At 38.2% G+C, this 72,089-nt stretch overlaps 1 pseudogene; it reads right to left on the reverse strand.

Moving 5' to 3' along the window:
- Positions 1-39,719: 39,719 nt before the first annotated feature.
- On the reverse strand, positions 39,720-39,849 carry LOC123326856 (annotated as a pseudogene).
- Positions 39,850-72,089: the final 32,240 nt, after the last annotated feature.

The raw sequence follows: 72,089 nt of genomic DNA on the forward strand, positions 1-72,089 counted from the left end.
CTCATTCCTGAAGCAGTAGAAACAGCTGCTGTTCAAAGGACAAACTGTCTTTATACAATGTGTTTGTTTCCCATATGACTGATAAGATGATGCCTCCAACTCTAAGTTCTCTAACTTTCTGGGGTTACTCTTCCTGTAGTTTATATTTTAAATAGCTCAAAACTCCATCCTTCATAATCTTGTGAGGATTTTACACATGTCACAAGAATTGTGGTAATTACTAGAGTCAGATGTTCTCATTGTCACCTCTTTTGCTTCGTAAGAAAACCAACAACCGGGGCGCCTGGGTGGCTCAGTCATTAAGCGTCTGCCTTCGGCTCAGGTCATGATCCCAGGGTCCCTGGGATCGAGCCCTGCATCGGGCTCCCTGCTCAGCTGGGAGTCTGCTTCTCCCTCTCCCTCTCCCCCTGCTTGTGTTCCCTCTTTCGCTGTGTCTCTCTCTGTCAAATTAATTAATTAATTAATTAATTAAAAAAAAACCAACAACCTAAAATTGAATATTACACATCTGTGTTTTTAAAGTCCTTCAACCAATCTCTACTCTTCCTTCCCCACCACCATGGAAATTTCTCACTGGAAAAATCTTTCCTCTCTGAGCCCCCATTCCCAACACATTGCTGCATCACCCACCATAAGCATCTTTAAACTTCCCCTTTTTTTAGTGTCCCTAATCTCTATCTTCCAGGCTACCTAAACCTCTAGATTCTCTTTTATGTAAAGTTATTCAGTGCTTAGCTTTGCCTCCTACTTCATAATCGTAACTGCACATTGGAAACCTGAGAAGCATACAGCATACCAATGTCCAGTCCCCACCCTACACCAAATGGACTGTAATCACTGTGAGTGAGGCCAGAATATCATATTTTAACAGCTCCCAGGTGATTCTAATGCACATCTTGAGTTGAAAACTTTTCTAGCCCAGTGCTTCTTGAGCTTTAATGTGCATAGAAACCACTGGGGGGGGGGGGGACACCTGGGTGGCTCAGTCGGTTAAGAGGCTGCCTTTGGCTCAGGTCATGATCCCGGGGTCCTGGGATCGAGTCCCACATCGGGCTCCTTGCTCGACGGGGAGCCTGCTTCTCCCTCTGCCTGCCTCTCCCCCTGCTTGTGTTCTGTTTCTCTCTCTGACAAATAAATAAATAAATAAATCTAAAAAAAAAAAAAAAAGAAACCACTGGGGGAGCTTGTTAAAATACGAGATGTTGATTCAGTAGACTTGAGGTGGGGCCCAAGATTCTGCATTTCTAATAAGCACCCAGGACTGCACTTTGAGAAGCAAGATTCTAGAAGCATGTTTTCCAAATTTGCTGTACACTGGAATCACCTGGGAGCTTTAAAAACTGATGCCTGGGTCCTAGTCCCCGACATCAGAATTTTTAAAGTTTCTCAGGTGCTCCCAAATCTCTGGTTTAGACCATGAATACAGGAAGGGTGAATCTGTCATATCTGTCAGTCATCTCTTCCATTTCCAAACAAAAGGTCATCTCTCCAATAGGAATCTGGTTGCTCCCCTTATATACAAAAGCTTCTGCAGTTGGCTCTTATTTTAAATAGCATTTTCCATCCTAGTTAAAGGATACTGTACGTGTGTCTAGGACAGCTATTTAGTAAATCAGTATTAATTATTGTCAACTAACATTTCTATTTCCAAAGACCCAATGCAGTAATACCTTTAAGTATTATTTTTAGCAGATATATCTAAACCCAGGTGGACTTTTTCACCCATCAGGTCTCAATAATAAGATCAATAGAAGATCATTCTAGAATTGGTACCCTGATATGGTTTCTTTCTAAAACTGGTACTTAAACAAGGATGCCAAGGTCTTACCTTGGGGGTAGTCAATGAGTTATTCACTGCATAGGGATCCCATTTGGAAGTCAAGGTAATTACTGGTAGGTTTATATGGAGAGTCAGTGGTTGACTACAGCATTGACTTTATATGCAAATACTCCTGTGTTTAAATTCTCTCTTCAGGGGCGCCTGGGCTCAGTCGGTTGGGCATCAGATTCTTGGTTTCAGCTCAGGTATAATCTTGGGGTCATGAGATCCAGCCCTGCATCAGGTTCCATGCTCTGCAGGGAGTCTGCTTGAGGTTCTTTCTCTCCTTCTGGCCCTGCCCCTCCCCCACTCATGCTCACTTGCTTGCTCGCTCTCCCAAAATAAATAAACAAAATCTTTTAAAAAATAAATAAATAAATAAATTCTCTCTTCAAAGCATTACTTGTGTGACCTTGTGCAAATTTATTAATTTCTGGGCTCATTTTTTCCTATATATAAAAATTAGAATAATTACACACACATTATATTACACACAAACACACACATGATAGATATAGATAGATAGCTGAATTTAAGAGAAATATATACATTAAATTGTTGCCTGCCCCTAATCCTGTGCTCAAGAAAAACTGGCATCCTTCCTTTGCATATTATACCCCAGCCAGTTTGCAGTTATAATGGGCTAGTAAGATTTTTCAAAATGTCTGTACTTTCAGAGCTTGACTTTATATCTAATTCGAACGCACACTACAAAGAAGAGCAGTATACCAGATATTGTAGAGAAGTGTGAGGGGAGTAGATATGTTCTCTGTATTTGAAAAGCATATCACTTAGTGTCAGGCAGGATAAATATAAATATGTAAGTATATAAAAATACATACGAAAACACACAGCTAGTTTCAGCTGTGTGAAGAATCAGACATGAGGGCTATACTGTTGCTCAGAGACCAGGTCCTGGGGCCATCTATCTGTGAAAGCTGTATAAAAATGATGAGTTTGTATAGAATTTTTAAGGCACAGAGGGAGAGCCTTGGTGTGACAGAAAAGGGTGAGAGAGCAGGTAGAACAAAGAAGACTACTATTTAAGCAGTGTCATTGGCAGCGTTCCGTGGCAATACAATCCCATCAAGAAAACTTTACAGATCAGGATTTAGGGACCTGCATTTTAAAATGATTGAATATAAAATGAGTATGATTTTTAACACTTAAGTTCCAAAGGTACTATGGGATTCTCCTTTCTCTTCTCCTGACAATTCTGTAGTATTATATACAAAAGAGACACAGTTTAAGAGATTTACAGAGTATCCTATTACCTTGAAGATTAGCCTGATTTGCAATTGCCTTGCTGTTATGTGTTCTTTCTGTAGAAACTGGAGACCTTTGAATAGTTTGCACTTCAGAGTACTTTTAAGTCTTTTCCTAAAGTGAAATGTGTTTGTCGTGTGTATTTGGCAGGAAGGACAGGAAAGGAGATAAAGCTTTTATTGTACTTGACACTCTGACGATTTGAATTTCATTCACCTATAATGAGATGGCTAAATTTACAATAAATAGCAGCTGTACCATCATCTGATCAACAGGGCTCCATGCTTGTATAACCAGATGACATAAATGCACATGCCAAAAAGTTAGCAGTCTTACTACATGTTAACAATGTTGAATTGATCAAATACCCTTTAAGATTATAGGTAAATGGATGCTGTGATATGAGATCGCTGGGCTGGCCAGAAGGTTTTCCAGCACTGCTCAGCACTATTCTGAGCTCAACTGTCTTTTTAGCAGTTTTCTTCTTCGTTTTTAAAAAATCATCTATCAAGGGCACTTGAAAACAAGAATTATTGCAAATCCAACTCTTTTACTACATTGTTGCTACTCTAAAAAGGCTCAGAATCATTCTTCCAACTTCTTACATGTAGATGTGTCTCCTCTACTGGAAAAGGTATAAGACTTTTCAGTTTGGGAGCACCTCAAAAGCCAAGTGCTATGAATAGAACAACTGGATAGATTGGCTATCCTGCATGAGTCCTTATGGCTTCACTATCTGCTTCAATTCTATACTCAAGGTGTGGTGGCTCAATATTTAAGCTCCATGTAATCTCACACTGAGTACATAACAATAAAATGATGGAAAATCTCTAATACTTGAACCCATCATTAGTTGAGGTTGCAGGGGAGGAACAAACTAACATGAAACCTAAGGAAATGCCCTCCAAAGACAGAAAGCAAGAACTTGCTGACCTGGGGTAGATGCTGCTGGACACATGTAATAAGAATTATACTAAAATATTTAAAGAATAGCTACAGGCTGAATATGGGCTAGCCAGAAAACATAGAACCCCGGGGGCTGCAAACAGAGGGGAACTTGCACCCACTTGCAAGCCCAGTCTCTACAGACCTTCCCAAATGCTTGCAAAAACACCAGTGAGAGTACTAAGAAAGCCTTCCTTGAGATGCAGTCCTGGGAAGGGAACAGTCCCCTGGGAAAGCACAAAACCTGATTTGGATCCCTCTCTCCTCTCTCTCCTAGAATCAAAGGGCTTAAAACTATTGAAAAAGGGAGGGAGGGAAACCTGTTTCCCTTATTTTAGGGCATTGTTGAAAACCCATTCTAGCTAAAGGATTGGAATAGGAAAAAGCTCTTTACCCTTAGGGGAGGGGCAGAAACAAGTACTGATCCCAGACCAGTAAAGGTCTTCTCCAGCTGGGTGAGAGACATCATGAGATGACCCATCAGGAGATGACCCATGAGACTCCCAGGACCCAGGACACAATGCCTGTTTAAATCTTAATCAGAACAACAGAAAATACTCACCACCACCACGCACGTGCATGCGCGCGCACAAACACACACACACACACACACACCCTTACCATGATGCAACTAAAGTTGAGTAACAAGAAACAGCAGGGTACTTTTGGGAAAGGAACAAGATCATGGAGGGAGGCCCTCTCTGAAGGTAAGGTTTAAAACAGAGGGTGGGGTGCCTGGGTGGCTCAGATGGTTAAGCATCTGCCTTCGGCTCAGGTCATGATCTCAGGGTCCTGGGATCGAGTCCCGCATCGGGCTCCCTGCTCCTTGGGAGCCTGCTTCTCGCTCTGCCTCTCTCTCTCTCTCATGAAAAAATAAATAAAATCTTTAAAAAAAATAATAATAAAAAAATAAATAAAACAGAGGGTGAAAAAAAAATTAAAAATTAAAAATTAAAAAAATAAATAAATAAAACAGAGGGTGGAGCAGCCATCAGGAAATCTTTCTGGCAAACCAGTCCCCACCCTGAGCATAAGATAATGCTAAAGGATTTGAAGTTGGTGTTATACAGAAGGTAACCATAGCAACAACAAAATGCAAACAGAGCTCAACTCCTAACTAACTGACCTAACTTCCTTCTATACTAAAGGCCTGTCAGAAAAAAAAAAAAAAAAAAAAAGTTGTTACATCATCTTCAGGCACAAAAATTATTTATCTCATTTTTTGCTATCCATTTTTTTAAAGATTTTATTTATTTATTTGAGAGAGAGAGAGCAGGAGCAGGGAGAGAGGGAGAGGGAGAAGCAGACTCCCTGCTGAGCAGAGAGACAGAAGCAGGGCTTGATCCCAGGACCCTGAGATCATGACCTGAGCCAAAGGTAGACACTTAACCTAACCAACAGAGCTACCCAGGCACCCCACAGTTTTTGCTATCCTTCACAAGATGTCCATATGCCACGAAAAACTTAAAAGACATCCAAAAAAGCAAATAAAAAACAATACATTGTCAAAAGCAAAGCAACAAATGTACCCAATCTCAGATATGATATAGATGTTGGAAATAACACACTAGGAATTAAAAAATAACTATGATTAATATATAAAAAGCTCTAGTAGAAAAGGTAGACAACATGCAAATTCAGATAGTAATTTCAGTGGAGAAACTGAACCCATAACAAAAAAAATCAAATGAAAATGCCAGAAGTTAACATAGATGAAGATGGCTTCAGTGGGCTCAACAACAGACCTGACCCATCAGAAAACAGAATAAGTGAAATTTAAGGTAAGTCAAAAGAAATTAACAAAATAAAACAAAAAGAAAAATGGGTGAAAAAAAAAGAACAGTGCATCCAAGAGAAATGGCACAATATCAAACAATCCGTATGTGTAATCAAAATTCCAGAAGACAGAGAGAACATGGCAGGGAAAAAAATGTAAAGAAATAATGGTTGGGAATCTTCCCAAATTGATGACAGACATCAAACCAGAGATCCAAGAAGTTAAGAGATCACAAAGGAGAATAAATATAAAAACACAAAAGAAAATAGCTGGACATATATTAAAACTGTTGAAAACTAAAGACAAAAAGAGAAAATGTTAAACACAGCCAGAGGTGATAAAAATATATATATATGTAAAATTTTCTTGCACTATCACTTACAATATTAAAAATAAGAAATAATTTAATTATGTATTGATATACTAACTCATACAACAAACAACTATCCATTCAGTGAGCACTGTGTACCCAAACTGCTCTAGACACTGAACAATGGGAAATAAGACAATCAAGTTTCCTATTTCCATAGAAGTAGTAGGGGAGACAAACAATAAAAAAAGTAAACAACAAATATACAATATAATTTCCAATAACAATATGAAAATTTATTAATTTGCCAAGTAAGTTTTGGTACCTTTATACAATGGCAGGCTATAAAGCCATTAAAATCAAATTGTAGGAAAAAAAATTGATGTGGGAAAATGTTTCCAATGTATTGCAATCTGTAATACGCACTACAAGACATATACATAAAATGAATAGTACGACGTTTATCACAGAAAAAAAACTGCAGTATCAGAAAAATAATGCAAGACTATACTCTAAAATGTTCATAACTTTTTTCTATTGTAATTTTTTCCCTTTGAACTCTTTGTTTTCCAAGTTTTCTGAACTATACATATACTATACTTTTGTGATCAGAAAATAACACGTTCTTAAAAATGAGTGTAGTCCATGAAAGAAAGTAAAAAAATGGAACAATGGAAGGGAACATTTTTGAGCTAGTGGTTCTTTGTACTTCTTTGTTTATATTTTAGGAAATTTCATAAAATGTATAGGTCTAGGAGAAAGTAAATGCAAAAGGAGATGGTAAAAATAACAATGCAAGAGGAAGTGGTTGTTAAACATTGTCCAAAAATACATGGCAGTATTGGGATCTTAGACACAAGAAGTAGACCAGCCTTGAAGAGGAAGAGGGACACACTTTCTTTTGAAACAGGAAAAATTAGAAGATAAATAAAACAGCAAAGACAGTTTAGATGATGCACAAAAGCACAAAGATAGCTTAAAAGAAAACAAAGTTGGGAAATTTCATAATATATATATATATACCATTTCCTTAATTAAGAGATAATCAATTATGTCTGCTCACAATTAAACCATCAGGGATGAGTATACAAGCTTGGCAGAACAAAAGAAGATTTCAAGGTCAAATGAGATAAATGTGCAAGGGAGTCAACTTGGATGAATAAGGGACAATTGAATAACTATGAGACACAACTACATTCAGAGACAACCAGTAATAGTGAGACCAACCAACATGGTCATATGATTCTCTCCAGACTCACTTTGCAGTATGGAAACAGGAGCAAAATTGAAATTAAAAATAAATGGTTCTTTCCATTAGTGCTTGCAAAAGATGTTAAATTCCATAGGTGAATTATACCATAGGAAAGAGTAATGTCTAGAATTGAGTATTTCACATTTTGGGAAAGCACAGAAATGGACTGTTTGCTGGGCAGGATTCTTTTATTCATTGTTTAATTCATCTTGTATTTTTAAAAAGGAAAAAAAAAACAACTTTTTCTCATGTTTGTGGATGAGGCTTATTAAAGTGTTAAAATTACGGCGGTCACGTATCTGAGACATTTCTGAATTCACATGGGTTGACTAACTCTAGGTGATATCAGTAGAGCCAATGTTTTGCATTTCACCATCACATCTTCATCTTTTAAAGTCTAAACTTTTCCTTACCTATGGTTAGAAAAAACAAGGTAGAAAAATATGTTCCCTTCACATTACCTCAAAGGACTTCTGATTAGCATAAAAGCAACTATATCAAATGGCAATGTGCTACTTTGATTCTTCTGGCTTCTACAATGCTACATTCAATCATGATCATGATTGACATCACACCCTTTATCAGACCCTGTTATATTTTTCTCTTTGGAATCTTCCACTTCTTCCTTATGTCTTCCAAGTTCAAAATTGTTAGCCTGGTATCATCTTTCTGATCCAAAGTTACTTTATCCTTTGGCCACTAAAAAAAAAAAAAAAAAAAAAAAAAGCCAAGACTGTTTTGTTCACCATGGCACAAAACTTGACACGTGGAAAAAGTTTAATTTTTTTGTAAACAAAAATTTTCAATGTTCAAGAAAAGTGTATGCAAGTTGGTCTTCTCTCGTCTGTGTCTATGGCTTACATATGTTTAGCTAGCTGTTAAGTCTTTGCTTGGACTTCTTTCTGGCTCTGTGCAAAAGTGGTTAAAAAGAACAGCCAATATACACAAACGATGAATCATGGAACACTACATCAAAAACTAATGATGTAATGTATGGTGATTAACATAAGATAATTAAAAAAAAAAAAGAACAGCCAAGGGAAGCACTTCTAGAATGGGAGAGTAAGTGCCTCTGAAAATCTACTCCTCCATAAAAGTGCCTCTGAAAAAATGGGAACATGGGAAAAAATTGTAAATATCAACTTTTTTGTAACTATGTAAAGTAACCAAAGGCTTTCAACAATCTGAGGAGTGTTCCTTCAAGAAAAATGGCTAAATATCAAGAACAATAAACTTTGTGACATTTGAATTTGTGTTATTCCTATTTCTCTCTCCCAGCTGCATGATAGGTCTTTACACCAGTGAGTAGTCTTAAAACCTATGAAAACTAGCAGCCTAGCAGCCACTGGAGGGAACAAAATGGGTTTGGAGCTAGGTACAAAAGTTCAATTATAAAATAAGTCATGGGAATGAAATGTACAGCATGGTGATTATAAGGAATAATACTGTGTCACATATTTTAAAGTTGCTAAGAGGGTTAATCTTAAAATTTCTCATCAAAAGAAAAAAACATGCAACCTTGTATGGAGACAGATGGTTATTAGGTTTATTGTGATCATGTCACACTGTATACAAATATCTAATTATTGTGTTGTATACCTGGAACTAATATGACATCTTATGTCAATTATACTTCAATTTTAACAAAAAGCTTTAAAAAAGCCCACACCTAGATAAATAACTTCAGTGATAAATTCTACCCAACAATTAAAGAAAAATTATTGCCAATTCTTACAAATCTTTCAAAAAATATGAGAGAACATTTCCCAACAAAAGAACTTGTTTTATAATGTCAAAACTAGATTAAGATGTCACAATTAAAGAAAGCTACAGACCAGTATTGTTAATGAATACAGATGCAAAAATCTTCAACAAAATACTAGCAAATGAATCCAGTAATATTTAAAAAAAAAAAAAAATCACACAACATGGCCAAGTAGGATTTATTCCAGGAATGCAAAGTTGGTTTAACATCCAAAAATCAGTACAATGCATGAGATTAATTAATAAAATGAAGGACAAAACCACATGATTATCTCAATAAACAGAGAAAAAATAATTAATAAAACCCAACCACTTTCCTAAGAAAAAACTCTTAACAAACTAAGAATACAAGAAACTTCTTGAACCTTTTGGAGGATGTCTACAGAAAACCCATAACTAACATCATACTTAATAGTGAAAAGCTGAATGCTGTCCCCCTAAAATAAGAAACAATACAAAGATATCTGCTCTCACAACTTATATTCAACACTGAAAGTTTTATCCAGGGCAAACAGACAAGTTAAACAAATAAAGGACTCTCAGATTTGGATAGAAGCAGCAAAACCATCTTTGTTTTGCAAATCATATGGTCTTGTATATAGAATATCATAAAGAATCCACAAAAAAATTATAACTAATGAACAAGTTGAGCAAAATTGGAGAATACAAGATCAATATTAAAAAATCACTTGGAATTCTACACACTAGCAATGAACACCTTAAAAACAAAATTGAGAAAATTCCATTGACAATAGCATCACACACAAAAATAACAATTAATACATATAACAAGAGAAATTAAATACATGTACTCTGAAAACTATAAAGCACTACTGAAAGAAATTAAAGAAAATCTACATAAATGGAAAAACATCTCATTTTCATGGATTGAAAGACAATTATTAGTAAGATAGAAATACTTCCTTAATCGATCTACAGATTCAATGTAATCACTAATGAAATCCCAACTGGCTTTTTTGTAAAAATTAACAAGTTGATCTTATATTTTATCTAGAAATTCAAGGGACCTGGAACAGCCAAAACAATCTTGGGAGAAAAACAAAGTTGGAGGTCTCATATTCCAGAACTTACTACTAAGCTATACTGATCAAGACTTTGTCACATTGGCTTAAAGACAGACGTATAAACAAGACAAAACCATATATTTATGATCAATTGATTTTAAAAAAGGGTGCTAAGACACTGTAATGGGGGGAAAGAACAGTCTTTTTTTTTTTTTTTTTTTTTTGCTCTCAGAACTTTATTAGGTGGAGACTGGGCAAAAGAGAAAACCCCTGAAACAGTCGCCCACCTGGTTCAGGACAACTGGAATAGAGGAGCCTTTGCTTGGAGACGTGCTCTCACTGAGGTGAAGGCGTTATCTTTGATTTTTTTTTTTTTTTTAAAGGGAGCACACTGACTGAACATCTCTGGGCACAACTTCAGACGGTTTTAAAAAACGGTCAGGCAGAGGAAGGCAAGTCTCTTGGGGACAAGACCAGCAGCAGAAGCCTCTGGTTTGTATGAAGACAAATAGGTGCCACTTTCATGTTAGGCAGGAAGGATAGCTCTGCTGAAGAACAGTCTTTTCAACAAATGGTACAAGGACAGCTGGTTATCCACACAAAGGAAATTAATTTGGATCCTTACCTCACACCATATACAAAAATTAACTCAAAATTGAGCATAGACGTAAATATAAGATCTAAAACTGTAAAACTCTTAGAAAATGGGAATAAAACTTTGTGATCTTGGGTAAGGAAAAGTTTCTTAAATACTGACAACAAAAACACAAACAACAAAGGAAAAATAAATAAATTGGTCTTCATCAAAATTAAAAACTCTTACATTTCAATTAACAGCATCAAAAAAGTGATAACATCACCCACAGAATTAGAGAAAATATTTGTAGATCATATACCTAATAGGAAATTTGTATTTAAAATATAAAAAGAAATCTTAACAACTCAATAATGAAAATACAAACAACTCAATTGAAAAATAGGCAAAGGATCTGAATAGATATGTCTTGAAAATATATATATATATATAGCCAATAAACACATGAGAAAATGCCCAATATCATCATTAGCCATCACGGAAAGTAAAATCAAACCTGCAACAATACCACTTCATATCTGCTCACATGACTAAAATTAAAAAAAAAAAAAACAGACAATGACAAATGTTATCTAGAATATGGAGAAATTGAAACCCTCATACATTGCTGGTACAATTATAAAATGGTAGAGCCACTTTAGAGAACTGTTCCTCAAAAGTTCCTCAGAACTGTTAAGGATATAGTTGCCATAGGACCCACCAATTCCACTCCAAGGTATACATCCAAGAAAAATCATAACATATGTTCATGCAATGACTTGTACACAAATATCCACAAACAGCATTATTCAAAATCATCAAAAAGTAGAAACAATTCAAGTGTTTATCAGGTGATAAATGGACAAACAAAATGTGGTACATCCATACAATGGAATATTATTCAGCCGTTAAAAGGACTGATAAGTACTGCAACATGAATAAATCTTGAAAAGATTATGCCATGTTAAGGAAGCCACACAGAAAAGACCACATACTGTATTATTCCATTTATATGAAATGTCCAGATTAGCCAATCCATAGAGACAGAAAGTAGACTAGTAAATGTCAGGAACTGGAAAGGGAAGCAGTGTATAGTGACTGACAACACAGGGTTTCTTTTAGCTCAATAAAGGTATTCTGCAAATAGCTATATGGTTGCACAACTCTGTGAATATACTAAAACTCACCAAACTGCACACTTTTAAAAGGATAAATTTTATAATATGGAAATTATGCATCAATTAAATTGTTTAAAGAAAAAGAAAAAAAAATCCAGGTATCTCAGATAGGTAAGAGTCAGAGGAAGAGGTTGGCAGCTTGGGTGATGGGAGCATGAGAAATTTGGCTGAATGTTTATCTTTTCAGAACCTCACTATTTAAAACATGGAAATGGCACAGAATGACAGGAGAGAAAATATAAGCATAGGCTGAGGGTATTTAAAGGATTTGAACATTGTTATGTATGTGTTATAGAGCCCAGGAAAGAATTCCAGTGAGCAGGTGACCTGATTTCACAAATATCATCATGAGGATAATCAAATATAAAACAGAGCGCCAAGCACACTTGCAGCATGTTGGGAAGCAATATAAAGGAATTAAAATACATGTCCTCTGGTTTTGCAATTCTTCAATAACAACAAAGAAAAAAGTGCAACCATCGTGAACATCTAAAAAAAAAGTTTTCTTTTCAATGCAATAAATCATAGAGAGGAGAGATCATTAGGAATTGGAATGAACAAACTATTTTAAAAGCCACACAGAACACATGAACTCAAACTAGGCCTTAAAGGGGGAATGGAATTTAGATAAACTGAGGAGAGGAATTACCAGAGGAAATACCAAAGTATTAGAAGGTCAAATGCCTATGCCAAACCACAACAAATTTGGATACAGTCATGCACAAAGTCAATTTCTTACCCCCAACCCTACCCCATTCAAAACTACAAGGTCATCAGAGTAATATTACTAAAACCTCCTTACCTTGGCTTTGATGTCTCCACTATAAAGTTCACTTACCTGATTAGGAATCATGGCATACCCAGGTCTTTAAAGACTTCCAATTCTCATCTTTCAGCTCCCCACCCCCAGCAAACCTTGCTCCTAGTCCAGCCCCTACCCCAACCAACCCTGTTTCCAGGAATACTCTGTAACCTCAACACTCCATATTCAACTTTCCTATTTATTTTTTTCCCCTATCACACTCATTGCCTTCTAACATACTACATATTTGACCTATTTATGGTTCATTATCTGCCTTGTCCATGAGAAAGTAATTTCATTTGGCAATTATACCTCAATAAAGCAGAAAAAGGAAAAAAGGAAAAAAGAAATAAGGAAGGAAAGACTCCAAAAGGGTAGGGGTTTTTGCTTGTTTTGTTGATTACTCTATCCCTAGCATTAAAACATTGCCTGGCACATAGAAAATACTCAATAATTTTATGTTACAAAGCACATTTGTTATATAAGTCAATTCCTAATGTGAGTTGAACTCATTCTCCTAGGATACAATAGGAAAGTAGACATCATTTTTGTCAACCTTTCACTTTACTGAATCCTCATATTCCTCACTTTCATATTTTCTCAGGAGAGAAACAAAATGTTATTCTATATTTCAATTGATAACTTTTATATTTTCAATGTGGGTAACTTGCAAATCAAGGAAATTTAACTTAATCTCTTCATTTTCTCATTATGTAATTGACTTATTACACCAAGAATGCAAAGAAGAATTTGATACAAGGTTATTAAATTTAGAATTAGCATATATGGTATTTATACACTGCCACGAAGCTGACCACACAAAATCCTACAGAACTGAGAACACCGAAGGAATGATAGCCACATACCTGAGAGAGTTAATGGTCAATTAGATTCAACCCGATAAATAACTAAGGACAAGATGGCTGGCCAATGGAGGAACCAAAGCATCACTTTTACTACTACCGAAAGCTTGTGTGAAGGTATGGGGCAACAATGGGCTCCCTAATTGTGAACTGCAGGATTGGGCAGACTGACCCCGCACAGTGACTGGCAGCACTGGATAACCAGCCAGACTTCCCCATTCAAGAGCCTTCCCAGTGAAAGAAACTCTACCTGGAACAGCACAGAGGAGCAAGCCTCGATCCGCACAGCCTCTGAAGAAAGGACTCTCAAGATGAGAGGAAAAGCAGAACCAGGCATGCCCAGTTCCTCCCCTCCCTCAGATCCACCAATAAAATGAAGTCCTTCCTCCTTGCTGGGGGAGGAGCCAATGAGGAGGGCGGGTAGAGAATAACGGAAGTGTTAGGAGAAAAGACTTCCCCTGGGGAATTAGAGGACCGAGATAGAAGGATTCCTCCCAACAGGGATCCTCAGCCTTGCCTCTGGTAACGTCATTGCTGCCCTTACAGAGAATATTTGGAAGAAAGTCTCCGCTACCCTAAAGGATGGGTGGAAAATGAGAGCACCCTCTCTCTCTTCTCTCTGAAGTGTTGCCTAGAGTGGAAACTGGAGGCTTACATAGTACTTGCTACTGTGAGCTCAAAGATCAGTCTAGAGGGCCCCATCTTCTTCCAAATATTCTTTAACAACAAACAAAAAAACAAATTTCATTTCCCCTATTCCTTTTTTTTTTTTAGCGATTTTAAGTTTTCTTTATTATCCATTGCTAATTTTTCTCACAGCTTCCAACAGCTCTTGTTTTACTTTTCCACGTACTTGGATCTCTTTTTCAAGGTATTTCTCAGTTCTTTGCTTTTCCTGAAGTGACCCTGACGACTCTTAACTTGCTCTCCAGGCTCGCAGCACACCTCTGTCATCCTGGCACTTGGGTTGGCCATCATCTGGGGAACTGCTTTCAATTCTCTCTAGTGTTAGATCTCCTGTTTCCAGAGTCCATGTTTTCCTCTTTTTCTTGAATTAACTCCTCATTTTAGAGTCACTACCTAAAAATTAGGAAATGGAAAGGAAATGTTCTTAGACCTTACTTTTTCGAAAGTGACATTGTATTTTTCTCTCAAGTTCTTTATAATTTGTTTGTGGATAGAGTATGAGGGTTGAGAATCATTTTCATCAGTTTTTAAGGTATTTCTCCTTCAGATGGCTGTTGAAAGATCTGATGTTATTCTTAGTCCTAATAATTTGTATGTTACCTGTTTGTTTTCTTTTGTGGAGAACTGAAGAATTTTCTCATTATTCTCGTGGTCTGAATTTCATGAGACAGTACCTTGGTTTGGGTCTAACTTACTTGTTACTTTCTTCCTTTTTCCTTTAATTAATTATACTAGTCTCTTGAATGGCACTTTCTTCCCTCCCCCCTCAGGTTTTTGGGGTTTTTTGTTTTTGTTTTTGTTTGTTTTTTAGAGAGAGAGAGAGAGAGCACGACTGGGGGGGGAGGGGCGGAGGAAGAGAGAGAATCCCAGGCAGGCTCCATGCTCAGCACCAAGCCCGATGTGTCGCTCAATCTCACAACACTGAGATCATGACCTGAGCTGAAATCAAGAGGCAGATGCTCAACCGACTGAGCCACCCAGGCACCTTTCGAATGTCACTTTCAATCTGGAGATTCATAGTCTTCATTAATGGAAATTGTCTTGCATTATTTTGTTATGAATTTTTCTTCCCATTTTCTCTATACTATCCTTCTAGATCATCTTTTATTTAAACATTAAAACTAGTGGATTGATCCTTCATTTTTCTTGTCTTTTCCTTTCTTTTAGCCTTTTATTGTATTTTCTGAGATTTTGCCTTGATTTTATCTTCCAATCAGTAGAGTGATTTTTTTTTCTTATTTCAGATACCATGTTTTTATTTTCTAAGATTTCATTCTTAATGTCCAATCATTTAATTATTTTAGCATCTAGTTCTTATTTTATTATAATAGCATCATTTTCTCTCTCTGAGGGTGTTTTGAGAGTCTTTGTCTGATTTCTGGGTTGCTTCTATTTTTGTCAAGTTCTTTTTCTCTGTTTGTTTTGCTCTCTTTCGTGTTGGAGGAATTCCCCAACTGGCAGGTGATCTTTGATGGCTCATTCATATGTGAAGGTGATATACTTTAAGGATTACTGGAAACTCCATGAGAGGACAAAGCTTGTTGAGAGTGTGCACTTACTTCACTGTGGGGTTTGGGTGGCTAGCTAGCCTTTTTACTAGGTCATACAAAAATGTCAATATGTATAGTTATTTTCTCTGTGGCTCTTCAATTTCCTCACAGAAAGATCCTAACAATTCTTGCCTCAGGGAGGAGGTGGCCACTGGCTTTCTGGGATTTGAGCAGGAGAGGGGGGCAGGGTGTGTTCTCATCATTCATGGTACACATTTTCACTTAATCTATTCTGCTTTGAGTTAGCCAGTTTACCCACATCTAGCTTTATGCCTGACAACCACAAACCTAGAGTCCTTGTGGTTAAATTTCTTCCAAAACCAAATTTTTCATTTCCTCTGGAGGCGGCAGAAGGGTGAGCACATGCTGCATGGGGTCGGGGTAGGTACCTAGATGACTGACTAATCCTAATTTGTATCTTAAACCAATTCATTCATTTTTAGTCTCCATCTTACCCCTCATCATTCAGGTTATATAACAAAATACCATAGACTGGGTGGCTTATAAATAGCAGAAATGTATTGCTCATAGTTGTGGAGGCTGGGTGCCAGCATGAGTTCTGGAGGCAGGGTACCAGCATAGTTGGATTCCGGTGAGAGCCATCTTCCAGATTGCAGGCTGTAGACTTCTCATACCCTCACATGGCAGAAGAGACATGGGAGCTATCTAGGGCCTTTTTCATAAGGGCACTAATTCCATTCATTAGGGTTTCATCCTCATGACCTGATGACCTCCCAAAGGCCCTATCTCCTAATACCATGACCTTGGGGGTTAGGATTTCAGTAGATGAATTTGGGGAGTGGGGACACAGATATTCAGACCATAATACCTCTCCTTGTGATTAACTGTTACCTCTAATGTGTGAGCCTTTCCACAGTTTGACAAATGAATAGGTTTGCACTGTGTTACCTCCCTCTGCTTGCTTTTAAGATTCATCCTCCCCTACACTATTAAGTGTTTCTTCCATCCACATGCTACATTTCCCCAATTTTTATCTTTCTAGTCCACTGTTGTCTTCTCTCCCATTCTCATTATCCCGTATTGTATAAATCAGTAACTTTTTTATTCCTTCCTATAATTTGGCTGGAAATTTGGGAGAGAGAAGAGAGATGAACACATTTGTTCAATCAGCCATGTTTACCTGACAGGTTTCTGTGAATTTTAAAATGCATATACAATACTAGTCATATGGGAGTATATCAAGCGGCAAAGGATTTAGTCTCTGCCCTGAAAACCTTAAGAATTCAATTGCATTTTGAGGTAATAGTTCAGGAATAGCCACAAGGCAGTAAAAATTAATGGTATAGACAAGAAATAATATGGTCATTTAGATGAAGGATTGAGTTATATGTGACCTTGATTTTGATCAACAGAATACTCTTCTTCTGGGTATTTAAGAAGAAGGGAGATTGTGTCCCAGGCTGAGAGAACTCAAGAACTACATGTCTGAAAGATTGTACCATGTCATGATGGAATAAGAACTCCAAGTTCCAGTACAAGTTTCATATTGATGGTTAAAGTCTATTTGCTCTATTGATCTATTCCTAAATTTCCTTCTTCTACTCATCAGCATACATAACTCCTGAAATGCTCTTCTTGATTTGCTGTCATGGTGTAGTTTAAATTTTCCATGCAGACAGCATCTGAAATTATAATAATTTTAGCTAGTCCCTGCTTAGTATTCATATTGAAATGGTCTGTTAACACTCACTCAGCTTTATAGTCTCTTATTTTTTTCCTTAATCTTCCGACTACGAAATAAAGTAATGTAATAGGTATATTTCTGATGGCTTTCTCCCCATTCTCCCAAAGTCCCAATAAAAATCACATAAACCCACTGAATTGGTATATATGGGTAGATATGTTTCCCTGAGCCAATAAAGGGATGCTCGTAGCTGTATTTGAGGAGGTAGGAAAGCCAGGAGGTGCTATTGTTTGATTTTACACAGTAAAAACGTGAACAGTCTTTGCCACGGGTTCAATTTTTTAAGTTTTAGGACTTGGCAAAAACTTCCAGGATTTCAATCACAGATTTCTAATACTTTACAGCCCTGCCAAGTTAAACAGCAACAGTTGTGAGATTTATCTGCAGAACACGTGGCTAATGACCTTTAAGGCAACTTGCCTCATATGTCAACTAGAAAAAAACATGAACTATAACTATTGAGATGAGTTGCTTTTCTAATTTTTGCCCCTTTATGCAACTCAATATCTGGTATAATAGATGTAACATAAGTGCATGGAGGTGTTTTTAAGGACAGTTTTTCTCTAAAAAATGTCATTTTTGAAACTAATTATTAAGAAAATCGAGTTTTTGGCATTTTAATCTAAAATATGTCAGTGTTCTCAAAGTAATTGGGTTGAATTTTTCTACAAATGTGTATATTGGCTTATGTTAATCTTGGCTGAACAAACTGTTACCATGAGATTGCATTTAAAACAACTGGTGGGATTTGTGGGAAATACATTTCAACTGCTAATAATTTGCCTTAATATTACACATTTCTTCAAGCAGCTCAAAGGAGTTTATAAGACATTTGTTTTTATTCTAAATGTCTTATAATATCTTACAAATGCCAGACATTACTTTTATTACAAAGAATTTTTATTCGTCCCATAAGGAATGATTATCAATAAAATGTTACAGATAGAAAACCTGAAATATATAGGGAGATTTTATTCACCAGTAAGAAGGCTTTGTTTGAAAACAGCTAGCAACAATACTTAGTCTAAGTTCTGTGTGTATGATCCATGGTTATCACCAAAAGTGGGCTAGTGTCTAGGTTAACTACAGTCCACAGCGTGAAAACAGAAAGGGTTCTAGTACTCCAGGAATTTACTTTCAGGCTTAGGCACACAGACCTGAGACTAAATACTGGTCTACTACCTCTAAGCTGTTTTACCTGGGGCAAATTGCTTCACTTCTTCATTTGTTGATATAAGTAAAGGCACAAAACCATGGCAAATAATAAATGGAGACTATTATTAACTTATACAACAGAAGTAGCAGTTAATGGGTCAGGACTTGCTAGTCTCTGGTCAAAAAGTCAGGAACCTACCTTTCTTGAAGGAGATGCATTTAGGTGAAGAGAAATTTTGACAGACCTCTTCAGGAGAAATCTAGACAGTGTTCTGTAATTTTGCCTGATAGATTATCTTGTCCCCTTTTATTCTCTGTTTATTAAAAAAAAATGGCTGCCTTCACTGTTACTAAAAATATAGAACAAACAATAAATCATAGCAAATCTTCATAACTTACGTTATTCTAAATAACAAGTTTTCTGCATTTCTGAGGATATGTACATCACGTTAAAAACATTAAGTATTTTGGAGAGAAGCATTTTTAAGCCCTATTATGTACTTTCATGCCTTCTTAAATGGATCGTATGAACTATAATTTAAAATATTTTTAATGATTCATGATCCTCTCTGTGAACAGCTAATGGATCATGCTCAATTCATTCTTTCAATGGCATTTATTGAGCAAAAGGAAAGTTCCTTTTCTTGATGAACTTATACTATGGTGTGAGAGATAGACAAGAGAATTAAAAATTATAGAACAACTTTATAGTAACTATGCTATAGATAACCGCAAGGTATTGTAGGAGCTCAGAAATGGAGCGCCTAATGCAAAGCCAGGATGTGTACTCTGGGAGAAGGGATGGGAATAAGTTTTTTCCAAACAGGAGATTTCTAAAGATAAAGAGAAGTTAGCCAGCTAGAGTAGAGGGAAGAGCATAGGAAATTTTAGTAACTTAAAGAAGTTTGGTTTGGCTCTATACTCAGTGCAGGTGACAGAACTGCAAGATATTAATGATGGAGAGACAGGCATAGACCATTGATAATAAAGAATTTTGAATGTCAAGATTAAGAGTTTGACATTTATTGTGAAGGCTATTAGGAGCCATTGGAGATTTTTAGTTTAAGTGGCTATGGAATGACCAGACAAAATAGACATCAAGACAAGAAGTATTACCACAAGTTTAGATGGACATTTCATAGTTTAAAAATAAATCGATTTATTAAAAAGACATAACAGTCATTAATGTGTATGCACCTATGAAGAGAGGTTCAAAATATACAAAGCAAAAACTAAAAGCGTGAACAGAGTGTTATTCTAAAATTTCTCCCTAAGTCATTGATAGAACAACTAGATGGAAAGACAATAAGTATAGGGAAGATTTGAATAGTAGTTACCTACTTAAACTAATTGATTTTATAAAACACTACATCCAACAAAGGGAGAATATACATTCTTTACAAATACACATGGAAAGTTCACCAAGACAGAGCATAAGCTGGATTGGTAGCCTGTCTCACTTTTCAAGGATGCTGGCAGAGCATGTAACACTCCAGGATCAGAGATAAAGGACCTTATTACTCACAGCAATAGTTATAGCCAGATTATCAGCATTAGTGCCAATTCACTGAACAGCAGTTCCCACAGGATGACACAAAAAGCGTCAGATGATAACTGAACACACAATAGAGCACAGTACAGGAGAGGAATCCTGAGTTTAGGGAACCCAAATATTTTTATGTTAGGCAGTGAGCCTGCCGGACATTTGCCTAGGAGGGAGACATTATTTTTATTATTTTTATTATAGTAGACAATAAACGAGCCTGCCTTTTATTCTGGAGGGAGACACTATCTCTGATTTTCAAGACTATTTGCTATATAAATATCTTTGAAAAAATAATCTAGAACAAAGGCCATCAGTACCTCTGCTCACAAGACATGCAGAGATTTGCAAAAATCCACAAAATGTGTTTTTTAACAGTAGTATTGGCATAAAGAAAGGCAAATAAATTAATATCATAGAATAGAGCATCCATAAAGAGATACACACAGCTGAGCAACTGCTTTCCATAAAGGTGCCAGAACAATTCAGTGAGGGCAGAAAAGTCTTTCAACGGATGGTACCAAAAAATCTGGATAAGTATATGAAAAAAATAAATGGACATTTTCCCCTGCTTCTCACAATACACAATTGGAATAATTGGAGATGATTTTTTTTAACCACAATATAAAAGCTAGACTTCCAGTGAAAATACATGAGAAATTCTTCATGACTATGGAGTAGACAAAGACTTCTCAGGACATAGAAAGTACTAGCCATACAAGAAATTTTGGTAATTGGACTTCATAATTAAAAACTTCTATTCATTGAAAAGACACTATTTAAGAAAATGATTAAGCAAAACATAGATTGAGAGAAAATATTTGCAACAAATATATCTGATAAAGGATTTGTATGAACAGAAAAGTTAGATTGTACATAGAAAAGGAATTTTTAGAGGGGTACCTTAGAAGGACAAGGGGCAAGAGAGAAGAGAGTAGTGCATGAATGTTTGAAGTCTTGGGTCAACAGATGTAGGCTGGACAGGAGAAAAAAGTAAGAAAGTGGACTTTGTATATTGGAAGACAATTAAGCAATTATTTGACTAGAGTTATTGGACTATATTTGTGAAAGGAAATACAGAAAAAGTGGAGGAAAAGAAGACAGTAACCAAAAGAACATACGTTGGAATTTAAGATCTCAGATGTAGAACAGATCTGGGAAATAGTGAGACAGATCCAACACCAAGGCACAAGTCAGCTCCTGACAATGGACTGCTGAAAAGTAGTAAAGTAATAATGGGGTAGCAATATTGAACGGATGATTTTAAGCACTGAGAAAGAAAAGAAGCCAGTGAGCCAGGTGCCAAAGCTTTCCATGATTCTGGAATAATCAGAAATTTAGCAGTTGAAGATTACCAGAGGAGAGTGAGGGTCACTAGTTTACAATGGCATAATGGACCCTTATTATATACTGTGCATAGTTAGGCATGCATGTTCATATTCAATTTTCACAATACCCCTATGATAGTAAGACCTCATCCTCATTCACAAATGATTAAACTGAAATTCACAGAAGTTAAGTAATTCTTCCCAGGTTATAGAATTTGTGAATGGCGGGGCTGGATTCAGACCTTTATCTGTTTGACTCAAGAGTTAGTGTCCTTTCTACCATATCATACTAACAGCCAGATAGGCTGGGCTCTAAGTGAGAAGGAATGTGAAGGAGTGGTGCTGCTGGTTAGAAGGAGATTAGAGGGTCAAAAATGTGGACAATCCGCCTCTAACCCACAGGAGACTAGAGTAGGACCATAGTACTAACCACTGAGAGAGCTCAGAAGAGACATTTAACCCTCAAAGAAGAGCAAAGAATTGGTTAATTAGGCTGATGAATTGTTCTTTAAAGACTTTGGATGTGTGAAGGAGGTTTTTGTGATTCTTAGGGCACAAAACAGACCACTTAAGGAGCTGTCATTCCAAATCTCAACTGAAATTTTTCTGTTATTTATAGGTTTGTTTTATTCTTTTCCCTTTGTCATCAAGCACATAATTCTTCTCACAGTAGCCAATGTCTTTGAATGGAGAAACAACTCCCTGCTCTCCTAATGTGATTCTTCTAACCTTGAAGATGGTCGTAAACCTGATAGCCAAGCTTATTAAAATCATAGGCTATATAAAACTTAATAAAATTATGTGCTACATAAGAGCAATTGGCTTTGAGGGAGGATCTGGGAGTCCTTCTACACATGAGGAACAGAGCTTTTGTTCGTGTGATCTGTTTTGGTTTTAGTTTTGGTTTCAAGCTATGTTCTTAGGAGATGAGTTTGCTGGTTAACTGAATTCCAGATAGGTAAGGTGTACTGTACATAAGCAGCATAATAAAACTACTAAATATAATTTAGTTAAACATTATTTAACTAACCTTTAGTCAATCTTAAACGAATGATATTAAGCCAAACTCTTTCAATTCTGATGTCTTCTTTTTAGTCTATATTTTTGGTCATCATTTGGAAGGTAAACTAAAGATATTTTTAATGATCCAAAATCTAAATCTAAATTCAAACAAAATGAGTTTCTTTGGGACAACTACTGACAGTATTGTTAGATCTTTGAACTGAACTTGGAGCTATTTTTTAGGTTGGATTGAAAATGGTGGTATCATAATTTATAAGGAGAGAATAGACTCAGAATGAGACCTAAGAAGGATCAGAAGAGATACATGAAACTTTAGGTCCACATATCTTGTGGTAATTTCTGAGAAACCTAACTACATTCTAATTTTCTAAAGTATTCTCTTTCTCCATAACACAGACTATCATTAGACTGTTTTAAGCTACATAATGAAAAGTCCATTGGTCTAAACTAATGTCTTTGGGGAAGATTATAGGAGACATATTTCTGTAATATTTGGATTTTAGATAATGAACATATATAACTCGTGCTCAGAAAAAAAAAAAGCATGATAAAAATGAAAAAAAAAAACCTAAGAAAAACTGTAAACAGAATTTGCTGGATGTCCAAATTACACTGGAATAAAATTGAAGTTCTACTAATTCAGAAAGTATATAACAAACTAAGTCTTGAAGCAAACCATCTTTGTCACAAGGGCTAGCTCTAAACCACTGTGTGAGCCCTAGCAAACCGATCCAAGTGCCTGCTACATTCTTCTACAAATTAAAATACCTTAAAAAGAAGATCCAGGACTATCTTGAAAAAACAAAAATGACATAAGAAAGACCATTCTCACCCTGAGGAGGATATGAAAAAGACAGAATGTATAATGCCACCAACTTTTGTCTTGTGGAAGCTTATGTCTGAAGATAGGAAGACAGAGAGAAGCAATGGCATGAGCTTTTCTTTATTTCTTTTATCCTTCTGACTGTTCTCTGGAAAACTGGTATGTCATCAGATCCGTACACCAAAGCTCTAATATAGGTAGGAACTGCCTTTATTTTAAGGACCATCATCACCTACAAACAAAAGAAATGTTCAAACTTGCTTTATGTTATCTTTTCTCCAGCTCCTCTGGCATATGAAGGGAATTGAGATGAGATTAAGGCATTTTTTTTCTGCTTTTCCTATTACAGGCCTATGTTATAATTTATAAACAAACCAAATTGTCAGTTTCTTTTAACTCATCATTTAAGAAGAAAACAGTTGTTTGAGGTGGTTGTTACTTTTTTAAGAAAAAGTGCGTCTGTACACTTTCGAGGTAATCTTGAATTCCAAGTTTGATTTCATCAACATATTATCAGTTGAAATTCTGAGGAACAGTATGAGTAAACGTTACTTTTTTTTTCTCTTTTGAATATGTGTTGTATTTAAATATGAAGTTGAAATCTTGGGCAATTCATATATGAAGTGATAGAAATTATATTGTAATCAACATATTTGAGTCTGTGTTTCCTAACTATGCAATTATGTTCACATGCAGAATATAAAGTAGAGGGCCTTCCAAGAAGTAAATTTAACCTTGAAAAGTGAATTGTCTCTTCCACTTTCTATAGCCTCCTGTGAACGTTTACAGAATTCATAGAAGAATTGCTAGAGAATGTGCTGGAGAATCTAAGGAAATATTGTTTTTAAAAAGTAACCTTAACATTTAACATCATCGATGTTATATTGATTTTTTTTAGCAGAAATTTCATAAGCCAAATTGCCTGTACATGTTTTCCAGAGTGTAATATTTTTAAAAAATTATTCTACTGGAAACGATGATAAACGAATTTCCCTATAATTCATCCTGGCCATAGCCACTTAGTCTGGCTGCACTAGCAAGAATACCGGGGCAGGGACCAAGAGGTGGGTACAAAACCAAACCGTGACCACGGCAAGGAACAGGAGCAGGCATGGGACTCCCCAAATCAGATTCTTCCCTTCACATGGGCAGAACAAATAACCACTCACAAGGTTCGATTTTGAATTATAGAACATCACAGTTTATGGTAAAACTAAGGACCAAAGAAATGCGTGCAGCAGAACGATAACTTAATTGCTCCTGCCCTACACCTCCTAGTCGCCTTGTCGCCACTTGGGCCACCCACTGCTCTCTGGCTGCCGAGAGTGGAGCCACCCGAAATCTCAGACACTCATTCTTTTTTTTTTAATAAAGATTTTATTTAATTTGTCAGAGAGATAGAGAGTGCACACAAGCAGGGGACAGAGGGAGAAGCAGGCTTCGTGCTGATCCAGGAGCCCGACTCAGGACTCGATCCCAGGACCCTGGGATCACAACCTGAGCTGAAGGCAGACACTTAACCAGCTGAGCCACCCAGGCGTCCCTCAAACACTCATTCTTTTGAGCCAGGTGTAAGGCAGGAAAGAGTAAAAAGATCTCAACTCTTCTAAAAGCCCCGTTTGAACTGTATTGTTACATTCTCTCAGAGCACACCTCCTCATATTCTTCTAGTGGTGGGTTTGCGCCTCATGTGAGGCCTGCAAGGGTGGCTTTTCTCCGTGTTCCTCTTCCCCCGTCAGTGTTCATCAGTCCCTGCATGCCTGTGCCTCCGAGGGCGTTTCTCTCCAAGCTCTTCCTTGCCTCTCTGTCAGCAGTAGACTACTGTCGCTTATTATGTGATGCTAGGCTCCTGCTAGGCACTGGAGGTGGTTCCTGATTCTCCCAGTGCAGCCCCAGGATCAGGCAGAGTCTGTGCCCCTGGGCCTTGGGGCTGGGCCTTTTCCCTACTCCTACCTTTATCCCCATGGCAAGCAGACCTCTCTTCATTGCTTAGGCTGCAAGAGCAGCTCGCTCTCTGGTCTTCTGCCCTGACCAGTCTTTCTTGTGAGCATCCAAGGTAAGCCCATGGAAAAGAGTTTGCAAATCACTGTGAACTTCCCTTGTGAATTGGGCTCTCAGTTATTCTAAAGTGATATCCTAGCCCACATTTGGCCCATAGGAATTTGTTGACATTTTGCAGATTTCTTCCCACCTGCTTACATGAAAACCACCTTTTCCTCCCAGGCTCTGCCAACCATGGAAGCGTGTGTGCATCCTGACCCTCCTCGGAGGGACTTGTCGCTCTTTGAGGTTTAGTTGCCTTAGCTGCCTTGCAGCTTCAGTTCTCTGAAGTTTAAACTGAAGAAAAGATACACTTTTTAAGACTATCTGGATTATTTGTGTTGTTAGTATGGCTCTAGTCTCAATGGGATAGTATTTAAAAATGGGTCCTTTGGGAAGTATAGGGTTAGATGAGGTCATAAAGGTAGGGCTCTCACGATGGGATTAAGTATCCTTATAAAAAGAGATATCAGAGGGCTTGCCCTCCCCACCTCAAGCACCCAAAGAAGAGGTCCTATCAGTGCACAGCAAGATGGCAACCACCTACAAACCAAGAGAAAAGGCATCAGAATGAAACCGACCTTGCCAGCACCTTGATCTTAGATTTCCCAGCCCAGAACTGTTAGAAATAAATGTCTGTTGTTTAAACTACATAGTCTGCAGTATTTTGTTATAACATCCTGAGCTGACTCACCCAGTACTGAGCATTCAAGAATCAGCTGAGAGGAGTTCCAGTGAAAACTGTTATCGTTTGGCACTGGAGCGTGGGAATCTCTAATCTAGAGAGCTTTTAGTTATGGAGTGGCTTTTTGCCTAACACCAACATAGGCTTACATGGGCAAACCAGACCATCTGAAAGAGTTACAAAGGATGGACCTATGTGGTTTGAAGATCCAAAGTCACTCCTATGGGATGGTCAACAAAGAGAGCAGCAATATCTTCAAAAGGCTCTGATTAAAATTGCACTTATATTTTCCCAGATAGAGTACACTAGTCGGAACTTCTCTTTCCTGAATCTCTCCTTTGCATATCTGAAGACGTTTTTGTAAAATTCATTCATTCATTTAACACATTTTGTTTTTTTTTTTTAGAGAGGGAGAGAAAGGGACAGAGGGAGGGACACAGAGAGAGAGAAAGAGAGAGAGAGAGAATCTTAAGCAGCCTCCATGCCCAGCATGGAGTCCAACACAGAGCTCAGTTTCACAATCCTGAGGTTATGACCTGAGCCAAAAATGAGTCAGACGCTCAGCCAACTGAGCCACCCAGGTGCCCCTCTTTTAAAAAACTTTCACTGAATGCTTAGAACATGCCAGGCACTGTCCTGGTATGTTGGAGTATATCAGAACACAAAATGGACAAAGATGTCTATCCATAGAGTGGAGTTTTCATTCTAGTAATGGGAGTCAGAAGTAGACAACATATGTGATAAATAAGTACATGAAATAGAATAAGGAAAGTTGTGGATGTTACAGGGGAAAAAAAAAGTAATTGTGGAGTTAGAAAACGGTGGGGGTGGTAAGTTACAATTGTAAGCAGGGTTGTCAACGTAGACTCCGGTGTAAAGGTGACACTTGAGCAAAGACTTGGAGGAGGTAAGGGAGTGAACCATGCAGATAACTAGGGAAACACTATTCCTGGCAGAGGGAGCAACAGACAGAAAGGCCCTGGGTGGAAACAAGCTCAGTGTGTCCCAAGAACAGTACAAAAGCCAGCAAAATGGGGAGCAGTAGGAGTGGATGTTAGTTAGAGAGGCTAGGGATGGAGGTGTCAGATCATATAAGTAGCAGGCTTTTCTAGACATATTTCTAACCCCCATGCTGAATCCCCCTTCTGTTGGTGAATGATCCCTCTCTTTTTGTATCTGGCTTTTTAATCAAAGACCCTTATAATGTTCCTACTGGGAGTCACCAGACGGAGATTGATTGGGGAGAAAGAGGCAATAGTTCAGTCCCAGATTAGTAATACAGCAGTTAATAGAACAATTGTTACCAGGTAATGGAGGCAGTTCTCAGTCTAGAAACCTTGAAATAAAGGTCAGTCAGCGATCAAGCTGCTAACTGTGTAAAAATACATTAAGATTGCAAACAAAAAAGAAATACAGATGATCAATAAGCAAAATGATGAAAAAGAAAATTCAGTCTTATTCGTAATCACCAAGATGGAATTTTCTACTATCAACATAGATTATTTCTATATAATCTAGTTTGATATACAGGTTTTATACTATTATCGACTGCTGTCAAAGGTAGGGAAACCGAGATTCTCCTATCATATAATGGGACATTTACATAGGTTACAACTTCACTGGGGAATAATTTGGCAGCACATCAGCTGCTCCCTTCACTGGTCTCTTCTTAACTGGTTTTCTGGATTAACCAGCACTCACCATTCTTTCTACAAAGCACATTGACTAGTTCCCTCTGCATACTGAATGCTTGAGCCTGAGGGTCCTCTCTCAAATTCATCTAAGCACTGCTGCTTTTTCAATGTTTAATATTTGGTTTAAAATCAAAGGGACTTATCACCAAGAGTTAGTTGTGTTTTTCCTAAACTTATGTCAGTTCTATTCATTATTATAATTGTTATTTAATTAAATTATATAATCTGATTAAATAGGAAGTGATTTGTTTTTTCAATGGAAACCAAGTGCTTTGCAAAGACTCGATAAATGTAAATTTTTAAAAGTGAAAAAACTGCTGTCAAATCAGAAGTGGGTGAGTCAAATGCAAAAGAAAACTGTAAAACTCGTGAAGAGCTACTTTTCAAGTGCTTAAGTTCTCTCTCCATTTTAAGGAAAGTGAAACTAGAATCATAAGTGATTTATTCATTATAGTTGTATTTTTATTCACTAATTGAATTTAAATAACAAAAAAAGAACTCCAAGAATGTACTATAAAACAGAAAACAAAACAAGCAAACAAACAAAACTCTGGCCCAACATTAAAATACTGACAAATGAAGGTACATAAAGTAAAAAAAAAGGTGTGGTGGGGAGATATATATATATCATTTTAAAAGATTTCCTGCTTTAAACAACTTCTTTCAATTAACCTATCACTTATATTGGGCAAAAGGGCTTCTAAAGTATATGTCAAAAATCTTAAAGCCATATATATGGTCACGTTACCAGTCTAATAAAGAGAAAACATCAGACAAATATAAACTGAGAACATCTATAGAATAACTAACTGGTACTCTTCAGAAGTGTCAAGGTCATGAAAAACAATTTGGAAAAGATTAAGGAGACATGATAACTAATTGCAACATAATTTTATGGATTAGAATCTGGAATAGAAAAAACATTAATGCTGTAGCTTAATTTAATATTTACAGTGTTAGTAAATGTACCATGGTTATATAAGATGGCAACATCAGAGGAAGCTGGTTGAAGGATATACAAGAACTTTTTTTTTTAGATTTTATTTATTTATTTGATAGAGGGAGAGACAGCAAGAGTGGGAACACAAGCAGGAGTGGGAGAGGGAGAAGCAGGCTTCCCGCCGAGCAGGGAGCTTGATGCGGAGCTCTATCCAAGGATGCTGGGATCATGACCTGAGCCGAAGGCAGATACTTAACGATTGAGCCACCCAGTCACCCCTATACAAGAACTTTCTGTACTATCTTTGCAAATCTTCTGTAAATCTAAATCTAAAATTATTCAAATAATTGTGTAAATCTTCTTTAAATCTTAAATTATTCAAAATTTTTTAAAAATTTAAGTATATGGGTAAAATACCTTTTACCCAACTCCAGAAATTTTGCTGGTCATTTATTCTAAGGAAATAATTTAAGATGTATGCATGGGGCACCTGGGTGGCTCAGTTGGTCAAGCATCTGCCTTTGGCTCAAGTCATCAGCCCAGGGTCCTGGGATCGAGCCCTGCATCTGCCTCCCTGCTCAGCGGGGAGCCTGCTTCTCCCACTCCCTCTGCTGCTCCTGCTGCTTATGCTTTCTCTCTCTCCCTCTCCCTTTCTCTGTCAAATTAATAAATAAGATCTTTAACAAAAAGGATGCACATCTCTAGCCATCAGGGAAATACAAATCAAAACCACAATGAGGGGCGCCTGAGTGGCTCAGTCGGTTAAGCGGCTGCCTTCGGCTCAGGTCATGATCCCAGGGTCCTGGGATCGAGCCCCATGTCAGGCTCCCTGCTTGATGGTTAGCCTGCTTCTCCCTCTCCCACTCCCCCTGCTTGTGTTCCCTCTCTCGCTGTCTCTCTCTGTCAAATAAATAAATAAAATCTTAAAAAAAAAAAAAACACAATGAGATACCACCTCCACCAGTCAATTTTATTGGCTAAAATTAACAAGTCAGGAAATGACAGATGTTGGGGAGTATGCAGAGAAAAGGGGAACCCTCTTACACTGTTGGTGGGAATTCAAGGTGGTGCAGCCACTCTGGAAAACAGTGTGGAGGTTCCTCAAGATGTTAAAAATAGAGCTACCCTACGACCCAGCAATTGCACTACTAGGTATTGACCACAAAGATACAGATGTAGTGAAAAGAAGGGGCACATGCACCCCAATGTTCATAGCAGCAATGTCCACAATAGCCAAACTGTGGAAAGAGCTGAGATGCCCTTCAACAGATGAATGGATAAAGAAGATGTGGTCCATACATACAATGGAATATTACTCAGCCATCAGAAAGGATGAATACCCAACTTTTACATCAACATGGATGGAACTGGAGGAGATTATGCTAAGTGAAATAAGTCAAGCAGAGAAAGATAATTATCATATGGTTTCACTCATATGTGGAACATAAGGAATAGCACAGAGGACCATAGGGGAAGGGAGGGAAATCTGAAGGGGGAGAAATCAGAGAGGGAGACGAACCATGAGAGACTGTGGACCCCGGGAAACAAACTGAGGGTTTCAGAGGGGAGGGGGGCTAGAGGGATGGGGTAACAGGGTGATGGATACTAAGGAGGGCATGTGTTGTGATGAGCACTGGTGTTACACGCAACTAATGAATCATTGAACACTACATCAAAAACTAATGATGTACTATACAGTGGCTAACTGAACACAATAAAAAATTTTTAAAAAAAGATGTATACAAAGATTTAGCCATAAGATATTAATAGAAAATAACTTAAATGTGCATTATAGGTGATTGGTTATGTATAATGAAGCATTACATTCAGTGGAATGTTCTACAGTTTAAAATATTTTACAGGTATTTTCAATGATATGGTGTGGGAGTGATGACAAGACTGACTTCATCTTTGGCCCTCTCTCTTGTTCATGTTTGCTCAATAACCTCTTCCGGGGTCCCTTGGAGGTTAATACATACCTTAGAAATGCCCGCCAAGGCCATGATTCGGGGGAGGCTTGTTTTGGCCTCCCATGAATCTGTTAGAGATAACATAATCTTTTCCTTCCTGATGCACAGGTGTTGCCACAAGATCTAATTAAAGATTAGCTGTCAATTAGGTCCATGCAAGCCCTTTGAGGTGCATGGGAACTCTTTGGTCTCACTGCTGTTCTGCGTGTCCCCTCACTCTGTAAAATCTGTGGACTGAGGTCTGGATTTTGCAGAAAATAACTATGCAGCAGCTGCAGAACATCCTCCATCTGACCCTCCCCCCTCCTCCCACCCCCCCCCCCACCCGCCCCCGCCTAAGTAAGTTACCCTGAATAAAACTCTGTGTAAACTGTATGAGTGGACTGCTTTGTTTTCTGGTCTCAAAGTAACCTCTCGGTTTGAGGAATACCTTATTCTTTCTCCTCCACCTCTAACATATGGAAAAATCCTTATAAAATTCTAGTAAGTGAAAGAAAAAGGAGATTTGAAAATAGGCTGTAGAGTATGAACCCGTTTGTATGATTGATTATATATACACTCCCCCAGAAACACACATGCACACACGGATGCATGCACACACAGAAAAATCTTTGGAATGCCAAAGATGTTTACAGGGGTTTTCACTAAATTTTGGAATCAGTCCTGCTTCATTTTCCCCTAATTTTAACATATACTGCATTTTATGATCTAACTATGTCAAATAAACTTCAATTGTTTTCTTTCTTTCTTCCTTTTTTTTTTAATGCTAGTAAGGAAGTGGAAATTTCTATGTTTTTTCTCTTTTTCTTCCTCCCTTACTCACTTCCTCTCTTTCTCCCTCCCTCTCTTCCTTTATCCCTCCATCTCCCCCCCCTTGCCCTTCCTTCCTTTCCTTCTTTCCTTTCTTCTTTCTTTTTCGAGAGAAGCTACTGCTATTATAGACAATCTTTGAAATTGCTTGAGGGAACCATATTTGCATAAGATTAGTGGCTTCCTGAGATATAAGAGTGTGGGAGCTCAAACCACTTTGCCCCAAGAGTCAAGATTACTGAAATCTGTTAGAATAGGTTAGGATAACCCCCACAGAGGGTTAAAAAAAAAAAAGCCACAGAAATAAAGTCACCACGAGGGCAGAAAAAGCTAGGACCAAGTGGCATGGAGGACACAATTTTACTATGGAACACCACTGTCCTAGCAGAGCACTGAAGAAGGTGCTGGGGAGAAAGACAATCCTTCTTGGAAATCTTGAAGAATCACCAGACTGCTCTGCACCGGCTGATGTAAAATCTACTGGAGCATAAAGTCCATTCTAATCCTCATTGTCTTGGACATCAGCTATTCTAAATGATTACTGGACTTCCGGTTGCCGCCGACTTTGGTGGCAACACCAGCTACAAGGCAGCGGCCCCGTGTTGGAGGAGGTAATGGCTTTTTAATGAGCAACTAACATCTGCGGGCCGGTGTGAAGTCGGCCAGCTCAGAGGGTAGAGTTGGCAGATTTAGTGAGCTAAAATACAGGATGACCAGCTAAATTCGAATTTCAGAGAGACAATGGATACTTTTTTAGTATAGGTCTGTCCCAAATGTTGCATGGGACCTACTTAGACTAAAAAAAAAAAATTATGGTTTCTCTGAAATTCATGTTTAATTGGAAATCCTATATTTATCTGGCAATTCTATCAAGGTAATGAGTCCAAATCCCCACTCTAACAAGATAAGCATATGTTACTTTTCATTTTTCTAACTTAAAATGTTACTAAAGAAAATATTACAGCGGGAGACATTAGTGTGAGACCTCGTAGCAGCTCTAGTGCCTTAGCAGGTAATTATTACGAAGAAGAGTAAAGATGGCCAAAGGCAGCTGACCTCAGGCACTCTTCTAGTAGGAGTGCTCCTATCACCCCTGAGCTAGAAGTCTATAGATTAAAGAACTCTCGGCCGTCAAAATTGTTTTAGGAGTTGTTTAATTGCAAGAAATATAAAGGCAATAAAGCTGGCAACAGGATAGGAACAAACAGAACTGGCCCTTGGAATATGAAAAGGACCTTTGGGAGGAGATGAGTGTCAGAGAAAGATTGATTTCTTGCTAACTTGCTTATCTACGTAAGTGAAGTCAAACACACTATTTGGAAATGTGGCTCACTACCTGGGGCAGTTATTCACACCTCACCTCTAAACTGGGACACCCCCAATTACATCGGCAATGATCATTTGTTACTTAGGCAATAAAGAATAATGACTGTTAAGGAACAAAAGAAATAGGCCAAACATTTGGAAGCCAGGAATTCAGGTAAGAAAAGCGAGAGAAATCAGATTGGTCACCAATGTCAGGGCAAGAAAATCTGGAATCTAGAATGCTGCATCACAATCAACACCCCTGCCATGAGAACACGGAAGGGTCTAATTCCAAGGTGAGAAGTACCTAACCTCTTAATAGTTCCTGCCAGAGGGGGAAGATAGTGAGCAAACTCAGGCTTCCCCGGGGCTGTTCGTGATTGTAAGGACATTATCATAAGTGACCTTGTGTTCCTAATGTCTAGGCCTTTGTTGGCATATAAATCCATCAGATTGTATGGAAAGAACTGATATTGCAATCTAGTCTTAACACAAGGTGTAGGTAACAAAATTATTAAGCTTTCTTCAGTAACAAAGGATACATACAGCCCTTTTGCCCTAATCCATTTTGCAACCGTGATTTCATTTGCAATACAATGAATAAGTAAGTGCTTAATAAATGCTTTTCGGTGGGAATAGGAATGGGAATGTTTTGAATGGTAATAACAGGGTCAGAAGGAGACTTGAAGGGAAAGTTGACTGCCACCCATATAGAGACCAATTTGACAGAAAGAGTCAGCTGGGCAAATATTTGACTTACTGTATTTGTCTCCATCTGTCCTTGTCCTGGAAGTTTTAAGAGAGCTTAGCTGGGCAAATGTGTTCTTGCTTGGTGGCCTAGCAAGGAACACACATGATGGAAATGTTATCCCTTTCTGGTTGTACTATGTTTTCTTCAGCAAGGGTATAGTTCCTTTTGGAATGGGTAAATCAAATTAAACAATTACTAAGTCTTCACCTTACATTCCATCTGCAAGTAAGTTCTCCATATTTGTTCCTTGGTACATATTTGCTAGGGAATATTAAGAAGACTTTAAATCAACTATCAGATTATTGAAATTAATTCACTCAAGCATTTCTCAGGGCCTACTATGTTAAGGACCTTTGCTTTGTGTTTAAAATTTTTTTTTGATGGAACCAAGAAATCCCTTAGCTAGACAAATATCTAAGGATGCCCGTGGGCATTGATAATAGTAGCAAAAACTGGAAAGCAACCCCAAAATTCATAGACTATTATGGATAAATAAACTGTGGAATATTCATTTAGCGAAGTATTATTCATCAATGAAATGATCGAACCCAATCCATACTCACCAACATGAATGAATCTCAAAATCATCTTGCTGAAATCTCAGACAAATTCATGCAATATAATTCAGTTTGTATAAAGTTTAACATTTGGGGGAACTAAGCAATATAATAACGTTTAAGGATAAATATTTAGGTGGCAAAACTACAAAGAAAAGCAAGAGGAATAAAATTTAGGAAAGGAGTTACTTCTGGGAGAGAGCATAAAGGAATACATTTGGCAAGGTGTCTTCAATGTGCTAGTAATGTCCTGTCTCCGAACACTGGGTGGTGAGTACAGAGATACTTATTTTACTGTTATCTTAACTTTACAGATAGGTCTTACACACTTTGTGTAGATGCGATATATTTCAAAAACAGAGGTTTAAAAAATAATTGAAAGGGAAAGCACTGGGTGATATTTTTCCTATTCGGCTATCTCAGAAATACCAAATCTATAAAACATATTTTAATTAACTACTTTACTTACGAAGAACTTTCTCAAGTTTATAAGTATTCAAATGTTGATATACAGGGGATAATTTAGATGATCACCATTGTGGGGGGATTGTGGAGAAATAGGGAGTATATCTCTAAAGAAAATCCATTCTCCATCTTTGGCTTTAAGATGGTCACATTTTGTTAAAAAAGAAAACCATGTTTCTTTTTTTTTTTTTTTTAAAGATTTTTTTTTTTTTTTATTTGAGACAGAGAGAATGAGAGAGAGCGAGCACATGAGAGGGGGGAGGGTTAGAGGGAGAAGCAGACTCCCTGCCGAGCAGGGAGCCCGATGCGGGACTCGATCCAGGGACTCCAGGATCATGACCTGAGCCGAAGGCAGTCGCTTAACCAACTGAGCCACCCAGGCGCCCAAGAAAACCATGTTTCTATTTGGTATAAATTTGAAAAGAGACAACGAATTAACTGAGATGACATCCCACTATACATCTATAATATGTATTAGCTGAGAGTAATCAACTGAATGTCAAACAAAATTAAGCCTCAGAACTGACTAGGTAAGTCAATGACCCCATTATACAGATGATGAGACTTTGATTCAGAGACAACCAGTATTAAAATTATAATATTAAAGATTTGTAAAAAGTTTATTAGAGCACTTAATTCAGAGACTGGTTTTTCTTTTATAGTGTGAAAGAGAAAAAATGAGTTTGAAATAGGTCTTACCAAGGAAAAGATAATGGAATTGGAATTGCCTAACCTGGAGAAAGGAAACTAAGAAATAATTGATGGCCAGCCTCAGACCTATGTAGGGCTCCATACAGGAGAGTCCTGCATACATGTTTCCTGTCTCTGGAAACAAATAAACAAGAGACATTATATTTAAATTGAGATAGGACTAAGATAGATAGATAGATAGATAGATAGATAGATAGATAGATAGATAGACAGACAGATAGATTAATGCATTTTTTTATTTGTAAATACATAAATCTAGAAGGCTATGCAACAAATTAACAGGAATTTGCTTGAGGAATGGCATCAGAAGAAAGTGAAACTTGGGATACATATCATTAACTTTCTTTAATTCCACATTACTTGATCTTTTTTATAATAAGCATGTATTACTTTTTACTTTTTAAATGTAAATTATTAATAAATAAATGTAGTGGGAAACATTTGGGCTGGACAGCATGGTGGCTCTGATACTGAGGCTGTTATCTCTGTTATTTTATTATCCCTCCAGTTGGAAATAAAGAACTTTTAACCATAAGCATTGTTTTAGTTGAGCATTGTTTGCTTAGTTGCAAGAAAGAGAAATGCACTTGAGCTAGCCGAGGCAAAGCCATTGCAGAGGACAGGAAGTGCATCCAGGATGGCCCGCAACTAGAAAGCTGGCAGGAGCTCTCCAGCCCAAATGCTCTCCTTGCCCTGCTCTTCTGTGTTAATTTGCTTTACTCTTCTCTTTTTCTACGCGTAGACAATTTTCTTCCATTTTTCTGTTCCCAAGAGATGGTGTCCTGCATCTCGGAATCTACATTATATTCTAAGACTAGCTTCTATAGCCAGCTACCTAATATTTTAAGTCACATTTTCGGATCCCAGATGTCTCCCTGAAGTCAATCGTCTGTACCAGAGTGTTAGATTTCGTATCTTTTTTCCAGTTCACAGGGATTGAGGGAGAGCTCTGAGAATGGGAAATGGGCAGGTTCTTGAAGATGGAATGTGGGTAGAAAGGGAAGAATAGCATCTTTTCTAAAGGATCCTAAATCATTGCAATGGCCTGCTAAGGCTTGACTTTGGGGAATATGCCATCCACTGCGTATGTTCCAAAGTTCAATGTAATAAGTATTTTAATACTCATATATGATGTTTTTAGTAACATCACATTTGAATTTTCATCAGACTATATTATCCATGGAAATTTCTATCCAGGTTATTCAGAAAACATGTGCCTAAAAATATCTGGGTTGCTTTATAAATCAGAAGCATCTCTGCAAACTCTAAAGCCTGGGAGAAGCCCAGTGAACACAGAATAGCAGTACCATCAGGAAAAGTGAAAATAACAAAAGTCACCCTGGGATGATAGAGGACAATGGCAGGTCATCAATTCCAGATAACCTTAACGGCAGTATGTCCATGGAGATGCTCCCAGTCTCCTCTACACAAGACAGGCTCAGGCTATCTCTGGTGTTTTGCTAAATGTCTGAGGTGGCGAGAGACAGGCTGAGAACAGAAGACTTAACATTAGGTATATTTGTGAAGATAATGGCTGCAAAATGAGCGATAGAAGCCATTTTCTAATGTAGAACTGAAAAGTTCTATTGTTATGTATAGAGAGACAATTGCAATTAGGTCAAATTAAGGAAAAACTCTTTTGAGGAGACAATTTCCTTTTTATTGCCATGACCCTGGAAGTGGATTTTCTAGTCTTTCAAACTGGATACTTAACTTGAACAAAAGATAGTAAAAATGTGAAGAATTTATTTAAATGAGAATCTACCCATAGTGAATCATATCTTAATAGCTTGGCATTGTACATCTGATCATACTTTTTTTTTTTTTTTTTAGCAAAGAAGATAAGTAAAAGTTCAGACTAGATCAAGGACTCTTTTGAAGTAAGCTAGGTTCAGTGCATTAATAAAGAGTTCCAGAAATCAGTTCAGTATAAAGTATTAGACAATCAATGAAAATAATTCAAACTAGAAGATTATCATTTAATATTGCCTATACTTCTCTTGAGCTAATTAATTTGATAGGTGTTAGGAGATAGAAGTCATGACCAAGGACCTTTTTTTTTTTCCTGATCCATTTTCTTAATCGAAGTGTAGTTGACATACAGTGTTCTATTAATTTCAGCATAGTGGTTCAACATAGTGATTAAACTATTCTATACATTAGGCAGTGCTCACTTTATTTTCTAACTGGAAACCTGTTCTCTTAATCCTCTTCACCTATTTCACCCATTCTCCCACCCCCTCCCCTCTGGCAATTACCAGTTGTCTGTGTTTATGAGTGTGTTTCTATTTGTTTTGTTTTTCAGATTCCACATATAAGTGAAATCATATAGTATTTTTCTTTTTCTGTTTGACTTATTTCACTTAGCATATCACCCCCTAGGTTCATCCATGTTGTTGTGAATGTTAGGATTTCATTCTTTTTTATTCTATATGGAGAGATCACACACACACACACACACACACACACACACACACACACACACCCCACATCTTTTTATCCATTCACCTTATCCTTATCTTGGCTCTTGTAAACAATGCTAAAATAAACATAGAGGTGCATATATCTTTTTGAATTCATGTTTTCATTTTCTTTGGATAAATACCCAGTAGAGGAATTACTGGGTGGTATGATATTTCTATTTTAATTTTTTGAGAACTTCCACACTGTTTTCAATAATGGCTGTACCAATTTACATTCCATGGGCCAATAGCTTTTTAAACACTGCATAGGCCTGCAATCTTGAAAACATGCACTGTTGGTTAGACCCAAGCAAGATTAAGTAAGACACAGCAGAGAATTCAATGCATCTTAAAAATCATATCTTAGCAATCTATTTTAAACATTTTGTCTTGGATGATAAATAACATCTTTTCAATTAAAGACCAGAACATGTGTTCAAACAAAATGCTTTATGGGGTAACCACTTGCCTTAATTTAAACTAGGGTCTCACTATTCTCAAAGTACAATCCCCAGACCAGTAGCATAAACACCACCTAGAAACTTTTTGGAATATATATTTTTAGGCCACACTCCAGACCTACTGAATCAGAAACTCTGGGGGTGGGGCCCAGCAATTTTAACAAGCCTTCCAGGTGACTCACATGCACACTAAACTTTGAGAACCACGGCTTTAAACCATTTTAGTCTGATGATCTTTACTGAAAAAAGAAAAATATCTAGGCCATTGACAGAAATGAATTCAGCATCAAAACACCTACAAATGTACTTTTAAGCCTTGATAGATTAATCATTCAGCCTGGGATATAAAGATTAACCAAAATAATTGCAATTCAACAGCCTTTAAGCAGTACCTTATTCTAGATAAAAGAAGGCAAGTTTCCATTTTTCAGGTGAGAAGTGTTACTAATAGTATTACAATAATTTTTCTTTTGCTATTGAAGATTCTAATTATGGAATTCTCTATAATCAGCACTGCAGAAATGATACTCTAGTAATGACTGAAAATGCTTGTTTAATGAGGTTGCCTAATTCAAGAACTTGAATTAAAATTTTCAGAGTTTTTCCCTGGCCTAAAGATTTTTAGACTGGTATTCTATGTTCCAGAAGATCATCTTTTGTTCATATCTCATTTTTCTTACCTTCCTATTTTTCCCAGAAATGAAACTTCTGAGGACTTCAAAGGATGTTATAAATGCTAGTTAACACAGGGAATTGATAACTATCTATTTTATGGTCTAATTGCTCTGTTTCTTTTTCCTGCATCTCTCTCCATGTTTCTCAGGTCCCCCTCATTGATCTGTAAGAGCCCTTAGAGGCTAGTAATATTGTCCAGGGATTAATGAAGCTAATTTCAGGTTAGAAAACCATTTTGAGTTGGTAAGGATGTTAACAAAACTTTTATAAGCCTTTCCAAAAAATCTGTGTTTGGATAGAGTTTTAGGCCTAACCAAGCCTTCTTGCAGCCAAAGGGCCCATTTTAAAAGACTCATCTAATTACATTATCCTGAGGGAGGGTTTTAAATGCACTGTCATTTATACAGAAAACAAAGTATTACTTTGATGAGAAAGGAGAAAGTCACTGAAGACAAAGGCAGAAAAACATATCCAAATTTACTATTAAACAGTGTAAGCTATGGAAGACAACAACAACAAAGTCTTTTCTACTTATATTTTTCTTTTCTAAGCTTACAAATAGAGTAAGAAATTTTCTTTTTTTTATTTCTGCCCCTCTTTAATATAATTTTCAGTTATTTAACTTCAAAAGAAAAGGTATATAAAATATAAGGTTTTTTTTGAGAAAAAACTTAGATATAATTGAATTAAAAATGAATAGCTAAAACTTCTCCTCTACGTGAATTTTAAGGTGAATATAACTTGAATATCACATCTTAAGATATTCTTAGTACAGCTACCTAGACTAGTAGCCAAATTTTTCCTAAAAGGTAGCCATATATGTGAAGCTATTCATTCAGTACCAAATATATTTTTTTGGTAGTATCATTGTTCAATATAATAGCTTAGAGTAATAGTACTACACTTGATCTTAGCCAACAGGCCGAGAAGCGATAGTAGAATGCAATGCTATATAATACTTAGTCAAAGATCCAGATATATCAGAATTTTGTCCCAGTAGTCACTCACCACTATAGGAGGGTGACAGATCCATTTAGTCAACACGTATTTGTTGAGCACCTGCTATTTGCCAAGTTCTGGGGATACAGTAGTGAACAAAACAAATCACATTGCTGCTTCCACAGAACCAACAATCTTCTCCTTGGAGTGACAGATCATAAACAAATATATCAAATAAATATTTAATGTATCCGATGGCAGAAAGTATGGATATGAAAAATTCAGTTAAGGGATGAGAAAGAGTGGAATATAAGTGGACAGGTAATGGTCTTCTATTTTTATAAGCTGGCCAAGTTAGGAAGGGCCTCTCTGAGGAGGTAACAGTTGCACAAAGCAGAAAATGAAATGAGGGAAGAAGCTTTATGAACGTAGGGGTTGGGGCCGAGGGGTGAGTAAGTGAGGGGGAATTGAAATGATCAAGTATTAGTAGCCAGGAGCCAGATCACCAAGCACTGTGTAAAACAAGCGAAATCCTTTGGATCCATTCTGAGTGAGACAGAGAACATTAATGTGTTTAGAGCAGACATGACATGGGTTTTTTTAATGATTACTCCAGCTGCTGTGTTAGTGGCAAAGTTGGAATAAGGACACCAGGTAATAGCCCAGGACTATTATAATAGACTATTATATTATATTAGACGATTACAATAGACTATTATAATAGCCCAGGCAAGGTGTGACAGAGACTTGGGTTAAGATGGTAGATATGGATGGGGTGAAAACTGGTCAATCTGGGATATCTTTAAAGGCAGAGTCAACAGGGCTTACTTAAGGATTAGATATGGGGTGTGAATGTTAAGGAGGAATTCGGATGATTCAGGGGTTTAGGCTCGAACACTAGAAGAATGAAAGCTCAGCAGAGAATATACTTAATGGCAAGGGGGAGAAAATATACTTTATTATTAATGGAAATCTTGACTTCTTGGGGGACTCCGTCATATCCATTAAAGGAAATAACTGGCCAAAGAGAACAATGTCCTGAAAGAATGAAGGCCATTCCCAGGAGAGTAGCCTGCAAGAGGTAAGCAGGACATCTGTGGGATGTCCAGATGCTCATGAGCCGCCTTCATGTGGCCTCTAGACAACGGACCCCTCGGCATCAGACATTCTCAGATGCAGGTCCAAGCTGGAGATAAGAAAGCTGGAGATAAATGGAAGGTGCCATGTGGTAATAGCTGATAGAGCTTGGGCATGATGATAAAACACCCCAGGGAGACTACAGAAAGAACCATGAGAAGTCTTGCAGGGGCTGGAAGGTTCTGCAGTGCCACGTGTAAAAAAGAGACATCAAAACACAGTTAGCGTAATATTTATTTCATTCAAATAGAGTTCAGCTAACCTAGGATTTCTTACACGTTCCTTTGGTTTCAGAGACTTCATAAATGAGAAATGGCACATTGCTTCCCTCACTGCCATGTTTCACGAGTGAAATGTTTTGCAATTAGTTTCCTGTATTACAATATGGAAAATAAAGGTTCTAAAGTGGCACAAAATGGCATTTTAAACATCTGAAACTTGTCTTTTCATATGATTTTATCAATAACATATATATACATATACAGCTATAAACATAAATCAGATTTCTATGTGATTTTTACTTTTGATATTTCTTATGCAAGCTACTTGTGATTTTCTACAAGCAGATGTATAGTCGACCAAGCCTCATTTGAACTAGGTATGTGCTAAGATGTAGTACATCTTTATATGTAAAGTATACATAGTGCATGCTGCAAATGGTATTTTAAATCACTACAAATATGGTGAAGGAGAGATAAGAGGATTTTCATACCATATCTAGGAATATAAACACCTCTTCTCTGAATATACAATATCAACTGTCAGTGAGAGCTGATGATTATTTGTATAATAAAAAAGATGCATTTTGGCTTTTGTGATATACACAGCTATTTTTCTCAATTATTCTTGCCATGTCACCCATCATACCAAGAACTACCTCAGAGATAAGAAACAATGACCATTTTCTTCTAGGAACAAAGTGAGAATTACTTTGTTTCATGATGTGATTTTTCTTTCACAGTTCTGAAAGCCTTGTTGGTGTGGAGGAGTTATTTCTTAAAATCTTCTTCACACCAAAGATAGAGTAAAAAAAGAGAGAGAAAGAAGCATCAATATAGTGCTATTTTCATATTTTAAAGGAGCACTGAAGCGAAATTACAATCTAAATGTTCAGGACCAGTTTTAAGATTTTAATGATGGAGGCCTAAATGGAAAGCTAAGTTTTGGGTTTAATTCACTTGGATAAGAAAAAGTGAACCCCATGAATTCAGTGAGTGACCATCAATGATTCAATATAAAGCGTTGCTCTTTAGAGCAAACTTATGACAATTAGAAACCCCAGTATATTAAGAACAGCTGCTTATGTGTTTTCCTGGATGATATACTGGTGAGCCTGTCATTGTGTAAAGTAAAATAGAACTATTTTTACAAAATCTATAATTAACCCAAGGGACTTTGCTCCGCATTTATAGCTTAGCAAGGATTCTAAATGGATTTAAACAGTAGGAAAATGTCGCTGTTGCTTTTCCATGAATAACTCTCAAGGGCTATAATGGACATGAAATAAGGATATCCCTTCTCCTTTCCGAATACTAGCACTGCTTCCAAGATGTGGCAAGATTTTCAGTGAGATAAAGGGACACGCTTCCCTGAATGAAAGACACTTGAAACATGATCTCCATTATAGTAGGGAGCCTGTTGGTCTTGTTCATCACTATATCCTCAGCACCTATCACAGTGTCTGGCACATAATAGGAGCTCCATGAAGATATTTAATACATGATTGAACCTATTTGGGCAAACTGTACATGTTAGCATGGCTGCTAATGCAAGATGTATGACAATGTTAATCCCTAATATATGGGAGTGAGCCGAAAGGGAAGATTATCTGGAAGTGTTGCAGTAATTCTGTCCAGGGCCAATTAAAGAACTTCCTGGGATCTCATTAGAAAGGTAAAATTAATTACAGGAAAAGGAGTCTACAGTTTAAATCTTGATTTAAATCTTAAAAGCATTGGTTTACATCTTAAAAGCATCCCACCCCTAATCTCCCCTTGGGCTTTACCACTGTGATTCACTCTAGGCGACCAGCATCTTCATCTCTTTGCCAGAGGGCTCAGCTGGCTGGCAGATCAGGGCTGGCTTCTTCAGTGTATGAGCACTGCAGTCTTACGGGTTCCTGTCCTCAAGGGAGTGCCATGCTTGGGGTTTCATTCTCCACAGTTGCTATATTGCAATTCTTAGTAAGCATGTCTGAACACTTGGGTTCTGTTAGTGAAGTCCTGTGGGACAATAGAACATCTACAGGAGGCTCAGAACCTCACTGAGTATGAGTGAGTCCCCTACCCTGACCCAGTGTTGCTCACTGTCTGCCCAGGGCAGGGGCCTGGGCACAAGCTGAGGTGAGTTCTCCCCCAGGATTCAGCTCCTGTTTGCCTGAGGGAACTTGCTTGATAGGTTTCCTTCTCTGTCTCACTTCCTTACTTCCCCACTGGTGCATCCTAACGTCATCTTTCACATCAACCACTTGGATTTGAATTCTTGAGTCTGTTTTTGGAGAAATCCAAAGTAAGATAGATTCATAAGCCAACATTTGAGAGATGTCTAATATCCTTGACTAATTGAAAAATAAGTATCTCCAATAGAGTAGAGTCCTTTCTTCCACAGGCTTCTCTCAATTCAGAGGCTTTGGGGTTTGTGTTTCTGTTTACCCTTTACTATTTAGGATGCATAACCAAACTTAATCATTTCCCTGTTGTTTATTTCCTCCTCCACTGATTTGAATGCAAAAGGTTTGAGCTCCCCAGGGGTCCCTCCCCACTCTATAATTCTAGGAATCTCTTGCCTCTTTCGAAAGAAAAGAAAACCTTGTTCTATACCTATTACCACAAGGTACAATAATTTTCTGTGGATTTCTGAATTCTGCTGTGGAGGTATTGGTTTTTGTTAAATATGACCTTCAAATTACAAAGAAACTACACATGTCTCTCTGCTCAGTTAGTCTGGAAAACAGATATTTTCAACTAAATCTGAAAATGTGACTTCAACATTCCTTTCTGAATTTGGGAAAGAAATTGGAAATACTGGAATGGTATATGAAGTATGAGATTTATTTTAAGAACAAAATACATTTTGGGGCACCTGGGTGGCTCAGTCAGTTAAGCATCTGCTTTCGGCTCAGGTCATGATCCCAGGGTCCTGGGATCAAGTCCCACGTTGGGCTCCCTGATTTGCAGGGAGTCTACTTCTCTCTCTGACCCTCCTCTCACTCATTCTCTCGTTCTCTCAATATCTCTCTCCCTCTCTCTCTCTCTCTCTCAAATAAATAAATATTTTTTAAAAAAGAACAAAATACGTTTTATGCTTCACTATTTCTAAGTTTTAAATCTTTATTTTAGAATTTTATTTTTTGTACCATGAAACTTGATATTATTATTATTATTATATGTCCTCAGGCACTACTGCTTTATTCTGACATGAAAGCAAGAGAGTTTGGAGAAGGAGCTCTTAGGGTTTTGGTCAAATCTCCCATTTCGGGAATACCTTGGAGGAAAAAAAATATGATGCTAAAAATTAGGAGTTAATTTCCACGTGCTCCCTGTTCACTCCAGTGATTCTTGGAGTCTTGGATAAAAATAGTTGCAATCATTGACAGAAAAAGTTTCCCTCCCTTGCCATGTCTGAGACCTAGTAGATGCAACATAGATGAAACTAAATTAGGGCTGCTAAGGGAAATTCCAGATCATTCCCGAGATCATTCCCAGACGTAAGTACTTTATGCGGACCTTATCTTCTCTATGTATAACCTTGATTACCAAGCCTCTTGACTTGGAGCTATCTGCTTGACCTATCTCCCCTGATTCTTTAGTTTTAACTATCTTTTGTATCTATATCTCAAAAATCCTCTATATCCATCCACTTCCCTGTCCCAACCCCTTGTCCTGGTGAAAAGTTCACTCATTCATTCATTTGTTCATTCTTTGAACAAGTATTAATTAGTAAGCTACAGTGTGATTCAGTGAACTATAATTCAAGTACATCTGTGGTCTGCAGAACAGCAATATCAACATCACCTAAGGATTCTGTTAGAAATAGAAATTCAGGGTGCCTGGGTGGCTCAGTCAGTTAATCCTCTGACTCTTGATCTCAGCTCAGGTCTTGATCTCAGGGTTGTGAGTTCAAGCCCCATGTTGGGCTCCACGCTGGGTGTGGAGCCTACTTAAAAAAAAAAAAATGCAAATTCTTGGTCCCCATCCCAGACCAACTGAATGAGAACGCCTGGTGGGAATCTGTTCAGATGCATCTAAAAAGCTTAAGATGCACACTGGTCTTGGTCTAGATTGGAACCCAATAAATTGCATTTCTAATAAGTTTTCAGGTAATATTGATGCTATTAATCCAGGGGCCACACTTTGAGAACCACTGATCTAGAAGTTCAAATTATTATTCCCACTACCTAACAAAAGCCTGGAGTCTAAATCTCCCCAAATTATTTTTCATCTTTAACCTCTGCTTTGATCACACCAAACCCAATTTTACTGTGAATGTTTCAGGCCCAACTTGCCAACTCACAGCTTTTCAAATTCGGTGGCAATTTGAGATGCCACCACTGTATCCTATTCATATGATCACTTTCATTGTCTTCATTTTTGTTTTATGTGCTTTAACTGAAAATTGCACAACATGTTGGACTGGGCACAAATTAGAATTAGATTCCACGAGTTTAAACTATAAATTTGATCACATTACCTGTGTAATTTTCAACAAGTCACTTACCACTTCTGAAACTTATTTCCCTACCTGCACAATGGAGATGAGATGGATTGAAAGATATTATATATTTGAAAGAAGTTAGCAAAATGGTCTGGCACATAGCAGGTGCTCAATAAATGTTATTTAGGGGGCGCCTGGGTGGCTCAGTCGTTAAGTGTCTGCCTTCGGCTCAGGTCATGATGCCAGGGTCCTGGGATCGAGCCCCACATCAGGCTCTCTGCTCGGCGGGAAGCCTGCTTCTCCCTCGCCCCCTCCCTCTGCTTGTGTTCCCTCTCTCGCTGTGTCTCTCTCTGTCAAATAAATAAAATCTTTAAAAATAAAAATAAATAAATAAATGTTATTTGAATTGTATATCTTTTTTAAATGCCATCTAATGCCAGGTAATGACATGAGATATGTTAAAATAATCTTTTAATCTTGTATATGTCTTCAGAGTGCATTTAGTTTCATTTAAAAATTGATTTAACCTTATTATCTATACTTTCTTCCTTCTTCATTTTGGTGACCTCTAAGTAGTATAAAAATTCTATTTTCCTTTGATTTGTAAAAATACCTGGAGTTTTTAAAGCAAAGCACACTATTATAGAATGTTACAGTGATAGTTCTAATGTTCAGTTACCTATATTTCTTTGTCATTTGATGTCAAATAAAAACCATAGCTAAATGTACCCTAAAATTTCTCATTAGAAAAAAATAGTTCCAGCATTGACTAAGCCTTTCATCTAAGCACATGAAACCCCTTTATAGGCATTAGCAAATTAAGTTTAAAACACCTCCAACGGGAAAGTCAGAATTAGAACACATGGACTAGAATGACATAGCCTAGCTTAAGAAATAGGAGCTCATACTAGATCTACCAGAGTGCCTGAAAAGATTACAACCCAGCCAGTCTGCTAATTCCCATCATTTTAATGACTGACACGGAACTCCAACTTTGAAATGGGTTTTTGTTTTAAATATCATATTTACATAAAAGTAATGCATGCGTATGCATACAGAAATCAAATAGGACTGAAAGGGTTATAACAAATATCGGTAACATCTTTCTCCAACCTTCCCCAACCCCAGGTTCCCTAGAGACAACCTCTTCCTAACTACTAGCTTGTGTATTTATAAATAGTAAGCTTATATTGCTACCCTTGATTTGCCAATGTTAGATAGATACTTTTTATACCCTTCTGTGATCAATGAGGAATCAGCTATTAAGACACAACAACCACGGCACCTCCCCCATTCCTTCCTCTGTGATTATATTGTTGTAATTAGATCACGTAGCAATAGAGTATTTTGAGTATATATAAAATTTCCCTGCAGAGTCAAGTAGGTGTACTATCAAACAGTTACACTATGGTTCCATTTCCTTTCATACACAGCCTTTTGGTTTTGCTCCTGGAATTCCTGATTATTTTACTTTGTTCTTGCAACTTCTTCTTATAGACATCTTTTTTTTTTTTTCTGAAGTCCCATCATATCAGGTTCTTATCAAATGAGTCCCTCCTCTCTGTCCTACCCCAACTACAGAAAGTTTCCACATCAACCTTCTGCTTCATTTGGGGTTGCTGCTCTCCAGCATTGCTATCTTGGGACCACCCTCGACTCCTGTCCTGGGTTTGCAACCACCATTTCCTGAATTTTATGTCTTTCTATTTCTTAGTATTGCTGGAGGCACATTCTCTGAGTCTTTGCTGGTTGAAAATGTTTTTCTTCTACTCTCTACCCCACACTTAAAAATATACATATATTTTATTTCTTTATTTGAGAAAGAGAAAGAGAGATCGCATGAGCGGGAGGAAGTACAGAGGGAGAGGGAGGAGCAGACTCCCCACTGAGCAGGAGTCCAAATTGGGGCTCCATCTCAGGACCCCGGGGACCATGACCTGAGCCGAAGGCAGACACTTAACAGACAGCCACCCAGGCGCCCCTCTACCCTACATTTGATAGGTAATTTACATAGGCATAGAATTCTAGGTAGAAAATCATTTCCCATCAGGATTTTGAAAGGATTTTTTGTTGTCTTCTAAAGACAGTAAATGAGTGATTATGAATAAACTGACAGATCATGGATTAAACATGCCATGGTCTAGTTTGGTATTCCCAGGTACAAGCATCTTAAGAATTCTTAGAAAAAGGAAGAAGAATATCGATCACATGGTAAGATTTTGGTTTAATTCACTACATAATTTGAGGGACCCAGTACAAAATGAAAATGTGGGGCCCTTTGTTAACAAATTATTAAAAATTTCAAAGCAATGCCACCAGAGCACTAAACCAAGCACAAGGGCCTTTTAAGTTCAGGGTCCTCTGCACCTGCAACAGGTGACACACCTGTGAGGCTGGCCCTGCTCTCAGATCTGGCTCCGAAGACCGTCTCCTAATCTTCAGTCTCTCATGGAACTTCCCTGAGCCATAGAGTCACATTTATAAAATAAGAATGACAATGGCTATCCTTCTAACCATCCAGGGTTGTGGTGAGTCATATAGAACATGGTAAAAATAATACGTGTGTGAGCACTATGTAAATCATAGAAGTGTAAAGAAGAGTAAGCCTTTATGGAATATTTTCCTTTATAATTCATCAATAAAAAGTATTAGGTTGGTGTGTGCGTCATTGCATCCTCTTTTATGGCTGGATAACTGATATATAGACATTTCATGGCTTCAAATATATATTTTAGAGCCACTCCAACTAGAGTTTTTTACAAGAAAAGCTATAACTCATTGTTGACCAGCACATTGTAATCTAAAGCTCTAAGACTTTTTTACTAAAATTTCCTACTAATTTCACCTTACAAATAGCATTTTAGAGTCAGCACTTAAGTTGTGAAACACGGTGGTAACTATGAGCATGATTTACTGTTATTCTGCCCCGAGTTTTAGCTGGTGACCCTAGGAGTGGGGGAGGGTGGGAGGGATGGGGTGGCTGGGTGATGGACACTGGGGAGGGCGTGTGCTATGGTGAGCGCTGTGAATTGTGTAAGACGGATGAATCAGAGACCTGTACCTCTGAAACAAATAATATATTATATGTTAATAAAAAAATTTTAAAAATAATAATAGACCTTTACCCAATCTTAAGCTATATTCATCGGTATGTGTGCCGATGGCTCTGTTTTGCTGTTTGAATCTTGGATTAGTTACTAACCAGCTAAATTACGGAATTTTTTGAGCCTCATAGGTTTTCTGTGGGGATTAGCTAAAGTATGAAGATTTCAGACACATAGTAGGTGCTCAGCAAATGGTTACCATTATAGCTATCTATCTTATGAAGAGGAATAGGAATAATAATTCTACTTTTCAAATGACCAAGCATACCGATTTTTGTACAAGAACATTTTTTTTTAATAGTCCAATTCAAATATACTAATTTTTCGTTTCGTGAGCAGAAATGAGTACTCAGCTTCTCACTAGATCAGCACTGAGCCTCTAGACCAGGGGCCCACAAACTACAGCCCACCGCCTGTTTTTTCTACAGCTTATGAGCCCAAAATTATTTCTACACATTTATCTTTCTTTTCTTGAGATATATTGACACACAACATGGTGTAAGTTTAGGGTTGATTTGATACACTTACATTGCAATATGACTGTCACTGGAGCATTAGCTAACTCCTCTCGCGTGTCACACTATCACTTCCTCTAGAGTTGGGAACAGTTAAGATCTCGTCTCTCAGCAAGTGCAATGTGTATAATACAGACTTGCTGTCTATAATACACTCTCAAATGGTTGAAAAAATGAAATCACATTTTGTGACATGTGAAATCATATAAAATTTAAATTTCAGCGTCCTGAGTTTTGTTGTAACAAGCCACATTCATCCATTGACACAGGGTCTGTGGCAGCTTTCATGCTACAACAGCAGTTGAGTAATGGAGCAGTAGCTGCCCCATGGCCTGCAAGGCCTAAAATAGTTCCCGTCTAGATCTTAAAAGTTTGCTGACCCCCAGACCATGAGTCTCCCCACATAGACACAGCCTAGTGAGACCATCCTAGGACGCTTGCATTGCCGCGTCTCCATCTGGAAATAGTCCCCCTGTAGCACCTAGCGTTCCACCAGTCAAACCATCCTGAGTCCTCCGCTCCTCCTCCCTCTCCCATGTCCTCATTGCTCCTGCTCTGGTGGCTCTCACCTCAGTTGCTTGTCTTAACCACAATTCACACCGACCTCTGACGTGATAGCCCCTCCTGCTAATCCGAGAGGAGACCAGCAGATCCCATTCAGATGCAGAAGTCCACCCCAGCAGCTAATCCAGCAAGAATCTTCAAGTGTTTTCTGGATGCAATTTTGGAAAATGTAGTGGATTTTTTTCACAGTGCGTATTTTCACTCTTGGCCACTATGGATATGAAGTATCCGCTATATACCTAGCACTCTACTATGGAAGAGGTGGGGGGCTAGAAGATGGAAAGAAAGCTGAGTTAGGGAAGAAGGAAGAGGCCAAGAAAGGTGGTAAGATAAAACAATCAAGAAAATGAACCAGTTTGGTGACAGACTATAAGGCACAGAATGACTGACTGACTGAATGAATGAATGAGTGAGGGATTAATGGGAGTGATTAAGAAAGACTTTGCTGAGAGGCTAGGATCTTAATTAGTTGGGCCTTAAAGGATGGGATGGATTTGAAGACTGCCTACTGGAGGGGAGTAGGAAAAATAAATAGGTCGGTGAAATGGGTTCTGTATCTGAACAGCCTCCGACAGGGGTCAGGGGTTGTAGAGGCGGCTCTCTTCTCCAATCTCCCACCCTCCATCACAGCAGTCCCGTCACCCAGTCCACACAGCAATAAATTGCAAAAAGGCACCTTCAAGGAATAGACTATAAAATGGTGGCTCTCTCTGGCTGGACCAGTTAGGTAGAGGTGCTCTCTCCTCCAGGGAGGCAGCCAGGCCTGCACCAGGGCAGGAATAGGTGGACAAGGTGGCTGTCAGTCTCCACTTGCACCCCTAGGGCCAGACACCCTCTTTCACAGCACAAACCGACTAATATACTGCAGATCTGGAATGGGTCGATTCCCAGCTGCATCTTATGTTTAGATATGTTCTGTTGGAATTTTCCAGCATATTAAAATGGTTTAAATGAACATTTGATAATATGCTCTGTTTGGTGAGGCTGTGTCTACGCAGGTGCTCTCGTTGTTGGCAGGAAAGCAAAAATCAGACAATCCCCACAGGGAGGAATTTGAAAAAATCCAGTGCAATCACATATGCATTTACTCCTTTGACACAGCAGTTCCAGTTGTAGGCATCTGTTATAAAGACATACTGGCAAAAATACAAAATGATTTATGTTCGAAGCTGCTCTTTAAGGCATCATTTAGAAGAGCAGTAAAGGGGTGACTGGGTGGCTCAGTCAGTTAATCATCTGCCTTCTGCTCAGGTCATGATGCCGGGGTCCTGGGATCGAGCCCCGCATCAGGTTCCCTGCTCTGTGGGGAGACTGCTTCTCCTTCTCCCCCGCTTGTGCTCTCTAGCTCTCTCTCTCTCTCCAATAAATAAATAAAATCTTTTTTAAAAAAATAGAATAGCAGTAAATTGGAAACAACCAAAACTATCTCTTACTAGAAGACTGATGAAACAAACCAGGCAAAAATTTTCCTATAAATGGCCAAATAGTAAATATTTTAGGCTTTGTGGTTATAAGGCCTCTATTGTAATACTCAGCTCTATCATCTGACTATAAAAGCAGCCATAAAACATCAACAAATGTGTGTGGCTGTGTTTCAATAAAACTTTATTTGTGAACACTGAAGTTTGAGTTCTATATAACTTCCATGTCACAAAATATTCTTCTTCTTTTGATTTTGTTTTCAACCATTTAAAACCATAAAATTCATTCTTAGCTTGAAGTACATACAAAAACAGATCACAGACTGGATTTGGCTCTTGGGCTGTACTCTTGTTAATCTCTGGAATAAACTATGGTACATCCAGACAATGGAACCCTATATAATTGCATAAAGAAGTGAGGAAGATATCTATTTACTGGTATGGATCCAGAATTTAGTAAGTGAAAAAAAAAACAAGGGGCAGAACTATGTTTATAGCATGCTATCGTTTGCATAAGAAATTGAAGTAAATAATATACATGTAAAATATTTATGTTTTCAAAAAGAATGATGGAAGGATAAATCAACAACAACTTAAAGCAGTTACTTACAAGGGAAGAGCTAAAACAGGGTGTAATGGACAGGAGTGGAAACAAGATTTCTTTGACTGTAACTTATAATATTATTTTGACTTTGGAATACATTTTTGACATAATTAACACATAAAATGAAATCACAAGGAAAAATAATTGATTTAGTTGTCAACATTTAAAACTTGGGATATTTTGTAAAGAAATCTAAATTTCCTTTCTTTTGAAATACTGAAAGATCTGGCTGGCATCACTGAGTCTACTTGCCCATTTGGCAGCTGTCTGAGGAAGGCACATTTCAGCAACTTCCTTTTTAGTAAGACATGTGTTCTTGGATTTTGCTATAGGACCCACTCCAGTGGCTTCACTTTCCCTTGCCTGCCTGGCCTGTGTGGGCATTAAGTTTGTAACTTCTGCCCTAGGAGAGGCAAATGAATGAATACTGATGCTTCATAGGGCAGTAATAGGAAACTATGCAGTATTTTGAGCACAAGTATGCAATGATAAAAGTAGTATTTCAGGGAGGTTAACCTGCCAGTGTAAATGAGTAATGATCTAGAGTGGGGAAGAGCCTGGTCCCAGAGAGACTAATCCAGATTTGGTTATGCTAACATAGACATGAGATAAATTGACCTGCATGGGTGATGGCTGCAGGATGGAGAGAAAGTAAAGAAAAAGTCATCGGGACCAGGAATCAAAAGGAATGAGGAATTACATCAGAGCTGGAAAGGACCTGAGAGATCATCTAATCTCATACCTCTCTTTTATAGGGAACTGAAGCCCAGGGTGGTAAAAGGCTATATTTGGAATTTCACATCTGGTTAACATCAAGGTTAAGATCACCATCTAGGTTTTTCAAGTCTTGATGTAATGTAATTGCCATGAAATTTTACTATTTTGAGGTTGCCACTGACAGGGAAAGACAAAACTAGTTAAAGAACTTTATAACACTTATAACCATATAAGTACTAATTGCACCGTGGTGTTCCCGGCTTATAAAGCAGCTGCTATTCTGGCTGATGGCACAGTTGTACCACTGACAGAAGTAAAGACACGCAGAGGATTTTCCTTGGGGAGAAGATAGCAAATTTGAGTTTTAAACATGGTGGATAAAGCGAAACATGTAATTGGTGATTCTAGTAGGCAAATGAAAATCTTTACAAATAGGCAATCTTATATAAGATATTTCTCTGGTTATTGCTACTATAAAGTAATGTCAATTTACTTAGGGTACCGGATCTGTTATAACAGAAAAGAGAATTGTCACTATACATTTGTCAAAACACATAGATTATACAATGCAAAGTAAATAATAATGTATCAATATTCGCTCATCAACTGTAACAAATATACCACACTAAAGCAGTATGTTAATAGTAGAGGAAAATTACCGGGGTTTTGAGGGGACACATGGGAATTCTCCATACTTTCTACTCAACTTTTCTGTAAACTACTCAAAACAATAAAGTCTATTAATTTTTAAAATTACATTGATGGAAAGATCCACCAATAACCTATTGTGAGGCCACAAAATCAAAATTGCGAATTTTTTCCCTCAGTAGCTCTCCATTGGCAGAAAAGACACAAATGACTAAATGCCAACCCAGATTTAAAGTGAATATTACTTTTTGCTTCTGAAAAAAAAATTGTGAGGATGTTTTAAAGATCAATTTAAAAATCAGTAAATGAAATGGAAAAAAATAGTTTTAAAAAGGGAATTGTTTGAAACCCATACACAGTTTTTCTGGCATTTTTTTTTCTGCTGAAATTTGACTTGTTGGTCATTGAGATCATCAGTGAGGTTGGTCTTTGTACCTGACAGAGGTTTTGTATTATAATGTAGATTGCAATACATACTCACTGATTCTATGGCAAATGGCTGGAAAATATACATACCAAACTGCCAAAATGGACCACAGCATCACCGACCTAAATGTGTCAACCCCCTAGGAAGTAACTACTGATCTCTAAAGCTATACTGATTATACAGTGGTCCACTTGGGTCATTATCATCAAAGTAATTAAATCAACCCAGGTTGTTCACATAATAATGTAATCATATTTTAATGACTTTAAAACAGGTAAAGAGTGACTTGTCATTCATGTTTGCTCTCCAAGGACACAAGGAGATTCTAAAAGTTCACTTTTCCTTCTTTTTTTTTTGTTATTATATTTTTGATATAAGTTACTGTGTAACGTCAAGGAAATGAATGAGAACATATAGAGACACTGGCTTTGTTATGCCATTGATTAGAATATTGTAGTGTTATAGTTTCAAGGGATTGACTTATTTTATTCACATGGGTCTCAACTGGGAAGCTTATACCCATCTATGCCCCAAGAGCCATTACTGCAATTCAAACTCTTTATTTTAAACTTTCTGGGTTTTTTTTTTTTTTCAGATTTATTTATTTGAGAGAGAGAGCGCGCACACACACTCAAGCAAGTGAGTGGGGGGAGGGGCAGAGGGAGAGAATCCCCAAGCAGACTCTCCACGGAGCAGGGAGCCCGACATGGGGCTCGATCTCAGGATCTTCAGATCATGACCTGAGCTGAACCCAAGAGTCACTTAACCGACTGAGCCACCTAGGTGCCCCCAAACTCTTCATTTTAAGGAGAAGAAACTAAGGTTCCAAGACATTGGTTGATTTGTCCAAGCTCTTTAGTGATAGGTCCTGGACTTGAATCTATTTGTCCTTTCCTGTACAGCATCCTTCCTTTCACATCACATTACCGTAGGTCAGTTGATTCAGTTCTGTGTACCTCTCGTGTATATCAACAAAAAACAAGTATGTTAAGATGGGATGATCTCTAACAGTCCCTTACAGTTCTATGATTCTATCAGTTACCAAGCTGTGGGTACATAGGAGTGGGTGTGGGGAGGAGGTAATAGTATTTAGCTTTGATTCCTTTCCCCTCCTCTCCCTTAACTGTAAAGCAAAAAAGGAAGGTAAATATATTTAATCCAGCATACATATGGAAGTTAGACTGTAGCTGGTCTGCAAAGTGACTTCTAGGGTCAACCTGTATATCACCGCAGACACCAGGAGGCTCTGACGAGGTCTTATCTTTTGCAGGTAGACTAACCTTCCACTTTTCACATTCCACCCAACTACTCCTCTCGACGTAGGGTCTTTTTTTTTTTTTTTTAAAGATTTTATTTATTTATATGACAGAGAGAGACAGCGAGAACAGGAACACAAGCAGGGGGAGTGGGAGAGGGAGAAGCAGGCTTCCCGCTGAGCAGGGAGCCCGATGTGGGACTGGATCCCAGGACCCTGGGATCATGACCTGAGCCGAAGGCAGACGCTTAACGACTGAGCCACCCAGGCGCCCTCGAAGTAGGGTCTTATTTCACAAAATACACACACTGGCATAACCACTCGGTCTTAAATTTCTACATGTTTCCAGAGCATTCAAGCTATAAATAGCTGTTAAGCCATCATTCCTCTTTCACGTGAATTTAGTTATACATAATTACCTTCTTTATGGCTGCCTTACATTTCTCAATTGGAATAAGATCTCATCTTCCTTTCTGCTTAGGAGAAAGGTTTGAGAGAGGCTTTAAAACCTAGTAAATTACTCTTTCTTTTGTCCTTCTTCAATTCTATGGCTTAAATTCTCCTTCAAGCAAGGAAGACGTCTTTTCAATATACCCTTCAATTCTGAGAAAAACAAACTACCAGGAGCTGAATTGCTGTCCTGTGGCCAACAGGCAGTTCCTGGCTTCTGGCTCTAACTTCTCTGTGTACCTCTCTGAATTGTGAAAATTAGTGACACAGTAGGTCACTGTGGGCTGTCTTGCCTTGTGAGAAAACCTTTGGATACATGCACCTTCCTATATATGCCCTGAGCCAAAGACTACATACAGGAGGAATTCTTAAGAACAAAGGTATGCTTCAAATACCAAGCATTATAATCCTTGTATAGTGTAACAGGAAATCCAGTCTCCTGGGGAAAGAATAAAATTAGAGGTACAACCCTTGAATCTCTAGAAGCCATTCTTTAAACAGGATCCCATCACAATTAACACATCTGAGATTGTTTCTTTTACAAACCTAAGGGAGAAGCTCAGAGTTGTGGTTCATGCAATTAGAAATCACATTTGCAAAAATATTGCTAATTCTTCTTACTCTACAATGTTCAATATACCCACACATTTTTAAGAGAAAAAAAATCCAGAAAATATTGCTTCAAATACACTTAATTTTTTTATATTTGAAGATAATAATCACAGCTACCAAGACAGGCTGCATGGGAGCTTCAAGAGCATCAATCAATCTCATAGTGAGCAGCATTGCCTTTCTTTGGGGAACACTTTGTATAAGGTAGAATGTGCCCCTGTTCTTGCCGGGGCAGACAAAGGGAGCTGAATCTAAAGGGTAAGAACAAGCCTGCCTGTTCTCCATGAAGGGCAGGGAAGGGGAGAATTACTCAGCAGCACTCACTCTTCCACCTGCTTCCCAGATGCCTCTTACTGTTTTTGCCTTGTCTTTTTCCTTTAAATTTGGACTGTTCTCATAGATAGGCAAACCTTGCCACAAATACTGGACAATCAGACTGGGCTTTCAAGAACTGCCTGATATTACTTCCTCTGGCCCGGATTTTTGGGTTTGGGATCTGAAATGAAAATAAAATAAAATCTCAGGGCACCTGGGTGGCTCAGTCGGTTAGGCATCTGCCTTTAGCTCAGGTCATGATCACAGGGTCCTGGGATCGAGCCCCACATCGGGCTCCCTGCTCCACGGGAAGCCTGCTTGTCCCTCTCCCATTCCCCCTACTTGTGTTCCCTCTCTCGCTGTGACTATTGCTGTCAAATAAATAAAATCTTAAAAAAAAAAAAGGAAAATCTCAGTGCACGAATGCCTTTTAAATCATTCTTTCCCCTCACTTTTTGGTCTTTTCTCCCTACCTATAAATATGTGAATAAATATGGAATATATTCATTAAAAAACATCTGTTATTTGTTTTTATTCATTTGTTCATTTAACAAATATTCTTTGAATGCACCTAAGTGTTAGCTAAGTGCTGGGTATGTATGTAGTAGTCAGTAAAATAGACAAGGTCTTAATGAAGCTTATACTCTTCTGAGTTAGACATTAAACCAAATAACTATTTGCTAAGTGAAGAAATAACCTGGGGTGGTCCCTAATTTAGACTGGGGGACCAGAGAAGGCTTCTCTGAGGGGGTAACACATATGAACATCTGAAAGATATTTGATTGTTCTCTTAAGTCTTCTGGTATAAAAATCTCTGAGCATATCTACACACCTGCAAAATAAATGTAACAGAAAGGTGTGAACATTTATTTGTAAGTGGAGGTCTCTTCATTTTTCCAGAAGTGAAACCGGTTTCATCCAGCAATCTTGCATCTTCTAGAACTATGAGAGAAAACCCCAGATAAAAATACTTCATTATTTGACGTCAATGGGGCTTACTAAATAAAGTGACAGAGTTAAGACAAAAGCGGTGGACCAGATACAGTGTCCTTTAAATGCGTTAGGATTTAAAAGCTCAGTGAGAAGGAGGAAAGGAGTCTGCTTAATACTCTGAACACATTCAAACCCTTTTTTGATTACTCCTTTGTTGTTATTGCAAGAATGCAAAGAGGACAAAGAACACACAAACATGAAGGAAAAAGTTTTCTAGACCCGACCTTGTTTAGATTTTAGAACTTTGTTATAAATCCATGAGGTACTGTGTACCCCAATGAAATTACTGACTTAACAAGATGATACATTTGTGACTTGCTTTCTCATTTATAAAATGCTTAACATCCCACTTGATTCTCTGCTATATCACACTGCTAAGCCTTATTGTAAGTCAGATACCCTGAGCCTGTCCCAAGTGGAGTGACAGATTCCACAGAGCAAAATGTCAGCTGGACAATCATGCTTTCTGCTGTGTCACTTCATGGAGAACAAGGGGTCACAGCCTCATCTCATTCTAGTTTCCTTCAGAGACTCATTACAGGATCTCACATCCAAAAGCACTAGGGCAGATAAATCTTAACTTTTCATGTGGTTTTGAGGCACCTTGTGACTAGCACCTGCGGAAGCAAACATGGCTTAGGTGAGACTCACAGTCTCATAGCCCATTTCTGCCATGAGTGTCTTTCATAAAGAAAAATGAATAAGTAAGAGATATGGAGGTTCCTGACTTTTTTTTTTTTAAGATTTTATTTATTTATTTGAGAGAGAGAGAATGAGAGAGAGCACATGAGAGGGGGGAGGGTCAGAGGGAGAAGCAGGCTCCCTACCGAGCAGGGAGCCCGATGCGGGACTCGATCCAGGGACTCCAGGATCATGACCTGAGCCGAAGGCAGTCGCTTAACCAACTGAGCCACCCAGGCACCCGGAGGTTCCTGACTTAGGTGAGAATTTGTAAGCATGCTGAGACCATCTCCTCCTAGAACAATATTTAGTGGAGAGGGTTCTTCACAAGCCTGATTTGCTCTTTAAAGGGGACATAAAATCCTTCTGAAAAGAGATGTGTGTGTCCCAATAATTCTGATGTTTAAAGAAAAGCAAGTTCCTGGCCTCAAGTAAGATGATGATAATAGTAGTAGTAACAATAATAATGATGATGATGATGATGATGGTAGTGTAGACAATGGGACACATTTACTAATTCTGTCTCCATTATTGTGAATAATTATACTTTAGGCAACTTAGGCATTCTGGAATTATTTTCCATCTCAGAGTATTTAGAATATGGCTGATTTCTAATTATAAGGAAAATCATTTTCTAAAATCACAATAGCTGTGCATGATTGACTTAGTCGGTTGGTCAATCCTGCAATCATTCCTAAAATGATTCTTGCAAAAGGCTAGAAAGGCCCATGCTAGGCATAGCCATGTGAACTAGTCCTAGCCAAAAAAACATGAGGGAGGTCTCTTAGAAGTTTCTGGGGCGGGGAGTGGGGGTTTACTATTGTTGAAAAGATGTTATTGACTTCCAATCCTCTCTTCTTTTTGCCTTTAACTTGGCCATAATGCCTGGAGCTGTTGCAGCCCTTTTGTGACCGTGAGCATTGAAGATAATGAAGGCAGAGAGTCAAAAATCTATAGAGACCATGGCAGAAAGACTGAAATTGCCAAAATGTTATTAATCAGCTGAACTAACACAAGCATTTGGTTACTTTTAGCCTTTCCATCATACAAGAAAGTAAATCTCTCTTTGTTTAAACTACTATTCCTGAGATTATTTGTAATGTACAGCTGAAGGAATTCAGTTGATAACACTGTGTAGTTTTGAGCTAGTTACTTAAAGGGCTTGAACCTAAGTTTCCTTGTGTATGAAATAAAAGAAGGTTGAACTCTTAAATCTAAGAATTCTCTGATTCAAAAAGGACATTGGCCCCATTGTAATCAGAAACAATTTTTTTAAAAGATACTGTACACACTTCTTTCAATTTTATAAGTAGCCTTACATTTTAGTACCATGGGAATATGAAATAGTACCTATTTTCAACATATTTTGTTATTATTTGTTTACTATTGAAATGGGTATATCACTTATAACCCTTCAATCTCCTGTCACCAAATCAATGCTACTCTTCCCTCTTTCTTTCTGGCCCATAAAAATGGAGGAAATCATTATTCAACGCAAAGTATTTTGTGTTTTCATAATTCTTCACAAGTGTGGGTTCTAGTCAATGCAATGGGAATATTCCACTGGATTTATACAGAAAGCCAAATGTACAATTTATATTTTCCCATACCAATCAGAACTATTGGCCTAACACTGAAGAGTATCTATTTTAAGAGGACTAAGACTTAATCACAAAAGGCCTGTCAATCCAGTCTTTACTCTGAGCCTAGCACAAGGAAAATACTTTTTCCAATGACAACTTCAAAGAAAACATCTTTTTATTGTTGTTATTTAAAGATCACTATGGGAGGTAATGCTTGATCATAGAAAAGCAACTATCTCCACAGGCAAAAGAATGAAAGTAAGGGATTTTTAAAGCACTCCCTAAGTAGATTTGCAACAACAGACTTACAGGGAATGAATATTACCTTCATTTTCAATAGGATACTATCCTATCATAACAAAAACTATTGTGTCTTCTCACATATAATTTTAAGAGTCTTAAATGAGAGAAGGGTCTTAGCTACATCTGAAGATTAAATTCCTGGGAAAATACATTTATTTTCAATCTGAAAAATTAGGATTTTAAAAAAGCAATTCTAGTGAGCAGACTCTTTCAGAGAATAATATTTGCAGTGAAAAGCCTGAGAAAATAACAATGTGTTATTACTTTTTTATGCCTCAATTTTTTTAAAAAAAGATTTTATTTATTTATTTGAGAGAGAGAATGAGATAGAGAGAGAGAGCATGAGATGGGGGAAGGTCAGAGGGAGAAGTAGACTCCCTGCTGAGCAGGGAGCCCCATGCGGGACTCCATCCTGGGACTCCAGGATCATGACCTGAGCCGAAGGCAGTCGCTTAACCAACTGAGCCACCCAGGCGTCCCTGTGCCTCAATTTTTAATGGCTAGGTTAATATGTCAGAAATAGGTGATGCACATCAGTTTTCTGCTCTTCACATTTTAATAGTTAATAGATCAGCACGATTCAGGATATAGTTCTACTTCTAAGTTTGGTTTAAATGGTGGAATATTTTAAAAATTCAGCTTAGTACACTTTTCTAAGTTCCTTTTAAAAACCTCTCAAAACAGATTCTTATTATACTGGATTTAACATGAGTAATAAATCAGTAAAAAAAAAAAAAGTTTACACTAAGCTGACAACTTGTTTATAGTTTTAGAGATGGAGCTTAAACTAGTTCAAATCTCACCAAATTTCTGAGAATTTAAGAAATTCAAATTGAATTCGTGTTGCTTCTGTGTAAGCAAATCCTTGTAAATTTGTTCTTGTCTCTGTGTGACAGATGATGGCCAAGAGTAAAAATTAGGCATTTTTCCTAATGGGGTGGCATTTCCAGGCAGCTTAATCACGCATTCTTATGCTGTCCTCCAACTCAGAGACCATCTCTTCCTCAGTTTTCCTATTAGCAAGAACACAAAAGTGAAAAATTAAACATTTCACTTTCATTAACCTCTTCCTCCAACCAGCTAAGAGTTGCAGTCAAATTGGACAACTGAGCAGCAAGGAACCAGTTTGGCTCTCTAATAACCAACATGGAGCTGGCCTTCAATACAGCCTTGTGAATTGACCACATTCCCATGGTCAGCTCCTTCTCCTATTCTCCACAACAATTACTTCCAAGCTCTATCTTCTATGATTCCATTCCCTCTGTACTCCTAATATTCTCATGACATTGCATTCTCCTTTAAAAAAAAATAAAAACTTAAAAAAAAAAAAAGCCTTAAACAGAAAATGTCTTCAACCCTTCAATCTGCTGTCACCAAATCAATGCTACTCTTCCCTCTCTTCTTTCTGGCCTGTAAAAATGGAGGAAATCATTATTCAAAGCCAATCTCTCCACACATTCTGTGGATTATGTTTCCTTCTGTATTTCCACAAAATTCATAGGCTTTTTGTGCTCCCAGTGTCACTGTTTTGATTGGGCAATATATATAAATGGTTCAAGGTTCAAAAATGATAAAAGGGAATATGATGAAAAGTCTTCTTTTCATTCCTAGTGCCAGGTACCTGTCTTCTCCTTGGGGCAAGTGTTCTGCCAGAGATATCCTATGTACACATGAGAAAATGTATGCAAACGTCAGGGAGGAAGAATTTCCTCTGCCCTTCAAGGGCTTTCTACCTGGATGAGGAATCAAATTGACATGAGACAGATTAACAGGAGAAAATCAAATTTAATTTTGTACGTTCAGGGAATCTACATAGATGCGAAATTACAAAGACAGCCAGGCAACATGAAGCTCCTAGGAGCTAAGGAGAGCAGTGGGGTCTGGGGATACAAAGGGGAGGAAGAGCACTAGCAGAAAGATGAGAGGAGATGTTTGGAGAATGAAGATTGCCCTGTTACACGGAAAAGTGTCTTAGGAAGAGGAGTCTCTGTTAATGGCTCCCTCCCTGATACAGGCAAGCAGTTGAGGGGGAGGTAAAGAGCTTTTCCTGAATCGTCTGCACTCTGATTGCTTTTAACTCAAAATAATGTTCATGCCAAAGTGGTTCATCTTGGGACAGTTCACCCTTGGCCCTCACACAAGCATATACTTTCTAAGGTCTTAAAAAAAAAAAAAAAAGGAATATTCTGTACACATTGTTACATATCTTGCTTTTTTCACTAAAGAAATGCATCTTGGAGACAATGTTAATTCACAAGGTAAAGTCAGTGTCCATCTCATCAATTCAGGTAGAAGAAAGAACACTAGAGGTCATGTCACCCCAGGCACAGCTGGACCGACAAAGAAGCACATGGGCCTAGACTCAAGGGATAGGAATGCTTGTTTATCACTCACAGGAATCTGTAGGACAAGTAGTTAGCCTGCAGTAATCTAGAGATAGAACCACCAGATATGCCTAACGAATTTTCTAACATAAAAAATAAATATATTTGTTCAGATTCCAAGTCTCTTGAGAAGGAAAATGTCCCCAGGGGAACAGATGAAGTGACAGCAGAACATCTGCTAACATGACCTCATGGGCCTACAATCACCAGCATCCACCTTCTCAGGAGACCCCTGCCACTAATTTTGCCCTAAAAACCCCTCCCTTGCAAGCCATAGGGGAGTTTGGGACTTTTGAGCATTAATTCCTTATTCTCCGGGTGGTACCTCACCGATAAATTGCCTATCTTTCTTCACTGCGAAGTTTCAGTATCAGTTTTGGTTGACTTGCTGCACATCAGGTGAAGAAGTCTTATTTGGGTCAGTTACAAAAGTACTGGCTCATTCTTTTTTAACTACATAACATTAATTATGAAGGACCCTTACGTTATTGAATCCGACCTCATTGACAAACATTTAGCTTGTCTCCAAACTTTTATTATTATAAACAATGTGGCAACAGATAATTTTGTACATTGAAAATATACCTATAGGTTATATAAATTCCTATTAGGGGGATTGCAGGGTGAAAGGGAAAACACAATTGAAATTTTGACAGATGTTGCCAAATTATCTTCCACAGATGTCAAGTCAAACTACAGTTCCACCAAAAATGCATGAGACTGATAATTTTCACCCAACGAAAGGGCATCACAAAGTTGTTTTTTACTGATCTCATAATATAAATGAGCATTTTGCTTATTATGAGAAAGATTGACAATCTTTTCCAATAATTAGAAGCCATTTTTAATTCCTCTTTTTTTTTTTTTTAAAGATTTTATTCATTTATTTGAGAGAGAGGGGGAGAGAAAGAGAGAGAGAGAGAGCACAAGCAGGGGGAGGGGCATAGGAAGGGGGAAAAACAGGCTCTCCGATGAGCAGGGAGCCCGATGCGGGGCTCAATTCTAGGACCCCTGGGATCGTGACCTGAGCTGAAGGCAGCCGCTTAACCGACTGAGCCACCCAGGTGCCCCTTAATTCCTCAGAACTGCTTATATCCGTTATTTTTCCATGGCATTGTGTTTTTAAAATATTGATTTGTAGAAGTTATTTATATGTAAAGACAGCTTTTGTAATATGAGTTGCAATTTTTTTTTGGGCCATGCAAAATATTTTTATAGTCAGATTTATTAGTTTTACTTTTATGGCTTCTGGCTTTTGTGATACATTTAAAGAACCCTTCCCTACTCTAGGTTTATGGGGAAAAAATTCTTATGGTTTCCTCTACAACTTTCATGATTTCTGTTTCAAACTTTTCTTCATTCAAATTTTACAGATTTGTTGTTAAAATCATTTCCAGATATTTTACCTTTTTATTGACATTGTAAACGGATCCTATCTTTTATTAGATCTCCTAACTCATTTTAATATATGAAGGGTACTAACTTCTGTATGTTAATTTTGTAATCAGTCACTTCATTGAATTCTTAAATTGTAATAGGTTTTCAGTTAATTGTCTTGGGATTTTCAGGTATACAATTATATTACCTGCAAACAGTGATAATTCAACTTTTCCCTTTCTAATGTTTAAATCTCAAATTTCTCTTTTTCATTTTCTCCATGTAGTACCCCCAGAATAATGTTAGACCGTAGTGTCTAATAAGCATAATATTCTTATCTCCTTACTTGGGTAATCCTTCGTTGTAGATTATCTTCTAATGCCTAATACCATCAGCTTCTCCCCATCTCTTAGATATATTCCAGTCTGGAAAAACTCTATGGATACCACACTGCACTCCTGTTCCTGCTCCCTTACTCCTCTTTCCTAGCCATATGACTTGGAAAAGTTCCCTATACTTGTTCTTCTCACGTCCTCCTCTTGCATTCCTTCCTGTTAGTTTCAGTCTAGCTTCTGCTTCCACAGCTGGGCAGATCGGGTTCATGGCCAATGAAGCACATGGTGCTCAAGAAACTCTCTTTGGTGGTCGTGATGGTGGCAGGAAGACTGTGTACCTCAGACTGTGGCAGCAGTGTAAGAGATGGTGTCTGACCGGGTTCAGAACACAGCTATCCCAAAGCATGGCACCTGACATATTGAATATTTTAAGCTAGAGAAGTTTGAGATAATGGCAGAAGGCGACGCTGACCATCCCCCTGCCCTTCTCCCTGAAAGCCGGTCGTAGGACCCTCTTGTGAGAAGGTGCCTTTCCTGTACCTGGAGGAGAGGAGCATCCTTATCTCTGAAGACAAGGGACGCTGAGAAGAATCAAACAGGCTGAGTTGTTGCCCCCGGTTTGCTACACTTACGTTAACCTCTTGGCCCTTATCACATTTCTCTGTGACAGCCCACTCTTCACGGAGACCTGGACAAGTACTCAGGTTTAACAGTTTCTTTGGGTTCTTATTTCCTTATGAAGGCTCCCGTGTCACATAAAACTTACATTAGGTAAATTGGTAGGTTTTTCTCTGTTAATCTGTCTTTGTCAGTGTAATGTTCAGACCCCACCAGGGATGCTAAGAGGATTAAGGAAAACCGTTTCCTCCCCCACATGTCTAATATTCAGTTCAAGCCTCCTTAGTGCCAGATGTAGCATCTAGTGCCCAGGGCCTGCAGCCACAGAAGCCTCTCCTGACCGGCCCAGCAGTGTGCCTTGGGGCCTTGTTTCTGGCTGCTGGTCTCCGGGCTTATTTATCAAACCTCCTGGAGATTTAATGAACTACCCAACATACTCTTAATAAATTCTGTTATTGTATTAATACATAAGTGAGCACTGAGTAGGTGGAGATGCTGTTCACTAAGAAAAGACAATTTTAGGGGCAAACATTATAATCTTGAATTGAAGGCGCACGTGAGACCTCCACGCAGATATAATTATACTGTTAGCCAGATATAGAACTCATAATGTTGGCCTATTCTGGGGCAGTAAATTTAGAGATAATCAGCAAAGTAATCGTATTTCAAGCCATGTAAACATATGAGTTCACTTAGGACATGATATAGAATAAGCACATAAGCCCTAATCCTGAGAAGCAGGAATATTTAAATGACATGTTGAAGAAAAGGCAGCTCTAGCAAAAGGGACTGAGGAATTGCCAGACAGGAAAAAGGGAAACTAAAATGTGGTGTCATAAAAACTGAAGGATAAGAATGTTTCTAGAAAGAGGGAATAATCAATTAGGTTGAACATTATGATTAAAATGAGGACATTGGTAATCTCAGGTAAAGCAAGTAACAGAAACCAACTATGGCTAATATAAGCAGAATTTATTATATTATTAATAATATTGATATAATTAGGGCCACCTAGGTGGTTCAGTCGGGTAAGCGTCTGCTTTCGGCTCAGGTCATGATCCTGGGGTCCTGGGATCCAGCCCCACATCGGGCTCCCTGCTCAGCGGGAGTCTGCTTCTCCCTCTCCCTCTGTCCCTTCTCTTCCCCCCCCAACTCATGCTCTCTCTCTCTGTCTCTGTCTCAAATAAATAAAATCTTTAAAAAATAATATTGATATCATTGATATAACTAATTATATAATTATTGTCTTTTCTCAGTGAATGGCATCAGTACCTACTCAGTGCTCAGGTCAGAAACTTCAGAATCATCCTTGACTTTGTTCCTCTTACCATCAAAATCCAACCAATCCTCAAGTCCTACCAATTCCTTTTTAGCTCTGTCAACGTCTCTATTTTCATCATTTTGGCTCTATCATCACTTGTTGCTTGGTTTCCTATATATACTTAACTTGAATTTGCTTTTATTCTTACCAATCCATTCTCTCTGTGGTAGTCAGATTGCTTTTTAAAAATGGAAGTTGATCAAGTCACTTCTCTATTGAGAATCTTTCAATGGCTTGCCATTACTATTAGAAGAAGTCCAAAATACTTAGCATGACCTATAACAATCTCCTTTACCTGGACCTTTCTACCTCTCTAGTCTCTTATGAGACAGAATCAGCCAGAAAAAACGAACTAGGGGCGCCTGGGTGGCTCAGTCGTTAAGCGTCTGCCTTCGGCTCAGGTCATGATCCCAGGGTCCTGGGATCAAGCCCCGCATCGGGCTCCCTGCTCCGCGGGAAGCCTGCTTCTCCCTCTCCCACTCCCGCTGCTTGTGTTCCCTCTCTCGCTGTCTCTCTCGCTGTCAAATAAATAAAATCTTTAAAAAAAAAAGAAAAAAAGAAAAAGAAAAAACGAACTAAAGGACCATTTCAATGAGTGGGATTTTACCTGAAGATTAGGACGCTGCTTCCCACCCTGGGCTAGAGTCCACTAGCCTTCGCTTCTCTTTCATATGCTGGAGACATAGTACACGTTCTTATTGCTGTTGGAACCAGATAGGCACTTGTTCTGTGAATGCTGTTAAAAATCATTACTGACTTCTGGAGCCCAGAGTCTTCTACCCCTTCTGTGGCTCTACCAGAGGTTCCATCAAAAGCAGAAAAAAATGGCCTCTTCATTTCTCTTACTCTATCCCACCAGTGCTGCGTAGTGGCAGAAATGAACAGGAAACGTGCTGACAAAGGAGTCTGCAAAATGTAGTTTGTGAGCTCCCAGCCCTGTGATTTGGAGAACATGGAAGGTCGGGATGGAGTCAAGTCAAAAGCTACACACATGTGACTGGCACATGCTCCCACTCTAACTTTTCAAAACTGACCAACGGTGGCCTTTATACTGGACCCTTGTAAGACACACAGGCAGACACACATGCACCCACGCAGTTTTCATGGGGTTGATACCAATTTGTGTTCTAGGTCTTAGCTTAAATAACAGTTACTCAATGAAGTGACTTATTTTAATTCCAGTGTAGTTAACATAGTGTTATATTAGCTTCAGGTGTATCATATAGTGATTCAACAATTCCATGTATCACCCGGTGCTCATCACAACAAGTGCCCTCCTTAATCCCCATCTCCTATTTAACCCACCCTCCCTCTGCACCACCTTCCCTCTGATAACCCTCAGTTTGTTCTCAGTTAAGAGTCTGTTTCTTGGCTTGTTTCTCCCTCTCTCATTGTTTTCCTTTGCTCATTTGTTTTGTTTCCAAAATTCTACATATAAGTGAAATCATATGGTGTTTGTCTCTCTCCACTTGACTTATGTCGCTTAGCATTATACTTCTAGCTCCATCCACATTGTGCAAATGGCAAGGTTTCATTCCTTTTAGTGGTTGAATAATATTCCATTATATATATATATATATACACACACACACACACACACACACACACATACCACATGTTCTTTATCCATTCTTCTATCGATGGACACTTGGACTGCTTCCACAATTTGACTATTGTTGATACTCCTGCTATAGACATCGAGATGCATGTATCCCTTTGAATCAGTGTTTTTATATTTTGGGGGTAAATACCCAGTAGCACGATTACTGGATCATGAGGTAATTCTATCTTTAACTTTTTGGGGAACCTCCATACTGTTTTCCAGAGTGGCTGCACCAGTTTGCATTTCCACCAACAGTGGAGGAGGGTTCCCCTTTCTCTGCATCCTCACCAACATCTGTCCTTTCCTGACTTGTTAATTTTAGTCATTCTGACAGGGGTGAGGAGATATCTCATTGTAGTTTTGATTTGCATTTCCCTGATGATCAGTCATGTTGAGCATCTTTTCATGTGTCTGTTGGCCATTTGGATGTCTTCTTTGCAGAAATGTCTGTTCATGTTTTCTGCCCATTTTTTATTGGATTATTTTTGAGTGTTGAGTTGTATAGTTCTTTATTTTGGATACTTCAGTGGAGTTATTTTTTACTGCATGTATGAATTCAGAATGCTTAATATATACTCTCTGGCACCCTGTGCCTTTCCTCGCACCATTAATAAAATTATGACTAAAAAAATGTACAATTATTCATTTAATATCTGCTTCCCCTGCTAAACTGAAAAGTCATCAAGGAGAAGGATCTCTGTCTTTTTATTGCTATATCTCCACTCCACGGAGCATGGATGATCTGGAATATTTATTGAATAAATGAAATGTGTCTTCTATCATAGCATTCAAAAGCATAGTTCATTTATTGTCAATAATCCCTACAAGGACAAAATATGTAATAGTTCTGAAAGGTTATTTTATCATTAGGCAAAAGGGTTAGTTCCCCAGGAATTTCTTTCATGCTGTTATAAACACAGAGATTGGCAGAAATGACATATTAGTTTCTCCAGGTGAGTTGTATTGGAAATATGAATGCCTAGGTCTTTTTCAATAATATAGTGTATTTCATAGTAATCTAAGTAACCATAAAGATAGTTATGGAAATATATAGGAAAAGAAATTCAAGGAATTAAACAGATAGAATTCTTATGAAATGTGTAAAGGGCAGAGTAAAAAGGACAAGGAAAATTAGAAAGCAAAGACTCCCTCCAATCCTGAGTCTCTAGCCACCTAGTCATAGAATCACATATGAAAACAATAACAAAACCTGTTTATTTACCCAAATACTCACCAACATTTGTAGCAAAATGATATTTTCAAACAGTGAACAGCAACAGCTAAGCATTAAAATTTTTTATCATGAAAGGGACAGAACGGATTCCCTTGGCAAACTGGCTTGTAGCTCCCTGATTTAGTTCTATGCATTAGGGCAACTCCTTTGTTTGGCTTTTCATTTCCATCAGAGAAAGTGTGTAGGGTACCAGAGGGCAGGAAAGCTATCAGCAGAGTGTTATCTTTAAAGCCGAGTTCCTGATTCCGAAGTTGGATTTTAAGAATTCTAATACTATAAGTGTTTGATCTGTTTCTAAGAGGCAAGTATATCTATGCTCTTCCATCCTTAGCTGCTTAGAGTATAACAACCCACAGGTTCTGATTTGTGGGGGAGGGTGGAGATGAGGTTATTGTCAACAAGCTTTTAAATTAAAGGTAAGGGAGAGGAAAGGGCAATAAGATAAGTTAAATGAGAAGACAACCGATGTAATTTATCTAGGAGAGAGCTTTACTTTTTTTCAGGGAAATAAGAAACAATGTTATTCAATGAGAGTGCATGGACTGAGGAAAGGGATGGAGACCTGAAGAGAAAGAAAAAATTTTGGAGCAATCCCAGTAAAGGTTTCAGTAAGGATGATTTTAAGGACTGTGGAGTAACTGTGAGAACCTGAGGGGAAACTTGATACCATGAAATTTCAGGAATTAGAACTGGTGTCTTTGTTGAGATTTCATCTGGCAGCTCTCAGTCTGTGGCCGGAACGCCGTTGTAAGTGAGGGTCAGCAAAGCAGTCAAGGGCCAATCAGTGCATTATTGAAATGGAGCCTGGTCTGGATATGAAGGCAGAAAAGCCGGGATGGGAATAACGGATTTGGAGATAAGTGTTAGGAGACAAAAACAGGAAGATGGGGCGCCTGGGTGGCTCAGTCGGTTAAGCGTCTGCCTTCGGCTCAGGTCATGATCCCAGGGTCCTGGGATCGAGTCCCGCATCGGGCGCCCTGCTCTGTGGGGAGACTGCTTCTCCCTCTCCTCCCCACTTGTGCTCTCTATCTCACTATCTCTGTCTCTCTCTCTCAAATAAATAAAATCTAAAAAAAAAAAATTAAAAAGCAGGAAGATGAAGAGTACATTCAACAGTGATGGTAAACTGGTAGGAAACAGGAGGCTAGGCTAGAAAAGCTTTTCAGTGAGAATTTCCCACTGAGACCGAAAATCTGCAGGAGGTTGGAAATAACATTGTCAAGGACTTCAAGTAGAAGTAGAATAAAAAAGTGTATGTGGCTAGGTTGTTGAACGAAGGCTGCAGAACAATGATCGGGAAGTAGATACCCCCAGTCCTGCTTTAGGCGGCATGGGTTGAAGTGGAAAAAAACAGAAGCTTTCTGTAGAAGATAATGCAAAAGATAATAAATGTTAAGAGAAAATCCATTTTTTTCCATTTAGTTTGAGAAGGCAGGAATGTTAAAAGCAAGGATATGGGGATGTTTGCTCATGGTGGAACAGATGTCTTAAGGAGTATCATGAAGACAACAAAAAGAATGGTAAGTAATGGAGTTGGCCCACAGTGATGCTAAGGGAAGTTAGATGGGGTGGATTAGAAATAGTGCTGAGTTTTATGTTAAGGTCCTTGAGTGTTGGTCAAAGAAAGTAGGGCGCTTGGGAGGTGTACTAGTAAAAGAAAACTCAGGTTTCCTCTCTACTCACACCAACTTCTGCACTGAATGTGGGGAGGGGTGTTCCCAACTCTTTATATCAACTGGGTATCCTACAGTTCAATTATGACACTAACTACCTGGAGTTAGCACAGACCCAACAGGCTAACCCACTTCAGACGTCAAGCACAAGTCCCAAATTGTCACCTGTAGTTCTGACCACTGGCAAAATATCGAGGGTTTCTGTGACTCTCCCTCAGGTTTAATAATTTGCTAGAATGGTTCTCAGAACTGAGGGAAACACATTTACTGGTTTATTATGACACAGCTCAGGAACCGCCAAAGGAAAAAGATGCACAGAGCAATGTCTGTGGAAGGGGAGCAGAACTTTCATGCCTTCCCTGAGTGCACCCCCTTCCCAGCCTGCCCATGTATTCACCAGCCTGGAAGCTCTCCAAATCACTTTGGTTAGAATTTTTAATGGAGGCTTCATTAAGTAGGCATGACTGACTAAATCATTGACCACTGACGATTAAGTCTATCTCTAGCCCTCTCCACACTCTGGAGGTTGAGCAGGATAGTAAGGCTGCAAGTTCCAACCCTGGAATCACGCGGTTGGTTTCTCCAGCAACTAGGCCCCCATCCTCCAAGAGTCACCTTGTTAGCATAAATGCAGATCTGGTTGAAAGGGGCTTATTAAATAACAAAGCACACTCTTCTCACTCCTCTCCTTCAGAAAATCACAAGACTTCTGGGAGCTCTGTGCCAGGAACCTGAGACACAAAGATTCAGTATATATTTCTCACTGCATCATAATTAGTTTTCTACTGCTGCTGTAACAAATTGCCACAGATTCAATGGCTTACAGCAACACAAATTTATTACCTTACAGTTCTGTAGGTTAGGAGTCTAACAGGGGTCTCACCTGGCTAAAATCAAGGCATGCGCAGAGCTGCATTCCTTTCGGGAGTCTACCTCCAGGAGAGAATTCAGGTCATGGCCTTTTCCATCTTCCAAACCTTGACATATTCCTTGGGTTATTGTCCCTTTTCTCTATCTTTGAAGCCAGTAATGTTGCATCCCTCGGCCATTTGCCATAGTCACATCTCCCGCTGACTCTTCTGCCTTCTCCCATTTTGACTTTTAATAAGGATCCTTGTGACTGATTTCATTGGGCCCACCTGAATAATCCAGGATACTCTCCCTACTTTCAAAGTCAGCTAATTAGCAACCACAACCATTTGCAAACCTAATTTGCCTTAGCCATGCAACCTAACACATCCACAGCTTTTGGGGATTAGAATGTGGGCATCTTTGGGAGACCATTTTTCTGCCTGCCGCAGAAGGTGCAGGGCAGAATGTAAATGGTACATGGTGAAGAAGAATGCTGAATTAGCACAATCTGGTTAACGGTAGGCAGAGTTCATCGGAACTGGTTTCAAGATTTCAATCACACTTGGGGAAAGTAAACCTGCTCAAAATTCCACTCCCAGGTTGCTGATGATTGATAATGTGATTCCTGAATCTGTATTTAAACATACTAACACTACTACTAATAACAACAACAAAAACTAACACCTCTTGGGCTTTGTATATCAGACCTGTTCTAAAGTCATCGTATGAGCTAATTTTATCCTTAAACAATACTGTGAAGAAGGCATCAATGTTTCCTCTGGACAGAATTAGTAACTTGCCCAAGCAGAGGATTGGAACTGAAACTTGGGCAGTAAAGCTCCAGGGCTTTTAACCT

The sequence above is a fragment of the Neomonachus schauinslandi genome, chromosome 1 (genome assembly GCF_002201575.2).
Source record: "Neomonachus schauinslandi chromosome 1, ASM220157v2, whole genome shotgun sequence".
In the NCBI taxonomy this organism is placed as follows: domain Eukaryota; kingdom Metazoa; phylum Chordata; class Mammalia; order Carnivora; family Phocidae; genus Neomonachus; species Neomonachus schauinslandi.